The sequence below is a fragment of the Girardinichthys multiradiatus genome, chromosome 14 (genome assembly GCF_021462225.1).
Source record: "Girardinichthys multiradiatus isolate DD_20200921_A chromosome 14, DD_fGirMul_XY1, whole genome shotgun sequence".
Classification (NCBI taxonomy): Eukaryota; Metazoa; Chordata; class Actinopteri; order Cyprinodontiformes; family Goodeidae; genus Girardinichthys; species Girardinichthys multiradiatus.
The window spans coordinates 44,877,751-44,949,839 of NC_061807.1; the positions used below are offsets into that span (position 1 = coordinate 44,877,751).

The window sequence follows — 72,089 nt, forward strand, 5'->3', positions numbered from 1 at the left end:
TGGGTACTTGACACTGGACTTCTGGCATTTTGGCATTTCCTTCTCCCCAGTCTTCCTCCAGACTCAGGCACCTTAATTTCCAAATGACATGCAGAATTTGCTATCATCCGAAAAAAGTACTTTGGACCACTGAGCAACAGTCCAGTGCTGCTTCTCTGTAGCCCAGGTCAGGCGCTTCTGCCGCTGTTTCTGGTTCAAAAGTGGCTTGACCTGAGGAATGCGGCACCTGTAGCCCATTTCCTGCACACGCCTGTGCACGGTGGCTCTGGATGTTTCTACTCCAGACTCAGTCCACTGCTTCCGCAGGTCCCCCAAGGTCTGGAATCGGCCCTTCTCCACAATCTTCCTCAGGGTCCGGTCACCTCTTCTCGTTGTGCAGCGGTTCTGCCACACTTTTTCCTTCCCACAGACTTCCCACTGAGGTGCCTTGATACAGCACTCTGGGAACAGCCTATTCGTTCAGAAATTTCTTTCTGTGTCTTACCCTCTTGCTTGAGGGTGTCAATAGTGGCCTTCTGGACAGCAGTCAGGTCGGCAGTCTTACCCATGATTGGGGTTTTGAGTGATGAACCAGGCTGGGAGTTTTAAAGGCCTCAGGAATCTTTTGCAGGTGTTTAGAGTTAACTCGTTGATTCAGATGATTAGGTTCATAGCTCGTTTAGAGACCCTTTTAATGATATGCTAATTTTGTGAGATAGGAATTTTGGGTTTTCATGAGCTGTATGCCAAAATCATCCGTATTAAGACAATAAAAGACCTGAAATATTTCAGTTAGTGTGCAATGAATCTAAAATATATGAATGTTAAATTTTCATCATGACATTATGGAAAATGATGAACTTTATTACAATATGCTAATATTTTTAGAAGGACCTGTATTTTCTGCTGGTATCGCTCAACCTCACACAACAGCTCTGACTCCTTATTCGCAAGTAAGTTGACATTCCATGGGCCTAAATCCTGAATAAAAAAGGTTGGCTGAGCCCCAAGAGTCAAAGCCAAACCACCAGACACTTACCAATGAGCTCACACCCCAGGCCTAGCTCCAGGAGATCCAACTTTTGGGACATTTCTGATAGCAGTTAGCCACAATGTACAGAAAAAAACAAATCTGTATTTATACAAAATGAGGATGTTAAAAAAACCCTACTTGCTTTTTCACTTATATATTTCAGTGTAGCTCTAAACATACATTCAGAACTGACAGATGTTCCTCTCAGAAGCTGTAGAACCAAAGAGATATAAAACGGCATTGTGTCCGAAATGATTCTTACCACCTTTTTCAAGCACTGGGATTCCTACAATCTGCAAAGTTAAGGAACAACTGCAGGTTTTTGCTGCAAGTATGCAGCAAAAACACTATTTTGCTGCATACTTTGTATGTTTGGCCTATATGAAAAATAAATTATCCATAATAAACAAGTGTGACACATTTGGCTCATTAAAACTGCCTTTGTTTAAATGGAAGAATGTTTTTTTTTTCCTGAGACACATGAAGTTTTCATCTAATTATTCCTAAGTATGAAACATTTTCTATATTTGATTGAAATTATAATATCAGGTTCTGCAGTGACTTTGTAGTTAGTGCTGTTGCCTCACAGCATGAGGGATGTGGCCCCGCTGACAGCAGGAAGTAGGTACAACCTAGATTTCCTGTGTAAAATGAATGAACTGATGAAAGAATGAATGAATGAAGGAACCGATTAATTAATACATGAGTGAATATACCAATAAGACCACAATCAACCACAGACCTTTGGTTAGACACATGTAAGAGTCCATAGTAACCATTTAGAACCTCAATGATGATCAGTCTCAGTGACCACAGGTTGCTAAGCTTAAAATGATCTGGTTTAAAAACAAAGAGTGCTTATAGGATATTCTACTTAGTTGTTACAAGTGATGAGGGAGATTTCAGAGCAGAGGTTGGTACTGTTGCCACACACCAAGAAGATCCTGTATTCAGACCTCTGTTGGTGTATGATTGTTATACTTGTGTTTAAAAATGCATAGGCACACATGCAATTGTCATGAGGTGTGTGAATGCAAACGTTTCTTCTTGTTAAACTGGTGACATGTCAGGGACATTTCCCATCTCATCCATTGTCTCATCCCTCAGCAGTGTTAAGTAGATTATGGGAATGTTACACCACATAAAAACCATAGTGACACACGCTCGTTTTGCTTTGATTTGTCTTATGTGTCCAGCAAACTTGTTAAATACCATTTGGGCTGGCACTCTGTTATTGTTATTCTGGGGCCAGTAGATAAAAACTCAATAGTTGTGTAAATTGCAAACTCAGCCCACTTTACCAACAAAGCTTGGACACCTTATTGACTTTTGAAATGATTTCTTGCCTTAAACCACAATAGAGTAGGCTTATAAGTGATAGGCATTGCTCTTTTATTTGAAGGTTTATTGTCCATCAGCTTTGAGGGATCTGATTCAGTTGCATATGTTTGGAATACGGTCGAGACCCCAATTTTTATTCAATAAACTGGACTAATTTCCAACCACCAAAAGTAAAAACTAATTAGCTGTATTTGAAATTTTCATAAGAATGTGCAGTCTACAAATATAGAAACATACCTAAATGAGAGCTTAGATGCATACTTGGGAGCTAAATTGATCCTTTAGGGGATTACATGTGCTGAATGGTGTGCATGTGTGGTTAAAGTGCATCTATTGATTAGATAAAACATGCCCTTATAGGTGCTTAGGATAGGTCTTATCAGTATACAGTCATTTTCCTAAAAGATAGTGGCAGATAGCTTTGACTCAGCCAGCCAATCTAAATTAATTCCACCAAAAAATTAAACCTAAAAGCAAGAGATTTTATGAATTTATTTTTATTAAATAACACATAAAATGTACAGCTAAAGTTTTCTTTTTTATCAATGTCACACGAATATAAATTGAATTATTGTCCTTAATATGGCACATTTTTGATGGAAATTTGATTCCACCCATACAGTCAGAGACAAGACAGTCCACGTCATAATTCACATAATAGTTAACTTGTGTCTCCTTATCTCCTGTTGCTCCACCTTTACGTTTTCCACCCTTCGTACTACATATAAACATCTCGTCAGTTTCTACCAGTTACATCTCATGATTGAAGCTGAACTTCTGTAATAGAACTATTTATGGTCAGGATCTGTACAAAGAGACTGAATACTTTTTTTGAGGACAGCTTATCCACCCACTTGCAGGCAAAATGTGTACAGGAGCATGCTCTAAGTTTATAGCAATCCCTCTCTATGTCCTGGCTCTAGTGTCAACCATTTGCAACATCATGCTCTTCTTCCCTGACTTTGATACAGAGTATGCAAGTGATGACACCAAAAATACTCCAAGGATAACAGATGAAGTGAAATATATGGGAGGCTTAATTGGAGGAGGAATCATGGTGAGTAGATCTGTGCAAATTATCAAGCGTGTGAGAGATGTCAATCATTTTTGTTTAAACCCTGACCAGGGTAGTTATTGTTAGCAGTAAAGCCTCCTTATGGTATAACTGAGATACATGGTAGTAACAGGACATCTCAATATTTCTGATAAACAGTACAGCCATGTTAGTGTGAATCTGGACAGTGGTGCTGCATTTCTATGAGTGATTTAGCACGTCCAACTATTTGCCACTTATTTATTGAGGAAACTTTAGACATATCCTAATTTGCAGAGGTGTATCAATAAAAACCTCTTCGAACTGACAATGGATGCTTAACCAGATCTGACACAAGATGTATACTTGCTGAATGAATTTTAAAAATAGCTGTCCTAAAAAGGAAACATCTTACATTTCAATAAGTCATATGACATTTCATTTAATAAAAAAAATGTTAGCAACACAATGTCTAGTTTGACATATGAAAAAATAATTGTTTTTGTTTATCTGATAAAAAAAATGTGTTGGTTGTCTTTGTGTATGTTTACAGACACACAGTATCAAAACTTCTTTCAAAGCTTTTTAACATTTGTCCAGTTTCTGTTGTTTAAATTCCTTCCTGTAGTCGCATTTGTACTTTTATTATAGTGGGAATTTTCACAGCTTAGTGTTTGCACTAAGGTGAATTCAAATTTCTTTACAAAGAATTGTCCTAACATATCTCCAGTATATCTTTATTTTCATTCCTTTATCTCTTTTTGTCTCAAAGGTCATCATTCCCGCCATTCACATTCATCTGACAAGTTCAAAGAATTGCTGTGCCAACCGCTGTGGGGTGAGTGTGTAGCTTTGGCACCAGTTAATATATTGTCTCTGATAGGTTCATTCAGGCTGACTGAAGATGATTCAACAGGTTTGTGTTTCAGGACATTATTATGTTCATTGTTTTTTGTGGTAATTGAAAAAAAGCTCAAGTTAAATTCCATGGTTTACTTAGTTGAGGTTAACCCAATCCATTAATGCTGTTATGGAGCCACCTCCAACATATCTTTCATTATAACCATCTCTCAAATGATCAAGAGTGAACAAAAAATTGGCGTCCAGGGAACCTTATCTGGCACCACGTCCTTTTATGAGCATGATATCCTGAGGCCATTTGTGATAGCAAACAAATGGAGGACAAAGATGTTTTTATATGTTCTGTGCCACAATTACTGCTTAAATTACAACATGCTGGGACCAGTCCCATCCAAGGAAGTAGACTAATATCTGCGAGGAACATGAGCACTTTGATCAGTTTTACAGCACTCATTTAAGGTCCATTTTTATGGAGGTAAATTTGTCTCACTATTATTCAATCAAACAAAAAACTAATCTCAATCAAAAAAAACTAATCTCAATCAAAAAATATTAAGTTGTGATCAAAACTTTCAGAGTTGTAACGATTTTTTTTTTTTAAATGGAATATTTTATTTTGGGGAGAAAAAAAAATAGTTTGATAAAACTTTTTTTTGATTAAAATGACATTTTTTCACGTCCTCTGTTTTTGGTTGAACTCAACGAATTTTGAGTGCTGGGAACATGAACATCCTGGGCGGGGCCTAAAGACGAACGCTGTAAGACGTTTCCCTATTGGTTAGCGCTGACTAAAGCAGCAGACTCTGATCCCCCGCATCTCTGAACTTCTGGTCGAACTGCAGGGCTTGCAGGGTCGCTTCAGTGAGGAGACATCAACTGTACAGAAGAAAACTGCGGTCAAGTGAGCCGACAGTCAGAAATACGCGGTCACGCCAGCCGACACTAGCTCTCTCTTAAAGATTAGCGTCGCGCATACAAGGTGCTTTACGGTAATGGAGCAGAAAGGACGCCGATCCTGGCAACGGTTGAGAAAATAAGAGGAAAACAGAAAAGTAACCTACAGAACATTTATATTAATTACATTTTTACAACTTTCACATTCATGTTTTATGTAAAAGAATAAATATTTAATATTTTACTGTACAGTTTTGGAGAAATATCTTGTCAAAATACCTCAAAATGCTCAACCATTACATGCATTTGTCCCACTTTCAGGAATTTATTTCTCCAAAACCATGAGAGGTGACAACACAATCTCTTCAGATTTTATCAGAGGGTCATCTATATTATAACCAGAATTAGTATTTCATAATTTCACTGTAGGTTTCGGCGTCCTTTCTGCTCCATTACCGTAAAGCACCTTGTATGCGCGACGCTAATCTTTAAGAGAGAGCTAGTGTCGGCTGACGTCACCGTGTATTTCTGACTGTCGGCTCACTTGACCGCAGTTTTCTTCTGTAGAGTTGATGTCTCCTCACTGAAGCGACCCTGCAAGCCCTGCAGTTCGACCAGAAGTTCAGAGATGCGGGGGATCAGAGTCTGCTGCTTTAGTCAGCGCTAACCAATAGGGAAACGTCTTACAGCGTCCGTCTTTAGGCTCCGCCCAGGATGTTCATGTTCCCAGCACTCAAAATTCGTTGAATTCAACCAAAAACAGAGCGTCAAAAAATGTCATTTTAATCAAAAAAAAAAGTTTTATCAAACAATTTTTTTTCTCCCCAAAATAAAATATTCCATTAAAAAAAAAAATCGTTACAACTCTGAAAGTTTTGATCACAACTTAATATTTTTTGATTGAGATTAGTTTTTTTTATTGAGATTATTTTTATTTGATTGAGATTATTTTTTTTTTGATTGAATAATAGTGAGACAAATTTACCTCCATACATTTTAAGCTGGGCAACTGTCCCAGTAAAGCTGCAGTCATCTGTTAATTTGACTTCATTAAAATAAAACGAATGCTTGGGTAGTTCCTGGTGTATAGTTATAAACCACCAACATATTGCAAAGAGCAAAGAAGTGACTCTGATCACAGTCCCATCCGGCTCCTGTGCTTATCTGGGCTTTGTTTGGGTTCTGACTGTCCAAAGCCATGATGATGTTTGGATGAGCCCATTCTCATCATTGTACTGAGAGTACTGTACATGTCTAGAATGAATGCTTTACTCTTAGGACTGATTATTGTACGGGGTCCAATGACTTCAGAAACATGATCTAACTCTGACCTATGTGTTCTGTGTAGATGTTCCTGTCCATTGGGTTTGCTGCGCTCGGAGTGTTGGGAGGCATTTACAGTTTGATTGTTGCTTCTTTGGGTCTTACCAAAGGGCCAGTTTGCCAGTGGTCCAATGAACTCAACCCCGAACTTACATGGGGAAGACCGTTTCTGTATGTACTTTTGCTTAAAACTATTGTGTGAACTGTGTTTATTAAATAATACATTATATGTTTTAAATAATTGTTATTTTTCTTGCTCATGAAAGATGCAACTCCTTTCCTTCCTTTTAGTAATACAAGCTACCTGGGTGAGAAGGAAATATGGGATTGGTGTACAGTACCAGAGAATGTGGTTGAATTCAATCTTGGGTTATTCTCCATTCTGATGGTGGCTGCCGCTCTGGAGGTTATCCTCTGTGCCTTCCAGATGATCAATGGACTGTTCGGCTGCATCTGTGGCACCTGTTCTGACGGGGAGGTAAGCCCAGGGAACATTTACAGCCTGATTTATATTTATGCACCAAATCTGTGTACAATCACAATCCCCAGGCTACAGTTAGGGGGTAATTGTTAACCTCTTACATTTCCAGATGTAAATAAATTACTGAACCATCTTCTAAAACATTTGACAACGACACTAACAATCAGATGTTATCAAGATATTATATATCTATGCTAAAATATGTACAATAATTATAAACAAGTGGAAAACAACATACAGGTCAGCAGAAAACAGGATGCCCCTAATGGATTAGCTCACTCAGTGACTAAAAATTGGCTAGAAATTCTGAAGAAGTTAGAAGTGAATTTAGTTTTATGAAGTGATTTTTGAAGACATTTGGTAGACATTTGCTTTCTACATAAAGCTGTTAGGATAAAATAACTGAAATCTGTCTCTGTCTTCTCTCCAGTGAGGCAAAGTGGATCAACTTCACACCATGACTTCTTGACGAAGAGCTGAGAGAGATTTTTTACTATCACCATCAACATGTTTACCAATATATTTATCATCACAATTATCACAATAATAAGACAATAGTCTTATCCTCACTGACACAATTACAGGTTACTAGGTTTTCTGTTTGTCCTTTGAATGAGCATTAACAACATGAGTTTGTCAAGAGGATTGAATGGGATTACTGGTGATTGTTTCTTTTTGTTTTGCTTTCTTTAAAGATTAAAATATAAATTCCATCTCTGATACATTCTGTACTTGAGCCTTTTAAGTTGTTTTTAATATTTTGTAATAAATGTTTGAACATGTCATGTTTATTTGTCTTTTTATGTCATGTTTCCAGTAAAATGATACCTAACCAGATCTGCTGTTTAGCTTACAATGTGAAGTCAACATTCCAGTTTGATGGTTTGTGTGAACCTTTACTGTACATACACAAGTAAAAACAATTTTTTTGTATTCTCCAACAATTGCTGTTGAACAATAAATGTAAACAAATCTAGAATTTGAACGCGGCCTAATAAATGTTGTGGGAGTAGCAAAAATGACTGAAAAGAAAAAGACAAGCAACAGCACCCCTGGAAGATGTCCTAAAAGGAACTGACTATAAAAACAAAACTATAAGTAAGCACTGCATAAACAAGAATTAGGGAACCCGAACTAAAGGAAGCTAAGGACAAAAATAAAGAACCAAAGAAACATAAGAACCTAGAATAATGATTAACTAAAGTAAACAGAGAAACTAGAGGGAACAAAAGAACAACATAACCTAAGATCCAAAGAAACCATAAAAAACCCTAAGTACAAATGTAAACAAAACTAAACACTGACTGAACCAAACAGGGAATGAAGCAGAGGAAGAGAGAACTAAAACAAATACAAACTAAGATGTAAACAATAACTAAAGCTGACCTAACAGGAAGGAGAACTAGAACTATAGAAACTAAACATAAGGAACTAAGCTAGAAAGAAAAGAATAAAGGAACTAACACAGAATAGAATAAAACACAGAAAGGGAACCAAGACGAGGAGGAACAGAGAACATAAACTAGTAAACAAGAAGAGTTCAAAGTGAACAAATACCTTAAATAAACACAAAGATACTAAATGAGAAATTAAACTAGAGAATACAAGGAAGACAAGGGGACTAGAATATGAGGACAAGAGAACTAGAATAACAACAAATATAATAATCATAATCATAAGAAAACCATATTAAATAGAAAAGCAACCTCTACAGGAGACTAGGAGCGAGGGGAAAGAAACAACAAAACACTAGGAGGCGGTAAAGGGAACAAGAGAACTAAACAAACATGATACAAAAACCATAATAGAAACATCTAAGCAAAAGGTAAACAAACACAAAGCCACAAACAAAGTCCAAAATGTCGCACCCCGACAAATATAACCTATATTTACACAATAATCATCGGCTTAAAAGAAAACTGTCTGCCAGAGATTGATTCCTGTTGAGGTTAGGAGTTAACCATCTATGTCACTAAAGATGGACATATTTGCTTTCAGAATCTGAAGCCATATTTCTCAGCATACATGCAACATTTTATAATGCTATATCTTGGACTCAATTGGCTTTGTTCAAAACATTAGCAAAACTACCCACCTTGTGCTGACAGATGAATTGAGTGTAAAGAAATAATTCCTCATAACCCTGTCCTGTGTGACTATTTTTAATAACCTTTGAGTTTAATTTAATTGAGTTCTCCGCAACTGAGAGACAATTTCATTATAGTAGATCATTGTCAGACAATGCTGTAACAACCTTTAAAAATCCTGTTCCATTTTTTATTTCCTCATTATCACAGAAAAACACAGATGAGGGCAATAATTTAGATTTTTACCCTTCACAAATTGATTAACTTGTTCATAGTGTGACAGTGCCTTGCGAAAGTATTCGGCCCTTTGAACTTTTCAACCTCTTGCCACATTTCAGGCTTCCAACATAAAGATATAAAATTCAAATTTTTTGTGAAGAATCAACAAGTGGGGCACAATTGTTAAGTGGAATGAAATTTATTGTATGTGTCAAACAAATAAAAAACAAATAAAAAACAGAAAAGTGGGGCATGCGTTATTATTCGGCCCCTTTACTTTCAGTGCAGCAAACTCACTCCAGACGTTCAGTGAGGATCTCTGAATGATCCAATGTTGTCCCAAATGACTGATGATGATAAATAGAATCCACCTGTGTGTAATCAAGTCTCCGTATACAGGTCCTTCTCAAAATATTAGCATATTGTGATAAAGTTCATTATTTTCTATAATGTAATGATGAAAATTTAACATTCATATATTTTAGATTCATTGCACACTAACTGAAATATTTCAGGTCTTTTATTGTCTTAATACAGATGATTGTGGCATACAGCTCATGAAAACCCAAAATTCCTATCTCACAAAATTAGAATATTTCATCCGACCAATAAAAGAAAAGTGTTTTTAATACAAGAAACGTCAACCTTCAAATAATCATGTACAGTTATGCACTCAATACTTGGTTGGGAATCCTTTTGCAGAAATGACTGCTTCAATGCGGTGTGGCATGGAGGCAATCAGCCTGTGGCACTGCTGAGGTCTTATAGAGGCCCAGGATGCTTCGATAACGGCCTTTAGCTCATCCAGAGTGTTGGGTCATGCTTTTATTTTAACAGCGAGTCAACAGGATACAGTAAACTATCCCAATTAACGGCGACCGTCTCAGTCCCGCCCCCTTTTTCAATTAAATTTCAATTCAGTTTTATTTATATAGTGCCAATTCACAACACATGTTGTCTCAAGGCACTTCACAACAGTCAGGTACATACATTCCAATTAATCCTAACCATTGAACGGTACAGTCAGATTCAGTTATTTATTCAAATTGGATAAAAAGTTTTTCTATCTAAGGAAACCCAGCAGATTGCATCCAGTCAGTGACTTGCAGCATTCACTCCTCCCGGATGAGCATGTAGAGACAGTGGACAGTCACTGGCGTTGACATTGCAGCAATCCCTCATACTGAGCATGCATGTAGCGACAGTGGAGAGGAAAAACTCCCTTTTACAGGAAGAAACCTCCAGCAGAACCAGGCTCAGTGTGAGCGGCCATCTGTCATGACCGACTGGGGGTTTGAGAGAACAGAGCAGAGACACAAAAAGATCACAGAAACTCTGATACAGGAGTACTTTCTATGGGAAGAAAACGTAAATGTTAGTGGATGTAGCTCCTTTAGTCGTTTCATCTAGAAAGAAAGAATAGATAAACTTTGAGCCAGTTTTCAAAGTTAGAGTCTGAAAGAGAGCACATATAATTAGTCACAGTAAAAGCTCAGTCAATTGCCATGTCTAGGAGAGAGAAAGGGTTAAACACTGAAAGACAGGGCCATGTGGATCATCGGTAGTGGGTGAGCATTAAGTTGTTGCCAGCAGAAGCTTGGATGATGCCCCTCGCCAGAAAGGTGTCACAGGTAGACACAGAGTCAGGCCAGGTGTAGCTTCTAGGAAGAGAAAAGAGAGAACAAAGTTAAAAGCTGAAATAACTGCAAATAATGCAGAATTGGAGAGTAGTGTGAGAATGTAGCAAAGAGGGTGAAAGTGGTCATTATGTTCTCCAGCAGCCTAAGCCTATAGCAGCATAACTACAGAGATAGTTTGAGTTTCAGTTTATTTATTTATATAGCGCTTATTTACAACAATGTCGTCTCAAGGCACCCCACGGCGCGGGACCACTGGGGAGGCCAGACCAAACCACCGAGTGCCAGAGCCCGGCCACCCCAGAATGGGCCACATGTTGGGGCACTAAGTAAAATAATAAACTGATAAAGTTTGTTCATCTAGAGCCCACTGATGGCCATTGTTATACTAAAAACCACAAGGATCGGGGTACCTCTCTCTGTCAGATTGACCATAACCATTGGAAAAGAGAAGGGGTCGTACAGGTAGCAGAAATGGAGGGTGTGTTTGCACCTCAACCATAACTGAGCCGGTTTAGGCTAAACCTGACTCCCCCTTCCTCCATCCAACAGGGATGGAGGAAGGCGGAGGTAAAAAATAAGGAAGATAGCCTAAGCCACTCTAACTATAAGCTTTATCAAAAAGGAAAGTTTTAAGCCTAGCCTTAAAAGTAGACAGGGTGTCTGTCTCACGGACTAAAACTGGGAGCTGGTTCCACAGGAGAGGAGCCTGACAACTAAAGGATCTGCCTCCCATTCTACTTCTAGAGACTCTAGAAACCACCAGCAAACCTTCAGTCTGAGAACGAAGTGCTCTGTTAGGAACATATGGAACCATCAGATCTCTGATGTATGATGGAGCTAGATCATTAAGGGCTTTATATGTGAGGAGGAGAATTTTAAATTCTATTCTGGATTTAACAGGGAGCCAATGAAGGGAAGCTAAAATAGGAGAAATATGATCTCTCTTTTTAATTTTCATCACCCTTTGTATTTAAATTGCCAGTTGCATGTTGAGGAGGAAAAGACAATAGAATAGAGGGATCAAGGAATGTAAAAAAAAGAGAGGGAAATAAAAGGGAAATCTGTTGGGTAAAAAACTAAAACAGGATATATTAAAGGAGAAAATCTATCAGTGGTTAAGAAATAAAAGGACAGTAAAATAATTAAAAAAATTAAGTATTTTTGAGGAAAATAAACATGTTTTAAATATGTTTGGCTGGTATTAAATATGAAACAAATAAAAGGTATATGAAAAATAAAACAGCAAGAAATTCACTTGTATTAAATAAGCAAAGGGAAAATACAGAAATCCAGAAGAAATATATGATTTGAAAATTGGTGGTCTAAATAAAAATAGTAGATTAAAATAGACATTTATATATTTATTTCTGATTAATTTATCAATTGATCAAAACCCTTTTTTTTATTATTTTGGTGTATTTAGTGTTGCAAAAATGTATGTTTCTAGCTTGGTTTTGGCCAAGTAATTATTTTATTTATTTATTGCTGTATATATTTTTCTGTATATATTCTTAATTATGGCAGGATCGGTCCTCCAGAGAGGGGACCCTGTCTGTATCCTGTTTGTGTTAAGGACGGAGGGTGGAGGAGCACAGAACGCAGTGGAGACTTCCACACCGTGGACGCGTTTTACTGCTGCTGGTTGAAGGTCAGTCACATACAATCTAATCTACAACACATTGTGTTAGAATAAAATATTTTGGTTTATTTTATTAATCCAGACTACAAATACACCCACAGCATCAAATACGGAAGTGAAACTAAGTCAGATTTCGGTAAGAGCCCCGATTCATCACAATATTCATTCATTCATTCATTCGTCGTCTAAAGTTTAATAGAATGAAGCTAAAACCTTTGTTTACGAGTTTATTTCGATTGCATCCGGTTATCTTAACTTATGTTCAAGATATTGTGTTTCCCACTCTTTTATTTTCAAGTGTACCTGTTGATAGAGGTTACATTGCCTTATAGAGTAATGTGTTTATTTATTCATCTATCATGGCCTCTTCTTGTTCTGCTTGTTCTTCATGTTCTTATTGTTCTTTGTATTAGATACTTAAATACTTCAACTTTTTCTTAGTTTAAATTAGTTTAATTTTATTTCCTTTTTAATGTGAAGTTGTCATGACTCTTGGTGCAGGGCAGTTCTGTGGATCAGTACAGTGAACGCCAAACAGCTCAAAATTAAATAAATAAATTAAACATTATAAAATGAGTATCAGCATCAATAAATAACAGATACACATGACCCTGATTGATAGGTCAAGTCATTCAGTGGAAAAGTGGCATTATGAAATAAATAGGCCAAGGGGAGAAATTACCCTTTTAAAATAAAAGCTGGCTTAAAAAAAATACATTTTGAAATAAAAAAAACTGCTGGATTTACATAAAAATAGCCTCAACAATAATTTCAATTATTAGGTAAAACTTTGTGAAAATTCTTTTATATTGCAAGGCTGATTTTAAAAGGAAAATGAAATAAATTTCATTATAATGAGCTGAGAATTTATTATGCATTCAATTATTTCACAGTGTCATGCCATTATGTTTATCTATTATTTATTTATGTAGATACTTATTTCATAATGTTTCATTTATTTATTTAACTTTGAGCACTGTGGCATTCCATACTATACTCATTTAACATCCAAGTTTGGTTGCAGCAATACCGGTGGGACCTGTTTCAGATGGAGGTCCAGGTTGGATGGATGTACATTTGCCAAGTCAGGCAGAATCAGTTGAAGTTGTTCTGATATTCCAGATTCTTTATGTTCTTAAATGTTCTCTTTGCTGAGTGGTTCTTGAGTTAACTAATGTTACTGACCAGACATCGATCTAAAAACTGATAGCTAGCGTCAAATACATAAGGCTGAATATGTGACATTATATTTTTAAAAGGCACATGAGGTAATTAAGAAGGAATAGAGTTGTCAGAATGTAACTGTAAAATAATGTAGAAACTGGAAACTGGACTTTCAGATTCACATGTATTAACAGCAACCCACTTTGCAGGTTTTGTTTTGAATGAGGCCAAATGAACGTATGAGTATTTGTGGCGGTGAGGCAGCTGGTGCTGTGCTTCTTAACCTCCTTAGCTAAGTGATTACAGGCTTTACTTCTAAATCTGGAGCCAGAACTTGTCCCTGTCTGAGCAGTGCCTTGCATGATCCGTGTCCACATTTAACAAGCACAGTTAATTTGTTTACTATGTTGCCTTTGTTGTACTCCCCCTTTGTTATACTCCCCATGTGATGTCATATGTGACATCATATGAAAATCAACAGACATCAGTGAAGATAACAGCATTAAAATTCACACGTTTGGTTTATGGTTTTGGTAGAGTTTCCAAATCCTTGAAGGTTCCACCTTCATTTCAAACGTTTATATTTATGAACAACATGGGAATGTCATCATACTGTTCAGGAAGGAGACAGGTTCTGTGTCCCAGAAATGAATGGGTTTTCTAGCAAAATCTGCTAATCAGCACCAGCATAAACGCAGAAGATACTGGCTGAAGCTGATAAAAGAGTGTCATTATCCACAGTGAAATGAGGCCTGTACCAACATTGTATAAATATAAATATCCATTCCCCTTGATTTAAAAAATATTGTACAGCCCTAGTGGAAATATTGAAGCAACATTTCAAGACTTCTTCCATGAAAGGTCTTCCAAATGGACAGTGACCCTAAGCATACCACCATATTAGTTACAAAGTGGCTTAGAGACAACAAAGTCAATGCTTTGGAGTTCCAATCAAAATCCTGATCTCAATCCCAGTTGAGGGCAGACTTGAAAAAATGCATCCAATCAAAGCAGCCTTCAAACGTGACCCAGTTACACAAGTTCTGTCTGGAGGAATGGGTCAGAATTCCAGCAAGCTATGTTAAGATATTTGTGGAAGGATAATCAAAATGCTTGACTTAAGACAAACATTTAGGTAATTTTATCCAATACTAAAGAAATTACACCTCTTAATTTGAAGAATGTTTTCCAAATTCTCTTGAACTTTTGTCTCCATTCTGGCATTTAGTAAATATAATTAATTTAAATCCTAACTGACCTAAAACAGGCAAATCGTATTCTGATTTAAGGCTAGACAGTGAGAAAAAGGTTTAATCTTACACAGTGTATGTAGATGTGCTTTGTTTATGCTCAGTTTAGAAGACCACAAATTATTGTGGTTTGTGCCCAAACCCTAACAAAAAATGTACAATCATTTAAATATTAGTGGACTACTGGGTACTAAAAGAAAACGTACAGGACTAGGGAAAGAAAAATATGTATATAAATGTTTCTCAATATTAAAACAAGCAATGTTTAAATTACAGAACAAGTGTTTAAAATGAAAACAGATATCGATCAGTAAATGGCGCTTTAACATTTGCCATCTACAGCCACCGGCAAAAATTATGGAATCACCAGTCTCGGAGGATGTACTTTCAGTTGTTCAAAAAAGGTAATCACAGACATGACACAAAACTACAGTCATTCTAAGTGGCAACTTTCTGGCTTTAAGAAACACTAAAAGAAATCAAGAAAAAACATTGTGGTAGTCAGTAACTCTCAATTCTATAGTTCAAGCTGAGGGGAAAAATTATGGAATCAGTGAATTCTGATTGTTCCCTCTTTTCTCTTCCTAGAAGCTACACCTGGCCTGGCTCTGTGTCTGCCTGTGACACCTTTCTGGAGAGGGGAATTGTCCGAGCTTCTGCTGGCAACAACTTAATGCTCACCCTCTACCGATGATCCACATAGCCCTGTCTTTTAGTGTTTAACCCTTTCTCTCTCCTAGACATGGAAATTGACTGAGCTTTTACTGTAACTAATTATATGTGCTCTCTTTCAGACTCTAACCTTGAAAACTGGCTCAGAGTTTATCTGTTCTTTCTTTCTAGGTGAAACGACTAAAGGAGCTACATCCATTAACATTTACTTTTCCTTCCCATAGAAAGTACTTCTGGATCAGTGCTTCTGTGTTCTTTTTGTGTCTCTGCTCTGTTCTCTCAAACTTCCAGTCGGTCGTGGCAGATGGCCGCTCACACTGAGCCTGGTTCTGCTGGAGGTTTCTTCCTGTTAAAAGGGAGTTTTTCCTCTCCGCTGTCGCTACATGCATGCTCAGTATGAGGGATTGCTGCAAAGTCAACGCCAGTGACTGTCCACTGTCTCTACATGCTCATCCGGGAGGAGTGAATGCTGCAAGTCACTGACTGGATGCAATCTGCTGGGTTTCCTTAGATAGAAAAACTTTTTATCCAATTTGAATAAAAAGCTAACTCCGACTGCACTGTTCAATTGTTAGGATTAATTGGAATGTATGTACCTGACTGTTGTGAAGTACCTTGAGACAACATGTGTTGTGAATTGGCGCTATATAAATAAAATTGAATTGAATTGAAGGAAAACATTTTGGACTCATGAAAAAAGATACAAACAAAAGAACACTTCAACACAGCACTAGTACTTTGTTGCACTAGTACTTTGTTGCGCTACCTCTGGCTTTTATAACAGCTTGCAGTCTCTGAGGCATGGACTTAATGAATGATAAACAGTAGTCTTCATCAAAGTGGCTCCAACTTTCTCTGATTGCTTTTGCCAGATCAGCTTTGGAGTTCGGAGCCTTGTCATGGACCATTTTCCTTAACGTCCACCACAGATTTTCAATTGGATTGAGATCCGGACTATTTGCGGTCTTTTTTTCGAAAAAATTAAACAACTGAAAGTACATCCTCCAAGATGTACTTTCAGAATAATAAGAATAATTGTTGCCAGATGTCGTACTTCAGAGCAGCTCAGGCTCCTAGCATAAGATGCCATTAACTCAGCAGGGCCGTGCTCAATTCGTCGCGGTGGCAGGTAGAAATGGTACTTCTGGTGGCAGTTCGAGCTGTGAGGGTGACAGAGGATGCCAGACCGACTGTAAAAGTCTTTAACATGCTGCCACTGCGGCCGCCGCTGTTTTAGTTGAAGCCATTGCTGATTTTCGGCAAACAGGTTATTGTAGTTATTAGCTGTTGTGTGTTAGTTAATTACTTTCAGATGATGATGTCATTATTGTTTTTTATTTAACAAACAGTGTTAGACCCATATTATAAGTTGACTGTATTTACTTGAGATGGAAACTATGTCTTAAATAGCACTATGTGTATGTATAAAGTGCTGAAAGTACCAATAACCAGAGATAAACCGCATGAGGCTCATGCGGGACAGTTCGTCTAAATGCTTTTTGCCTTTTCTTCCCAAATCAATTGGGATGTTCCGAATGCTCTTGGGTTGTTACATGTCCATCAGCTCCCCATCTCTGTTAATTTACCTCAAACTTCATCTACAGGTCCTTCTCAAAATATTAGCATATTGAGATAAAGTTAATTATTTTCCATAATGTAATGATGAAAATTTAACATTCATATATTTTAGATTTATTGCACACTAACTGAAATATTTCAGGTCTTTTATTGTCTTAATACGGATGATTTTGGCATACAGCTCATGAAAACCCAAAATTCCTATCTCACAAAATTAGCATATCATTAAAAGGGTCTCTAAACGAGCTATGAACCTAATCATCTGAATCAATGAGTTAACTCTAAACACCTGCAAAAGATTCCTGAGGCCTTTAAAACTCCCAGCCTGGTTCATCACTCAAAACCCCAATCATGAGTAAGACTGCCGACCTGACTGCTGTCCAGAAGGCCACTATTGACACCCTCAAGCAAGAGGGTAAGACACAGAAAGACATTTCTGAACGAATAGGCTGTTCCCAGAGTGCTGTATCAAGGCACCTCAGTGCCTCAGTCTGTGGGAAGGAAAAAGTGTGGCAGAAAACGCTGCACAACGAGAAGAGGTGACCGGACCCTGAGGAAGATTGTGGAGAAGGGCCGATTCCAGAACTTGGGGGACCTGCGGAAGCAGTGGACTGAGTCTGGAGTAGAAACATCCAGAGCCACCGTGCACAGGCGTGTGCAGGAAATGGGCTACAGGTGCCGCATTCCCCAGGTCAAGCCACTTTTGAACCAGAAACAGTGGCAGAAGCGCCTGACCTGGGCTACAGCGAAGCAGCACTGGACTGTTGCTCAGTGGTCCAAAGTACTTTTTTCGGATGAAAGCAAATTCTGCATGTCATTCGGAAATCAAGGTGCCAGAGTCTGGAGGAAGACTGGGGAGAAGGAAATGCCAAAATGCCAGAAGTCCAGTGTCAAGTACCCACAGTCAGTGATGGTCTGGGGTGCCGTGTCAGCTGCTGGTGTTGGTCCACTGTGTTTTATCAAGGGCAGGGTCAATGCAGCTAGCTATCAGGAAATTTTGGAGCACTTCATGCTTCCATCTGCTGAACAGCTTTATGGAGATGAAGATTTCATTTTTCAGCACGACCTGGCACCTGCTCACAGTGCCAAAACCACTGGTAAATGGTTTACTGACCATGGTATCACTGTGCTCAATTGGCCTGCCAACTCTCCTGACCTGAACTCCATAGAGAATCTGTGGGATATTGCGAAGAGAACGTTGAGAGACTCAAGACCCAACACTCTGGATGAGCTAAAGGCTGCTATCGAAGCATCCTGGGCCTCCATAAGACCTCAGCAGTGCCACAGGCTGATTGCCTCCATGCCACGCCGCATTGAAGCAGTCATTTCTGCAAAAGGATTCCTGACCAAGTATTGAGTGCATAACTGTACATGATTATTTGAAGGCTGACGTTTTTTGTATTAAAAACACTTTTCTTTTATTGGTCGGATGAAATATGCTAATTTTGAGAGATAGGAATTTTGGGTTTTCATGAGCTGTATGCCAAAATCATCCATATTAAGACAATAAAAGACCTGAAATATTTCAGTTAGTGTGCAATGAATCTAAAATATATGAATGTTAAATTTTCATCATGACATTATGGAAAATAATGAACTTTATCACAATATGCTAATATTTTGAGAAGGACCTGTATATAACAGTTCTTCTAGCAAATGTTTTATTGGGTATATATACAACACGTCACTCAAGCCTTGGAGGATTATTTTATCTGAGGCAGATACTGTACAGTGAGCGTTTGACTACTTCTGTAACCAGAAAAAAATTATTTTCTGGTAGTCTCCTGCCACAGATGGCAGAGGCAGCATCACAGGTTGGTGGACGTAAAACAGTCAATGGGAGCAGAAGTATATTTAATGCTCCTCATATTGATTATTTCATAAAAGGCTGGGCTGGTAAATCTAATTCTAATTACATATGCCAATCTAAAATCCACTAGATATTAATCACCAATTACACCAATTATTGTCCTTATCTCATGAGGTTCAGCGGCTTGTTCGATCTTGAGTTTAGTTTTAAACACAGAACGTTAGTGTGGCCTTAGCGATACTTTTCACATTAACAGCGACACAATCCCATTACATCCTTATTAGTGTGTTTAAAGGGGTATGTCACAGCAATGTCATCCCAAAGGGAGCAAATTTCAAACAATTGCAAAATAGACTGTATGTGTTCAAATATGTAGTCCGTTCTTACTTTTAGAGGTTCTTGTTTCCTGCAGCCCACTGACATTTCCCTCACCTCGTTAATAAAAGTCACATTGTGTCAATTATTGCTGCAACAAGCTTCCACTTAATTCTCTAAAATGCACCATTTTCACCTGCAAATGAACACAGAAGCACTGTGTAAACACCTCTGTATCTGTGGGAAAGAAAAACAAAGAGAGCACAATGCTATGAGCAGCAATAACTGTAAGTTATACATTGATAGAAAATAAGAACGTAAAGACAGCTGAGTAAGAAAAAGATGGTAACTAAATTTTCATAACAAAGGTAGAAACTTAGCTTCTAACCCCAACCTTCCTACATCATGAGGACCCTACCCTAGAAAATGTTTGAGGTAATTTAGACAGGGCCTACCTCTTAGTGCGTTCCTTTCAGACCAGAAAAGAAGCCCCATCAAGCTAAGCCTGGGTTAGGCTTAGCTTGGATCAGGTTTGAGGGTAGAACCATGAAGAGCTTAAAAGAACTGTAAATTTGTGTTTGTGTCTGTCTAAAAAAAAAAGTGTAAAGCATATTTATGAGTATTTGTATGTTTTCCCTTCGCCTCAGTAAGGTTTCTTCTGATTTTGCAGCATACGTTATGTCTAAAAAACATACATGTTAGGGTAACATCTATGTGGCTGTGAGCCTAGCTGGCTCTCTTTTGAGCCACTGTAGTTAAATCCAACCAGAGTATGCCAAACCTGGAGCAACAAGTTGTGTAAATGTTTTAGGAACATTCCTCTATCTTTGTTTGGGTTTAGTGTGTGAGGGTAGGTCTGGAGCCTCCGTGGATAAAATGAAAAGATGTGAGGAGTGACTTCCTGTCCAGGTGAGGTAGCTTGACTACAATTTGTTCATTAATTTCAATGCAATGCCTCTATGTTGAATTTGGTTATAGCCTGCAGTTTAATCCATTCTCCTACAGTCATAATAATGTCATTCTCTGTTTCCCTTTGACTCTTGTTTATTATTTTGTTCACTTTCCCTGTCCTCACTTTTTAAATATGATTTTGTCATTCTTCCTTCTAGACTGTTTTCAGCGACCCTACCCCACCATCCTGCTGTGGATCTCCTCTATCTCAGCCATCTTTTGACTACATCACAGGCAGCATCTAGACTGTTGGCTTGAGCTCCCATGTTGGACCCTACTGGTCAGAATGAATTAAATTCAGATCCTTCACATGTCTGTGCTTTGAATCTTTTCATCAAATGGTTTGTAGGCTAGAACAACAACAATAAGTTTTTTTGTTTTGCTTTGTTTCAGTTTGTCTTAATATAAGGTATTGCAGCCTCCCAGGTGCAACAGTTAGTGAGAGGATGACTTCTCCAGAAAGCTAACAGACAGGTACTCTGTCTCCCACTGAATCACCAAATGTGTGACTGTTTGTTCGTCTGTGTTTGTTCTTTGAATGGTAGCATGTGATTGTTGTCAGCAGCATCATGCAAAAGTGATGAAGGTAAATGTCAAAGCATGGGTGTGTTTGGAATTAATGAAGGTGTCCATGGTTCAGGGACACAATTCATCTTCACAGACTAGTGTTTGTGTCACTTGAAAGAGGCGGAATTCAGTGACTGAATGATTTAAAAGTCCTTTTCACATATAAAACCATCCAAATCAACCAATCAAAGGAAACTATAGTTGTAATTTATGTAGCAGAGCCAATGAGAGCCTGTTATGGGTTTTTTGTGTCTGCTCTGTTCTCTCAAACTCAGTTGGGCGTGAAAGATGGCACTAAACCCGGTTCTGCTGGAAGTTTCTTCCTGTTAAAGGGTATTTCTCCTTTCCACTGTTGCTAAATGTGTGTTCAGTCTGAGGGATTGCTAAAATATTTAAGACTGTCCAGTTTGACAATATGCTGATTACTGGAGGGAATACTGCAAAGTCATTGAGTCAATGTGCTCGGTTTCCTTAGATAGAAAACCTTTTTACTCATTTAAATAATAAACTAAATTGTTAGTTGGCTACATTGTTTAATAACTAGGACTAAGATGGAAGGTATGAACTTTATATATTTTAATTACGTATATATTAATGTGTATAAACTGGATTCTTTTTGTAAATTACCTTAAGAATATACTTGTGAACTGGTGCTATATAAATAAAAATAATGTTTATTAAGTCTGTAGAATAATTTACTGTCATTACATTGGTGTAGGAGGAGATTTTAGATTTAGGTGACAACTTCCCCTGAGCAGTAGTAATAAAAAAACTAAATGTAAATGGAGAAGCAATAAGAGGAAAGGTATATGAGGTGAGTCGAAGTTCTGGTGTTTGGTCGGGTCATGATATGAGTGAAGACGACATAGTATCTCTGAACCATAGGCTGCTTTTTATTCCCACTCCTGGGAGTAGAGTACATACAAAGGCATTGTTTGTTTTAGCCACACCCCTCATGGTAACCCCTCTAGCCAAGAAAGGCAAATCTCTCAACATCTTCCCTGTTTAAATAAATGAAGTCCGCAAGCCCAAACAAATTATTAATGCACTCTTCAATACATATTAATATAAAAGATTCTACATGTTATCATTTGGATCCATAACTAGTAGAGCATCTAACTTTACTGTTAACATAAGGGTCTTTTTTTTGTTTCCCAAAGTCTTCAAACATGAGAACTGGGTAGGCTGCCTTCAGTCCTTATAAGCATTCTGCCCTTTTGAACATAAGGAAAAACTCCATATCAGTCTCTCAATCTAAGAGGCACCTTTATCACACGCCCCCTGGTAGTCTCTCTCACAGGTTTGTTCGAATCATGGGGAGACCCTGGGACAGGACCTGGTGATGACTGGGGAGCCGCTGCCTCTGTAGTTGTACAGTCTGGCCATAGTGACGCTGGGAAAGTACTCTGTATCTGCTCTTCGGTTCAGCGGCCTCTAGGATGGCCTGAAGGCATCGTCTGTTGTGGCGGCCACATTCCCGTTGTCCATCTCCACTATGTAGGTTCGCGGCTCTTTGGACTTACAGATGACTCTGCCCGGTGTTGTCCATCCTTTGTTTCTACTCAGCTTCACTTTAACCCCCTGACCTGGGTGAAGCTCTGGGAGAGAACATGCTCAGTGTCTAGGGTTATAGAACAACCTACAGGAATCTTTAGCTCTGGCATCCTTTTTATGCACCATGTCGTGGTTGACAGGACAGGACAGGGCAACAATGTCTTTTCGAGAGCTGGGACTGTAGTATGTATTTGGCATCCTGTCATCACCTGAGTTGGACTTTTGCCAGTTTCTGCGATTAGCGTAGAGCAATTTCTCATTAAAGTTAAGCAGGGGTCAGGCTGTTTGAGAATGTATTTGGCTTTTTGGACAACTCTTTCCACTGCCCTATTTGACTATAGTAAGGGCTTGACGTTATGTCGGTGAAGCCATAATCCCATTTAAAGTCTTTGAACGTTGATGTGAACAGGGTTGCATTATCGCTGACTAGTGCTAACGGGATGCCCCGTCTCACAAACGTGTTTGAGCTTATTAATAAGCTGCCTGCTTGTGGTGGTAGTGAGAAAAGCAATCTCAATGTCTCTTGAGAAATAATCAACGACTACAAGAAAGTTATTTCCCTCCAATTCGCATGTAATGTTATAATTATGTAAAGAATATGAAAATGACAGTGTGCATATTTCAACAAAGGGAAGCTCAGCTTCCCCTAAAATGTCCAAAAATAAGTGATCAAATATATACTGTTGTGTGTACATGTCATTGACTAAATATGCGCTACAACGCGCTCAACTTTTGTTCAGAATCTGCTTCTTATCACTGGTAACGATGCGGCTTTCCTCTCACTCATTCCCGCAGCTTCACAGTGCTTTAAACAGTGAGTTCAATAGCGAAGCAAAAATGCTGGGCTTTGTCCCGCCCATCGGATGCTCAGCGTCTCTGGGGGTCTATGGTGCAGAGGGCTGGCCTCGGCTGGCCCGGACGCTCAGCTTCTGCATGACGATTGGATGATCTGTCTGAGGCTGAATCCCTTTTTGATTGACAGCGAAATGAGCGAATCAGTGATCTTGAAATTGAGCTTCCCCTCCTTGAAAGACCAGCATCTGCCAATGCTCTGCACTATATCAAATTAGTTTAATGTCTTTCACGCTTTATAAGACAAGTGACAAACATGTATGGAATGTGTTCAGTGTATCTGGACAGAATATGCATATAATTGGAATGAACAACTATGACACTTATAACACAAACCTGCTTATCCTGCTTATGTTGTGGCTCCACTCTGACTAGTTATTAGCAGTGATGGGAATAAAGGCGTTAAAATAAACAGCGTTACTAGGGGCGTTACTTTTTTAAGTAACGAGTAATCAAATTAATAACTTTTTCCATCGTTACAAAGCGTTACGGTTACTGGCGATTAAATAGGCTGCATTATAAACTAAAGCTACTCATTGAAGCTCATCTGTGTGGCTCACAGCCACAGGAGCCAGGCTTTTTTTCTTTGGTGAAGGGAGGAGCGAGGGGAAGAGACAATTGCCTTAATGATGATGACTGGCTAAGATAGAGTAAACTTTCATCGTAAGCCAATCGGAAGCAGTGTTCAGTTTACACACAAACCACAAATGCACACAGCAGTCCTGCTCAGCCAAACTAGCCAATGTAAGCTGTAACAATGACTGGTCTGGAGGGAAAGATTGTATTTTCAAAGTAGAAGTACAGACAAAACTTGATTCTCCTTGAGGTAAAAGGCAATTCAATTCAATTCAATTCAAAAATACTTTATGAATCCCAAAGGGAAATGAAATGTTGTTATAGCTCATATTATGAAGGTTTCCTCAAAGAGCCGTTGTAGATGCTGATGGCTGTGGGCAGGAAGGATCTCTTGTAGCGCTCTGTCTTACAGCAGATCTGAAGAAGCCTCTGACTGAAGACACTCTGTTGTTGTAGGACAGTCTCATGAAGAGGATGCTCAGGGTTCTCCATAATGTTCTTAATTTTATGAAGAATCCGTTTTTCCACAATGATCTCCAGAGGTTCCAGAAGAGTCCCCAGAACAGAGCCAGCCTTCTTTATCAGCTTGTTGAGCTTTTTTAAGTCCCTGGCTCTGATGCTGCTTCCCCAGCAGATGATGGCAGAAGAGATCACACTTTCCACAACAGACTTATAGAAGATATGCAGCATCTTGCTGCAAACACCAAAGGACCTAAGCTTCCTCAAGTACAGTCTGCTCTGTCCCTTCTTGTAGATGGCTTCACAGTTGCATCTCCACTCTAGTCTGTTGTCCAGGTGAACACCGAGGTATTTATACTCCTCCACCACCTCCACTTCTTCTCCCACGATAGAAATAGTTTTTGACTTATTCCTGTTTCTCTTAAAATCTACAATCATCTCCTTTGTTTTAGTCACGTTCAAAATGAGATGATTGTTTCCACACCATGCCACAAAGCGGTCCACCACCTTCCTATACTCAGCTTCTAGTCCATCTCTGATCCACCCCACGACTGCAGAATCATCCGAGTATTTCTGCAGATGACAGGAGTCTGTCTTGTACTGGAAGTCTGAGGCGTACAGAGTGAAAAGGAATGGTGAGAGTACAGTCCCCTGTGGTGCTCCTGTGCTGCTGACTACCTGGTTAGACTCACAACCCTTCAGTCTCACAAACTGTGGTGTGTTTGTCAGGTAGTCTTTGATCCAGGAGATTGTTGAGGCCTCCACCTGAGTCTTCTGGAGTTTCTGACAAAGCAAATCAGGTTGGATTGTATTAAATGCACTGGAGAAATCAAAGAACATGATCCTCACAGTGCTGCTGGCTTTGTCCAGATGACAGTGGGTTTGCTGAAGCAGGTGTATGATGGCATCTTCAACTCCAACTCCACAGCGATAAGCAAACTGAAGGGGGTCCTGATAGATTATTGTTTGCTTACTCAGGTGGGCCAACAGGAGTCTCTCTAGGACCTTCATGATGTGAGATGGCAGGGCAACAGGTCTATAGTCATTGAGGACTGATGGGTGAGTTTTCTTTGGTACCGGAACAAGACAGGAGGTCTTCCACAACACTGGAACCTTCTTCAGGGCCAGGCTAAGGTTGAAGAGGTGCTGCAGAATCCCACAGAGCTGCTCTGCACAGGCCTTCAGGACTCTAGGGCTGACATGATCTGGACCTGCAGCCTCATTCCTATTCAGTCTCTCCAGTTGTCTCTTCACCTGACTTCTTGAGACACACAGGTGGAAGGGAGAAGCAAAGGAAGCATCAGCATCTTCTGATATGGTTGAAGTCAAACATGTAGAAGCAGAAGGGTCTAGGGCTGAGGTGGAAGATAAAAAATGTGAGGTGTTACTGGACAGCTGTGGGTCCTGTGGGTCAAAGGAAGATGGAATGTCTGTTTGGCTGTGAGCAGGAGAGGAGGATGCGAAGCTGGTTTCTGAAATGAACCTATTGAAGAATGTGTTCAGTTCATTGGCTCTGTCCAGACCTCCATCGGTCTGATCTTCTTTCTGCTTGAAGCCTGTGATCTTCTTCATCCCTGACCACACATCTCTGATATTGTTTTGCTGGAGCTTGCTCTCCAGCTTCTTCTTGTACACCTCCTTGCTGTCTCTTATCTTGACTTTAAGTTGCTTCTGTATAATCCTCAATAATTCTCTGTCTCCCTCTCTGAAGGCTCTTTTTTTCTTGTTAAGCAGGTCCTTCAGGTCACTGGTGATCCAAGGTTTGTTATTGGGGAAGCATCTCATGGTTCTGGTGGGGATGATGTTATCCACGCAGAAGTTTATATAGTCGGTTACACACTCAGTCATGGCATTGATGTCCTCTCCATGTGGCTGGCACAGTGCGTCCCAGTCTGTATCCTCAAAGCAACCTTGCAGAGCTTCTTCAGCTTCCTGTGACCATTTTCTCACAGTCCTCTTTATTACAGGTTGTCTCTGAACAAGGGGCTTATATTTCGAGCAGAGAAAAACAAGATTGTTGTCTGATTTGCCTAGAGGAGGTTGTGCTGTAGAGATGTATGAGTCCTTGACATTTGCATAAAACAAATCCAACGTTTTGTTTTCTCTGGTAGAGCAGCTGACAAATTGTTGAAACGTTGGAAGTGTAGCAGAGAGTGAAGCATGGTTAAAATCACCAAAAAATTGCCACAAAAGCATTGGGGTTTTGTGTCTGTAGCTTAGCAACAACTGAGCTGATGGCATCACATGCAGTGTCAGCAACAGCGGAAGGTGGAACGTAAACTGTTACCAAAATAACACTGGTGAACTCTCTGGGTAAATAATATGGACAAAAACTTACTGCCAACAGTTCAATATCTGGACTGCAGAGATGACACTTCACAGTAACATGTCCTGGATTACACCATCTGTTGTTCACAAGTACTGCCAGTCCACCTCCTTTACATTTGCCGCTCCTCTTTAAATCTCTGTCTGCTCGTATGGTTAAAAAGCCCGGCAGAGAGACGCTGGAGTCGGGGATATGATCCTGCAGCCATGTCTCAGTAAAACACATGATACTGCATGCCCGGTACTCTGGCTGGGTCCTTTGTAGGGCTTGGAGTTCATCCAACTTGTTTCCCAACGATCTCACATTGCCCATCAAAATCGACGGAAGAGATGGTTTGAACTTCCTCCTTCTCTCTCTCTTCTCTTTGCTCCTGCTCTGCATCCACGGCATCTCCTTTTCAACTCATCAGGGATTTGGGGTTGTAGTTGAAGTATTATTTGAGCTTTTGAGATATTAATCAGCTGCTCCCGGTTGTAAGAAACAACCCCGTTGCCATGGCAATGCATCATAACAAATGTCCAAAAATAGAAAGTATTAAGAAAAATCCTCCAAGCTGCACAGCATCCGACACTGGAGTGGACAGTCATACAAAAAAAATCAACTGTATCCACCACAAGAGGAATAGTTCCCAAAAAAGAATAAATCAGAATCAAAAGTAACAGAGCTACTCCAACCTGCTGCCACCTTGAGCGGCGCAATTCTAGAATTGCAAGAAGGTACACGTGAAGTAAATATTAAAAGTTAGGTGTGAGTGCTTGCCTATGTAATTCCCCTTAATGCAACTGGCTTGTGAAACCTTAGAAAAAAATCTAAATTCGATTAGACCTATTTAAACTTAAAATGAACACAATAGTTACTTTCCTTGTTAACTAGTTACTTTTATAGTGGAGTAGCTCAGTTACTAACTCAGTTACTTTTTGGGAGAAGTAACTATGACTAATTACTTTCTTAAAGTAACATGCTCAACACTGGTTATTAGTGGAAAAACTACCCACTGAGGAATGAATCTGATGAAAACATCAAGGCTTCGCTTAGATAAGCCTGGGTAAAGAAATGCCAGGAAGTACAAACCAAAATTCAAGGACGGCTTCACTTGATTATATGAATGAATTGACTTCATCGTGTTTTTGATATTGCAGTAATAATATCAGTGCATTAAAAAATAAATATGTTAATTTCATAGCTATAAATTGAGAAAAAACTAAATATAAAGACACGTTTACATATTTGCAGTGCACCGGCAGACAAAGAAGACACTCCTGCAGTGGCAGAAACAATTTGCCAATAAAGCCAGCTCAGTAGGTCTCCCTTGTTACACAGAGATATCTCTGCTATTTGTTGCAACATGACAGAATGTGGGCAAATGGTGGAGTCTGTATTTGCAAAAAAGGGAAAATGACTCCAACCAAACAAACAAATAATCCGCCAATTCTGTAGAAATGTCAATAAAACCATATGTCACACACTGTCATGTACCAACCTATACATAAAGTGTTCTTTGTCAGAAAATATGCTCAGTAAATAACTCAATAAATAATGTTGTGGGATTGATATCATACCATTTTACCTTTTTTTTAATGCTGTCAATCTCAACTAAATCATGTCTACATTTAGATTGTGAATAGACATAGAATCCTGTTTCAAAGATCTACATTTTTCATTTTTAGATCATATTTACATCCCAATTTTAGCCTAGCCCGTCTATGAGACATTTCAACATTCTAGACTATTTTCAACCCAAAACAGGTTCATTGGGTTAGATGCTAACAGAGTTCTCTTCTGCGAGTAAGATATTAACTGGTCATAACTTTTTATCAGAACCACACTGTATAAAATCTGGTCTAACCCTTTAACATGTGCAGAGGCAACATTGACCCCTAAGGTCTGAAAATACCACAGGCACAGAATTCAGTGCAACATCGCATTGGTAAATACCCAGATTCGTAAAGAGGCTTTTATTTTGATAACATCGCAACACCGGAATTCGTCTGCAGCTTCCCGCATCTATAGGACGGTCGGCAGATCGGGTTACAGAGCACTGCTTGCTCTCAGAAAGAATTCCAGCTGTTTCTGTCAGGTCCTTGGGGGAAATAAACGCATTCCAGCTCCGTGTGGATGTGCGGGGTTGCTCTGATTCCATGGCCAGTACTGGCGGTGGATCAGCTGCAGCTGAACACTCCGAGATGCTCCGAGCTCTCCTCAGCTTCACAATAACACCGGCCCGGGGACACAGCGATGTTTTTCAGACGGAGAGCGAGGTAACGTCAGTCTGACCGCACATTTGCAGAATGGGGGAGAGAATGAGGCTGAAAGCCGAGCGAAACGCGGCTTCTGGATGCCGCAATTGAGCTGCAGAGGAGTTGGCTGGTTTGTAAGGAGAGGAGAGGGCTGGCTGTGGTTGTACAGAGGAGGGAGGTGGAGGAGGAGATGTGGGTGGTGGACTGTAAGGGCCCCCTTACACACAAAGGCCTTTCTTCTGATATCCCTCTGCTAGAGCAGCTTCATTCACTTATAGCCTGTTTGTGTGTGTGTGTGTGTGGTATTTGGTGTTGTGGTAAGTGCTTGACTGATGGTGTCGGTTTGTATTATTATAGCTTCTGTTTGTATGTTGTGCCACCAAGTGAAAATCTGATGTTGGCACATTATTTTAGTACTGTGCACCCATTTGTTTGTGTCCCAGTGGAAGTGGCACAGCATTGCTTCAAGGCCAGTCAGTCAGTTCCTCATTCTTTTCAATCTGGTTCAATCCTCTCATATCTTAACATTCAATTTGTATCTTAATGGCAACTTTTTTATTTATTTAACAGCACTCTGTCCAAAACTTTATAGACTATATATTGACTAAAATAAAATAAAAACAATTTACTTTTGAAACCCCCCAGATTTCTGGAAAATTTCCATTAAATTCTGATCCATGTTGTGCCAAAAAATTGAGAGCTGTTAAATTTAACTTTTCTAAACCAGAAGGTCTTCAGAAGTTCTTGTTGGTAGATGTTCCCTATAAAGCATTAATATTTTTATAAGGGTGGCTATGGAGACAGTAGTCATAGTCGTCTCGTCTTGCAGTTGGCAGGTTTTGCAAGGTTTGTAACCTCAAGCTGCCTACAAATGTGTGCATTAGTGAATGATTATGAGTGTTCAGTGTGGCTGAATTAATGTGGCCTCAGTGTAAAAATGTTTTGCATGGCCATTATGACTAGAAAAGTGTTTTATAGCATCAATCCAATTATCATTTACTATTGCCCCTTTTCCACAGAAGGTTTCAGCTTTGCATGTCTCTACTCCACTCTGCGTTTCTTTACTCGGCTCAGAACCTGTTGTGTTTCTAGTGACCCATAGACGGCTGAAGCTCCGCCTCCAGCCATCAGAGCTGTGCCACTATTAACGTTACTGTCTGTAACGTTAAAGGAACCTGCTTGAAACTTAAAAAAAAGTAAATAAATAGAAAATAAAACAAATATACAACATACAAATGTTTGTATTATTGTTTATGCAAGAATGTTTTTTATTTTTTATTTTCATGTATAGTAGAGGAGAGACGCTGCTCTCTGGACTGGTTAAATTCCAAGGTTTGCCTGAGGAATTTACGATTTTGGGATTTTTGAGGCAGTTTTTGTCTCAGCCATGGCAATGACGAGGACAAGGAATTTAAGGGGCAAAACCGTGGACATTTGAGCGCAGTAAAGTTAGTTTTAGGTTAAATATTGGATATTCATGCTCCGCGGATTCAGTGGAGACTTCCTCTCCTTTGACCAGATGCAGTTTGATTACGGGCAGCCGCTCTCTGCCTGCTCCGTCCTCCTGCAGACGGTGGTTAGCTTAAGGGCCATCAATAAATTTCCAGACCAAACTTGCTGATGAAACTGCGTGTAATTCAGAAAGCTGATGTGTCCTTTTTATCTTCTTTCAGCCTTTAGGCAAGGTTTATTATTTGTAAATGGTAATATTATATTTCAATTTGACCCGCTCTGGCCATAGTGGTCCTTAATATTATTCAAGACGCTCTTGAGTTTTATTTAACCTTTCCCCGCACTACCTCAGCAAAAACCTTCTCCTTTCTCCTGGTCCCATGGCTAATCAGTGAACAGCAGTCAGTTCATATCAAACGTAGTCCCTACTCAGTCCCAATCATACCTGCTACTGAGTAGGTCCCAAAAAAGCAGGTAAAAGGACAGAAAAACCAGTAATGGAAATACTCGCAAAACGGGCTAAGTGGAGTAGAGCCAACCCTAGTAGAGCCTGTGGAAAAGGGGGGTATTTGGTCAGGTGGCCATCACCAGAAAGTATAGCAGGCTGCAAAGTCAGTGATGATACAATCTGCTGGATTTCCTTAGTTAGAAAATGTGTAACCAATTTGAATAATAAACAGAACTGGACTGCATTGTAAGTGGAATGCAGCTAATTTACTTGGAATCTGTTCATAAGTTTGGGTTGAATTTATTGCATTTTTCTGTAAACAATGAAAGGGCCTACAAAAAACACTCATTGTGAATTGGTGTTTCAGTATCTGAATCATTGAACTGAAATATGCAAAACATAAGCCTAACACTTCCTATTGTTTAGGTTCTAAAAGTGATGTTGGTTGGATGTTCATTGTGTCATAAAATGTTTTTCCATCAGCCAAATTATACGAATCTAAAGGTCCATTGTGTTTCACACCCCCTTGTAAACAGGACTTGCAGACACAATAGCACTAAATATAATAAACATCTATCAAATGTTTAGCATGGTTGACATGTTCATGGTATCCGTAATTTCATCCCTTCATGAAGCATTTTGGGGTTGGGCTTTGAAGCCAAAAAGGTTGGCAAAGCACCGGCTGAATATCAAACATTGTTGTACTTAAGATGCAGGAGGTTCTTTTATGAAAAGTTTTGGACATAGGGTCATTTAGTTGAGCATTTAGTTTAGACGACATAGGTGATACAGTGCACTGGAGCTGTATATGTATGTCTGTAGGATGCATGTTATTATGTAGAGGTAAGAGCAGGACAGCAGCCCTCGAGGACTCTAGTCCTCAAGGGCTGCTGTCCTGAAACCTTTGGATGTGTCCTAAGTAACACATGTGAATGAAGTGACTGAATCGCCCTCTTATGCACCCAAGTTCTATTTAGTCCTGCTAATGACCTACATATGTGGTTCAAGTTTGTTGACGCAGAGTCGAATCTAAAAGTTCAGAACAACACTCAAGGAATGGTTTGACACCTGTGGGTTAGAGAATCAAAAATATTCAACTTGTCAGCACCACATAGTCTGACAGAGTCCTCACCGCCATGACAGGTTTTGACTTGTCAAGAAACAATGCTGCAGGTTGTTGACAGTGCAAACATGTTCTAACCTGTCAATAAGCGGTAAAATTTCTCCTCCTACTTTTTGGTGTTGACAATGTGGGAGAACACTTTGCTGCTTTAAAATAGGAAGTTGTGTATAGACGTCATTGTGACGCTTGCAACAGAATATGGAAAAACAATCATTATTGTGTAGTTCCCTCTCTGCAACATTTGAGTTGTATTAAAATAACTATTGTTTTATAAACATAGTATAGAATCATCTCTTCTCCTGGAGAAGTGGTGGTAGTTCTACCTCTAGTTTTCTGTTTTTATAACATAAGAGATTCAGATTACACTTTCAATCTGTGATGTACATGTGTTTATCACACCTCTGTGATTATCTGAAAGCACGGACATTGAATGAGTTTCAAAGCTGACACACAGCTCTTACACCTCCGATCCATTTTGGAAGTTAGTAACAGAGCAGAAACTGCCTTCATATGAAGGTTAATCCAGGAGTGTGGGACAAGTATGACATATACAGTGGCTTGTAAAAGTATTCATACTCCTTGAACCTTTCCACCAGTGGCGATTGCTCTAAGACTGCAAGGGAAGCTCAGCTTCCCCTAAAATGTCCAAAAATAAGTGATCAAATATATACTGTTGTGTGTTCATGTCATTGACTAAATATGCGCTACAATGCGCTCAACTTTTATTCAGAATCAGCTTCTTATCACTGGTAACGATGCGGCTTTCCTCTCACTCATTCCTGTAGCTTCACAGTGCTTTAAACAGTGAGTTCAATAGCGAAGCAAAAATGCTGGGCTTTGTCCCGCCCATCGGACGCTCAGCGTCTCTGGGGGTCTATGGGGCAGTTGGCTGGCCTCGGCTGGCCCAGATGCTCAGCTTCTACATGATGATTGGATGATCTGTCTGAGGCTGAATCCCTTTTTGATTGACAGCAAAATGAGCGAATCAGCGATCTTGAAATTGAGCTTCCCCTCCTTGAAAGATCAGCATGCGCCACTGATTTCCACATATTGTCACATCACAACCACAAACATAAATATATTTAATTGGAATTTTATATGAAAGACCAACAAAAGTTGTATACAAATGTGAAGTGGAACAAAACTTATACATGATTTAAAAATGTTTTACAAATTAAAAACTGAAAAGTGTGCAATAGTATGCAGCCCCCTTGCCTTCAGAAGTTGCCTTTAGAAGTTGCCTTCAGAAGTTGCCTGATGATTACTAATGACTAAATAGAGTCCACCTGTGTGTAATCTAATCTCAGTACAAATACAGCTGCTCTGTGACGGCCTCAGAGGTTGGAACACACCAGACAGTTTAGGGATAAAGTTGTGGAGAAGTTTAAAGCAGGCCTAGGCTATAAAATGATTTCACAAGTTTTGAACATCTCAGGGAGCTCTGTTCAATCCATCATCTGGAAATGGATGAGTATGGCACAACTGTAAACCTACCAAGACAAGGCCGTCCACATAAACTTACAGGCCAAACAAGGAGAGCACTGATCAGAGATGCATCAAAGAGGCCCATGGTGACTCTAGAAGAACTGCAGAGATCCACAGCTCAGGTGGGGGAATCTGCCCACAGGACAACTATTAGTTGTGCACTGCACAAATGTGGTTTTTATGGAAGAGTGGCAAGAAACAAGCCATTGTTGAAAGAAAACCATAAGAAGTCCTGTTTGCAGTTTGCCAGAAGCCATGTTGGGAACACAGCAAACATGTGGAAGAAGGTGCTTTGGTCAGACGAGACCAAAACTGAACTTTTTGGCCAAAATGCAAACCGCCATGTGTGGTGGAGAACTAACACTGCACATCACTCTGAACACACCATCCCCACTATCACATATGGTGGTGGCTGCATCATGCTCTGAGGGTGCTCGTCGGACAGGGAAGGTGGTCAGAGTTGATGGGAAGATAGATGGAGCCACATACAGGGCAATCCTGGAAGAAAACCTGTTGGAGTCTGCAAAAGACTTGAGACTGGGGGGGAGGTTCACCTTCCAGCAGGACAACGGCCCTAAACATAAAGCCAGGGCTACATTGGAATGATTTGAAACAAAACATATTCGTGTGTTAGAATGGCCCAGTCAAAGTCCAGACCTAAACCCGATCAAGAATCAGTGGCAAGATCTGCGAAACCGCTGTTCACAAACACTATCCATCTAATCTGACTGAGCTGGAGCTGTTTTACAAAGAAGAATGGGCAAAAATCTCAGTCACTAGATGTGCAAAGCTGGTAGAGACATACCCTAAAAGACTTGCAGCTGTAATTGGAGCAAAAGGTGGTTCCACAAAGTACTGACTCAAGGGGGCTGAATACTTTTGCACAACGCCCTTTTCAGTTTTTTTATTTGTAAAACAATAAATAATATAAACACTTTTACAAGCCACTGTATTGATGTTCAACAGAATCTGCTGCTGGTAATAACATATTGATGGCATACAACATTGTACTTGCTTGCATAAAATTGTTGAAAGTATCTGGGCAGCCTACAGGGGGATGATTACAAAGAGATCATCCAGATATGAATTCATATAGGGGAAATTCCCAACACAGATTTTTTACATGTGCTCATTTAAGTGCTGCTAAGTGGTCTGATAAACTACTTTGGTTCCACAATCCTTGCTACGTGTACTGAATACAAGGATTCAATTTATGCGACGACAGTGAAGAAGTCCACTGAGCAGTAGCTCAGACTTCCCCCTCCAAGAAGGTGTCACAGCTAAACAGAATGACAAGCCAGATGCTTCTATGACAAAAAACAGAGAGAATATAAAGTTAAAAGCTGTAATAACAGCAAATAATACAAAATTGGAGAGTAGTAGGAGAATATAGCAGAGAGGTAAAGTGGTCATTATGTCCAGCAGCTTAAACCTATAGCAGCATAGCTACAAAGATAGCTCAGGATACCCTAAGTCACTCTAACTATAAGTGTTATAGTTAAGAGTGGTATTGACTTATTGCAACTTAAAGTCCAGCACTTATAAGCATGCGGAGAGGACACAGTGAACATAAGAGCAACAGGGAGTGCCACTGTGAGGCATGTAACAGCAGTAGGATCGGATGAACACTGAATGAAAACAAGGAGTTATATGTACTGGGAGGAGTGATTACCAGGATTGGAATAGGGCGTGGGCTTTGCTGATTGATAGGAGAGCAGGACACTGAGGCACTGAGGGGAAACTAATGGAAGAGAAGGATTGAACAAAATCCCAAAAAACACAGACAACAGGGGGAAACTGAATGATTACTCACTATGAAGGCAGGGATCTGCTCAAAACCAAAAACCAAAATACAAGGTCACATGACTAAAAGTGCAAATACAAAACACCAAATCCTCATAAAATAAATTCTTTCAAATATTGACTAATTTAAGTTTTAACATAGATAGAGATCATGCCCATTCTGTGTGCCGCAGTGATACATTACTGTAATGTCATATGAAAACAGAGCTGGAGTTGAACACATGTAATTTAAACTACAAAGTAGAAAACTAGAAAACTTCAAACATTTCAATCTGAGAAAAATACTGATAGTTTAAATAAAGAAACTTGCAGCTGTCGATGGAATATATTAGGCATAAGTTAACATTTCGAGTCTGATCTTCAAAGATCCCAAATAGGGGTCGCTAAATTGCTTGTACAAAAAAAAATTGCACTTGCAATAAGTGGGCGTGTTGCATGCGATTTTCAAAGATTGTGCATGCTATGGATAACGGGTACAAAAGAGGTGCAGACCGCCCTATTTAAATGAGGAAATTGCCTGTCCTATTGGCTCCTACTGTCCCCAGCGGAATAAGAGAAAAACGAACAAAATCTGTGTTTCTTGAAACGTCAGATCCAGTGAGGCAAAGACTACATTCTGCTTTCCCTTTAATCAAAACATTGGAATACAGGCTACTGCGCAAGAGGGCAGAGCTGTGTCCAGAGTAGCATGTGCCCTCCGCAATCGGTGCGCACACGGGGCAGCTGATCAGTGGGCATAAGAGCACGCACAGCTTGTTAACTGTGTAGCTCAACGTAACTCACAGCAAATTAGCCAATCAATATTAACAATATAAAAGACAAACATGTCAATTAATTTATTAGAGGTTTGCCTCCCTTTTTAATTCTTATCAGAGACTCACTGTGTTCTTTTTGTTTTTAGAATGTATGTTTGACGAGTTTTGAGTTTACCATAAACAGCCACAATATTTAAGCCAACGTAATATTAGCAACATAAAAATAGTTTTTAGTAGGAGTTGGAAATCTGCATCTTATAGCTTTGCTAATTTTAAAACATAACATCACATCACTCCCCTGCAAATAATTTTTAAATCGAACATTTATGTACATAAAAACAAATTATATTCCAAGTCAAGTCAAGTTTACTTATACAGGTCCTTCTCAAAATATTAGCATATTGTGATAAAGTTCATTATTTTCCATAATGTCATGTTGAAACTTTAACATTCATATATTTTAGATTCATTGCACACTAACTGAAATATTTCAGGTCTTTTATTGTCTTAATACGGATTATTTTGGCATACAGCTCATGAAAACCCAAAATTCCTATCTCACAAAATTAGCATATTTCATCCGACCAATAAAAGAAAAGTGTTTTTAATACAAAAAACGTCAACCTTCAAATAATCATGTACAGTTATGCACTCCATACGTGGTCAGGAATCCTTTTGCAGAAATGACTGCTTCAATGCGGCGTGGCATGGAGGCAATCAGCCTGTGGCACTGCTGAGGTCTTATGGAGGCCCAGGATGCTTCGATAGCGGCCTTTAGCTCATCCAGAGTGTTGGGTCTTGAGTCTCTCAACGTTCTCTTCACAATATCCCACAGATTCTCTATGGGGTTCAGGTCAGGAGAGTTGGCAGGCCAATTGAGCACAGTGATACCATGGTCAGTAAACCATTTACCAGTGGTTTTGGCACTGTGAGCAGGTGCCAGGTCGTGCTGAAAAATGAAATCTTCATCTCCATAAAGCTTTTCAGCAGATGGAAGCATGAAGTGCTCCAAAATCTCCTGATAGTTAGCTGCATTGACCCTGCCCTTGATAAAACACAGTGGACCAACACCAGCAGCTGACACGGCACCCCAGACCATCACTGACTGTGGGTACTTGACACTGGACTTCTGGCATTTTGGCATTTCCTTCTCCCCAGTCTTCCTCCAGACTCTGGCACCTTGATTTCCGAATGACATGCAGAATTTGCTTTCATCCGAAAAAAGTTCTTTGGACCACTGAGCAACAGTCCAGTGCTGCTTCGCTGTAGCCCAGGTCAGGCGCTTCTGCCGCTGTTTCTGGTTCAAAAGTGGCTTGACCTGGGGAATGCGGCACCTGTAGCCCATTTCCTGCACACGCCTGTGCACGGTGGCTCTGGATGTTTCTACTCCAGACTCAGTCCACTGCTTCCGCAGGTCCCCCAATGCCCGGAATCGGCCCTTCTCCACAATCTTCCTCAGGGTCTGGTCACCTCTTCTCGTTGTGCAGCGTTTTCTGCCACACTTTTTCCTTCCCACAGACTTCCCACTGAGGTGCCTTGGTACAGCACTCTGGGAACAGCCTATTCGTTCAGAAATTTCTTTCTGTGTCTTACCCTCTTGCTTGAGGGTGTCAATAGTGGCCTTCTGGACAGCAGTCAGGTCGGCAGTCTTACCCAGGCTGGGAGTTTTAAAGGCCTCAGGAATCTTTTGCAGGTGTTTAGAGTTAACTCGTTGATTCAGAAGATTAGGTTCATAGCTCGTTTAGAGACCCTTTTAATGATATGCTAATTTTGTGAGATAGGAATTTTGGGTTTTCATGAGCTGTATGCCAAAATCCTCCGTATTAAGACAATAAAAGACCTGAAATATTTCAGTTAGTGTGCAATGAATCTAAAATATATGAATGTTAAATTTTCATCATGACATTATGGAAAATAATGAACTTTATCACAATATGCTAATATTTTGAGAAGGACCTGTATAGCGCTTTTCAGCAACAAGGCACTCAAACGATTGCAATTCCAACGATTGTACTGAATACATTTGGTTTGTTTTGCCAGTATTTTAACGACGTGTTTGATTATAAAAAATTATTTTTGGTGAAACAAAATCATGTTTATATGTATAAACCCTCCACTGGCATATGTTCTAATTAAAAAAAACGTAATCCAACAGATCCAGCTCCAATTGCTCTGCAAACTATGCCTTCTTCTTAAACATATTCCAGCTTCTATCTTCAGAGGGGCACCAGGCAGGGATGCCAACTTTCCCCCTCATTATTTGCTAATTTTATTGAACCATGTGCGGCAGCAATCAGGCAAACTAAAGCTATTTAAGGTATAAAATGCATGAATATTGAACATAAAATTTGTCTTTATGTGGATAATGTATTACTTTTTCTCCAGCATTCAAAAACCTTTCTCTCTCAGGTAATTGGATTAATAAATTCTTTCTCAAGAGTTTCAGATTTATTCTATAAATTGATTAAAGTTCTCCCAAAAAATTGTTGTTTCCACAATTCCATTAATATACAACTGCAGTCAGGAAATATTACATATTTGGGTATTAATGTTTCTCCTAGATTGGCAGATTAAAACAAAACTAAACCACATCCTGCTTTTTTAAAAAAAGTGGAAGATGATCTCTCTAGATGGAAATCTTTACCCATATCACTCATGGGCAGGGTTGTTTCAATAAAAATGATGGTCTTGCCAAAAATCAATTACTTATTCTCAATGATCCCAAATAAACCGCCATCTACAGGTCCTTCTCAAAAAATTAGCATATTGTGAAAAAGTTCATTATTTTCCATAATGTCATGATGAAAATTTAACATTCATATATTTTAGATTCATTGCACACTAACTGAAATATTTCAGGTCTTTTATTGTCTTAATACGGATGATTTTGGCATACAGCTCATGAAAACCCAAAATTCCTATCTCACAAAATTAGCATATCATTAAGGGTCTCTAAACGAGCTATGAACCTAATCATCTGAATCAACGACTTAACTCTAAACACCTGCAAAAGATTCCTGAGGCCTTTAAAACTCCCAGCCTGGTTCATCACTCAAAACCCCAATCATGGGTAAGACTGCCGACCTGACTGCTGTCCAGAAGGCCACTATTGACACCCCCAAGCAAGAGGGTAAGACACAGAAAGACATTTCTGAACGAATAGGCTGTTCCCAGAGTGCTGTATCAAGGCACCTCAGTGGGAAGTCTGTGGGAAGGAAAAAGTGTGGCAGAAAACGCTGCACAACGAGAAGAGGTGACCGGACCCTGAGGAAGATTGTGGAGAAGGGCCGATTCCAGATCTTGGGGGACCTGCGGAAGCAGTGGACTGAGTCTGGAGTAGAAACATCCAGAGCCACCGTGCACAGGCGTGTGCAGGAAATGGGCTACAGGTGCCGCATTCCCCAGACCTGGGCTACAGAGAAGCAGCACTGGACTGTTGCTCAGTGGTCCAAAGTACTTTTTTCGGATGAAAGCAAATTCTGCATGTCATTCGGAAATCAAGGTGCCAGAGTCTGGAGGAAGACTGGGGAGAAGGAAATGCCAAAATGCCAGAAGTCCAGTGTCAAGTACCCACAGTCAGTGATGGTCTGGGGTGCCGTGTCAGCTGCTGGTGTTGGTCCACTGTGTTTTATCAAGGGCAGGGTCAATGCAGCTAGCTATCAGGAGATTTTGGAGCACTTCATGCTTCCATCTGCTGAAAAGCTTTATGGAGATGAAGATTTCATTTTTCAGCACGACCTGGCACCTGCTCACAGTGCCAAAACCACTGGTAAATGGTTTACTGACCATGGTATCACTGTGCTCAATTGGCTTGCCAACTCTCCCGACCTGAACCCCATAGAGAATCTGTGGGATATTGTGAAGAGAACATTGAGAGACTCAAGACCCAACACTCTGGATGATCTAAAGGCCGCTATCGAAGCATCCTGGGCCTCCATAAGACCTCAGCAGTGCCACAGGCTGATTGCCTCCATGCCACGCTGCATTGAAGCAGTAATTTCTGCAAAAGGATTCCCGACCAAGTATTGAGTGCATAACTGTACATGATTATTTGAAGGTTGACGTTTTTTGTATTAAAAACACTTTTCTTTTATTGGTCGGATGAAATATGCTAATTTTGTGAGATAGGAATTTTGGGTTTTCATGAGCTGTATGCCAAAATCATCCATATTAAGACAATAAAAGACCTGAAATATTTTAGTTAATGTGCAATGAATCTAAAATATATGAATATTAAATTTTCATCATTACATTATAGAAAATAATTAACTTTATCACAATATGCTAATTTTTTTAGAAGGACCTGTATATCTCTGGACTCTTCCATCACTAAATTTCTTTGGAAAGATAAACGTCTGCATATTAACTTAAAAATGCTACAGAGGACCAAAGATAAACTAGGACTAGATCTCCCTACCTTTCACCATTACTTTTTAGCTAATAGGCTATAATACATCTCACATCTTCTGGTGCCGGATATGTGAAGACTTATCAAAGTGTCTGAGATGTAATATTCACCTTCCCCCTCAGTTTGCTTTTTGGGCAACTTAGATGATGTCACCATGTAGATAAATTTAGTTCACATGGTTTTTACTGCCTTATGTATCGCTAAGAAAACTATCCTCATGAATTGGAAAAATAAAAATGTTCTTAGTATTAACCAGTATAGAGACCTTTTGTTGGATTACATAAGTCACCCCCGTTTGCTATTTGCAGAGGTTGGAGGCTGGGAGCAGGAGACGGCCTTCTGGTTGGGGTATGGGCTGGTGTTGGGAGTTGTGTTTTGGGGGCCGATTGGTGCCGGGGAGGCCTTTTCAGCTCTCCTGGGATCGTCTGGATTTTTTTGGATCACAGTCCCTGGCTCAGGTGCCCAGTCCGTCGGCTGAAGGGGGGCGTCAGGCAGTGTGCAGCGGTGATTGGGATGTGGCTACGTTTTGGTGGAGGGGCTGGCCAGCCTGCTTGGTGCGGTGGGGTGTTCGTTGCCCCCTCTCCGGAGGGGGACAGGGGTTGTTGGGGGCTGGGGACAGAGCTGGTTGCCCCTTTGAGGCATCAGTACCCGGTCTTTACGTTGGGTGTATGGGTATGAGTGTTTTTATGTGTAGGAATGAGGATGGGAATGTGTGATTTTGACTGTGCACGCCTGTTTTTGTGTCAGGTTGGGTCTTCGGCTGCTTGCTCTCCTGGAACTGCTTAGGCCCCCCCTGCCGGTGGCTGGTGCCTCTGCTCGCTGGTGTACTGGTGGTTCTCGGTGTCCGGGGCTGGGTTCTTTGGTGTGTGCCGGCTCTCTCCTGGTGGCTGCTTGCCGAGGCCTGGGCCCCCAGGCTCTGTTAGGCGTCTGCCAGTGAACAGGACAGGACATGTTCGCCACAGTAACTGCAGATATTTTTGCATCCCAGTTAGTACCTGCTTTTCAAACGTGCTAAATATAGATGCAAAAACAGCAATGCAATCTGTTTCAGGTTTGATGAATTGCATTGTGGGTGATAAAGGATTGCATTCGCAAATCCACCTCCCATAAATTTGCACGTTTGGGTCATTATCATATGTTCTGCATATTCATGAAGGCGAAAACCTTTGTGCCCGCTTTTCCACTGATTTTACACATGCAATCCTATTAGCACCACGTTTGTTGATTAATTAAAACAGGTTTGTGTGTGTTGTTGTACAAGCAAACCTCTTGAAGATCAGGCCCTTAGTTGTTAAAGTCTGAGTAGAAAAAATAGAAAAATGAGGAATCATAGAGATTGGTGCAACTTTAATAGAGTAAGATTGTAATACCCATGTAATACCCATGCCCACTAACCCTCCCCACCACACACACACACACACACACACACACACACACACACACACACACACACACACACACACACACACACACACACTCCCCATCCCCACCTCCCAAAAATAAAGAAATTGCAAATTGCAAATCATGGGCAAACAAGGCTCAAAATGCTGTCAAGAGTCAATATTCTTGCTGCAAAAGGTTAACTTCTCAGTATTACGTAGCTGATCTTAATGTTATGACTGATTTGTATTTGTTTTTTCCAAAATAAAAGAAACACTTATGTAACATATGCAGGGGGAATGGAGAATATCTCCTGATAGTGTGACACTGTTTTCCTCTCAGTCGTGATGCTTTTAGTCATGCTTCTTCCATGTCTCACTCCATTCTTTTAATTCCTCGTTTTGCTTTTTTGACCTCCCTCCCTCTCTCCACCACACCCGCACCCTCACTCCCATTTCATGTTTTTATTCTATATGACTTGTTTTTGCATTGCTCGCTCATCCATCCATCCATCCATCCATCCATCCATCCATCCATCCATCCATCCATCCATCCATCCATCCATCCATCCATCCATCCATCCATCCATCCATCCATCCATCCATCCATCCATCCATCCATCCATCCATCCATCCATCCATCTCAGTCCACTGACTTTTTCCTTTTTGCTTCTGTCTGTTTCTTCCTACATTACTTGTTCTGATGTCCTTTCTGCATATTCCCTGCAGTCTACCTCTCCACTTCATTTTCAGACCTTTTGTTAATCTTTTGTTTCACTGATGTCTCATTCTTTACCTGCTTTCTTTAACAGTCTTTATCCATCTTCCCTTCCTCTTCTCTTTTTCTCAGGATGTTGCGGTGGATAGTGTGTGGTCGGCTGGGACCTGTATGGATTTGGAAAGCACTTCTGCTTTTTCTGGCCATTGCTTTTGCTGGCCAGCTGCTAGGGGTCATCTTCAACAAAAGGTATGTGAAATACTTTCATATTTTGTTTTTGTTGCATTTCAGCTGTAATTGCATAGCAGTATTAGTTGAATGTTGACTATAAGTCAGAGTAAATGCTGGTAATGATCTTCAAGATTTTTACCACAGCTAAGCTATTATACATATACAGGGGTTGGACAATAAAACTGAAACACCTGTCATTTTAGTGTGGGAGGTTTCATGGCTGAATTGGACCAGCCTGGTAGTCAGTCTTCATTGATTGCACATTGCACCAGTAAGATCAGAGTGTGAAGGTTCAATTAGCGGGGTAAGAGCACAGTTTTGCTCAAAATATTGAAATGCACACAACATTATGGGTGACATACCAGAGTTCAAAAGAGGACAAATTGTTGGTGCACGTCTTGCTGGCGCATCTGTGACCAAGACAGCAGGTTTTTGTGATGTATCAAGAGCCACGGTATCCAGGGTAATGTCAGCATACCACCAAGAAGGACGAACCACATCCAACAGGATTAACTGCGGACGCAAGAGGAAGCTGTCTGAAAGGGATGTTCGGGTGCTAACCCGGATTGTATCCAAAAAACATAAAACCACGGCTGCCCAAATCATGGCAGAATTAAATGTGCACCTCAACTCTCCTGTTTCCACCAGAACTGTCCGTCGGGAGCTCCACAGGGTCAATATACACGGCCGGGCTGCTATAGCCAAACCTTTGGTCACTCATGCCGATGCCAAACGTGGGTTTCAATGGTGCAAGGAGCGCAAGTCTTGGGCTGTGGACAATGTGAAACATGTATTGTTCTCTGATGAGTCCATCTTTACTGTTTTCCCCACATCCAGGAGAGTTACGGTGTGGAGAAGCCCCAAAGAAGCGTACCACCTAGACTGTTGCATGCCCAGAGTGAAGCATGGGGGTGGATCAGTGATGGTTTGGGCTGCCTTATCATGGCATTCCCTTGGCCCAATACTTGTGCTAGATGGGCGTGTCACTGCCAAGGACTACCGAACCATTCTTGAGGACCATGTGCATCCAATGGTTCAAACATTGTATCCTGAAGGCGGTGCCGTGTATCAGGATGACAATGCACCAATACACACAGCAAGACTGGTGAAAGATTGGTTTGATGAACATGAAAGTGAAGTTGAACATCTCCCATGGCCTGCACAGTCACCAGATCTAAATATTATTGAGCCACTTTGGGGTGTTTTGGAGGAGCGAGTCAGGAAACGTTTTCCTCCACCAGTATCACGTAGTGACCTGGCCACTATCCTGCAAGAAGAATGGCTTAAAATCCCTCTGACCACTGTGCAGGACTTGTATATGTCATTCCCAAGACGAATTGATGCTGTATTGGCCGCAAAAGGAGGCCCTACACCATACTAATAAATTATTTTGGTCTAAAACCAGGTGTTTCAGTTTCATTGTCCAACCCCTGTATATCAGGACAACTATTCTTGTACAATTGAGACTAGTGTTTCTGTACTGCATTATGTGAATTCGTTTATAAACAATTAGCAGAACTCCTTTAAAGTGGAACTAAAAGAAAAACTCCACCCCCAGACAAAATTAGAAAAATACCACCAAAGTGGGCAGCGCCAAGTGAGAGGATGAGTGGAGGGGATTAAGCGGGGGTGTGGTCAGGAGGACGAGGGAAAGTGGCAGCTATCTTAATTTGACATTTTGAAGCATGGACAGTGAGCAGAGCGATGCTGACAGTTTCGCCACGGATAGATCTTTGAGGTGGCGATGGTTAAGAGAGACTTTACGGAAGATCAGCCAAAATGATCCTAGCTTTGTTTAATGACCTGGAATTATGAATTATGAAGGTCACTCAAATCATTAAGAAATATGCCAGAAATACTTTGTAGGCGATTTTTATTTTATTATATTGTTGTGAAGAACTGCTTGAATTTAACAGAATACAGCATTAATCTTGTGGAAGATAAAGAGGTGGTAAGGAGGTCAATTTTAGTGTTTTGTTGTATCATTATCGTGGAACCTAAAGATAGGTTTTGACTACCATTCAAGCCAGTTCAAGGTTCAAAAGGTTTTATACTTGATACTAAAATGTCCAGAATGTTCTAGAAGCTGCAAGTTTTTGTGAAATTAAGAGTTTGTGAAAGTATGGAATCCTGCAATAAAAACCTTGTAGGAACACTGTGGACTTCCCCTAGAACAGCTCGTGATCTCTGAGTCATGTGATCTGAGCACAGTGTGCAGGCAGGTCACATGACACAGAAAGACTGGGAGGTCTCTCTTTCACAGTCACTTCCATTGTAAAGAGGGAAAAACTGTGATTGTTGGGGAAAACCGAGATTTTTTAGATCAACAAAATAATGTGCACAGCCTAAAATACAGTTTTACAAGAGCCACACGTGAAAAACTGTATGCAACACGTTTCTGCACAGCTTGCTAAAGGTGGGGCTGAGAAACCTGTAGATAGGAGACAAGGAGCAGGTATTGGGAGTTGAGTTTCTTTAGGAATTCTGATATAATGTAAAAAAGCTTTGATCGTCCTTCTGAGCCAGTACCGGGGATCGGATGGAGACATCCATAATTTCCATTTAACAGAACAATGAGTGCTTTTGTATGGTTAGGTGGTAAAATGTACCTCTAAGTCATATGAGGGAGGGAAGAAACAGTCCTTCCCTTTGTTATGTAGAAGTGCTTTGTATATAAACGTAAAATAATGTTGTATTTCAAAATCATTTATGTTATTGACCAGAAGTCAGAAAGCCTCTACAATCTTATGTTTTATTAGCTTATATCTTTCGCCAAAATGTATGCGGTAATTGCTTTCATTTGCTCTAACATGAACCTAAGTGGGTTTAACTAAGGCTTCTGTCATGTTTTGCCAGTGCGTTGCCTAAAATTCACCCAGCTTTATTCTGGCCTCCATATAGACAGAGAAGATCTGATCCACAAGCAAAAGTCTGTAATAAACTAACTTCTTGCTGCTGTGGATGTTTCTTGTGGAGGAGTTTGCTGAAGTGACAAGCTAATGTTAGTTCTCTTCCTCAGTTTTGGTCGTGACCTTTAGTGCTCAGTTTATAAGGTTGTTTTCTTGTCATTTTAATTGATCATCCATAGACAAAACTTTCCAAACTGTTTCATTCCATTTCATAAGATTAAAGCTTTGCTTTAAACGTTTTTCAAAATTCTTTTGGTAACTGCTCACAAAAAATGTGGAATTGCTTAGATCTTGTAGAGGCCAAGCAGATAAAATCACTCAATTAAGGACACAGATAATCTAAAGAAACATTATAAAAATCCTCTTCTTTTCTCGTTTTTCTGACCACTTGAAATACACGCTGTGTAAAATTCTGTTCCCTTTTCCAGCACTGTCCAGCCAGCTGCACGATCCATCTTTTCTTCCCCTGATGCTCAAGGGCCATCTCTGGGATCCTGTCAGCCCCACACTCACATCATGTTCCTTAAAACTCACAAGACTGCCAGCAGCACTGTGCTCAACATGCTGTACCGCTTCGGAGATGAGCACAGCCTCCGCTTTGCCTTGCCGCTGGGATACCAGCTCGGCTACCCGCTGCCCTTCAATGCTCATAGGGTGAAAGGGTACCGAGGTCCCAGAGCCATCGAGTTTCACATCATGGGCAATCACATGAGGTTTAATAAGCCAGAGGTGAGTTGTTCAGAGGAGGAGAACAGCAAATAAAACAAGAATGATTGAGAATGTTGTGACAAAAGAAAAAAAAAATCAGCATTCCCATTAACTTTCTTTGAAAAAGGATGAGATAAAATAATAAAAATGACTTAAATAACCACTTGATGTTTGTTAAAATTGTGCTCCTTACATAGCATCTCTATTAGAAACTATTTGTTCCCGATAGAAATGGAGAAAAACTCAGAAGAATTAACCCCTTTACCTGACAACTAAGTATTCCTAATTACAGAAACCCAAACCAACACAGAACTGCCTCTGAGCTTCATGGAGGGTCCAGCCTTTGTCCAATTTAAAATTCACCCTGAAAAAGAAGAAGGGCAGAAAAAATGATTCATTAAGGACATTTATTCTGCTCTTTGTTCATTCGGCATGCCGATGCTCTGTATACAGCTTTTTTTACTCAGGTGTGTAAGAAAATATTACACATCCCAACAACGACTTCTCCTTGCTTTCTATATCCCAGAAGAATTTGTTCTCCTCAAACATTTTCACAGCTGAGCATTGTTTATTAATTTGCCCACAAGCATTTGTGCTTTCTGAAGTTGCCACACTACAATATACCACGTTTGCAGCCGGTGACCATAAAAGTAGGAGATGATTTTTAAATATTTGCTGGACAGGTTTCTCATCACCTACTGGCAGTAGTAAACAAGAGGCATGAAGAGTTGAGCTTAGTCAGGAACTCTAATACTGGTTATTAAAAAATGTCCAGTGGATCCAACCATGAAGGTGATATTTGTTATAAAAAATACCTACAGCCATTTCTGTTCTAAACTAACTGAAAATATGGGTCTAGGTCATGTCTTTTATTGGTCTCTGCTGTTATTTAGGAAAAAAAATCAAAATTTAACATTCAATCATAGCAACAATGAGAGCGCAACCTTCTAGTTTTTCTTCCCTGTTTTTTGGACGTAAAACAATAATCTGATCACTCTGTTCTGTCCGACTTCAGTCTTTACCCCTTTACTCATTTCAATCTTAGTGACAAATTAAAAATGCAACATTGAAAATCATTGCCCCTTTTCCACTGGCTGATTTGGCCCAACTTGGCTCGCTTTGCGGGCATTTCCATTACTGTTATTTCAGTACCGGTACCTACTTTTTTGGTACCTCCTTCTTAGCAGGGCTAAGCGAGGCTGAGTCGGTACTGAATATGACGTGAACAAACGGCTGGTCACTGATTGGTCATGGGCGCAGCCAGCCGTAAGAGTTGACCAGCATAAAAAACAATCACCATTTTCAAACATGCATTCAAGCGAGTGAGAGAAACATATGATGGAGTCCGGACAGTTATCCGGAAAAGTTGCTCCGTGGAGCAACGACGAGGTGCAAGCTTTTCTGGCGATCATAGGAGACTATATACAGTACAGACCAAAAGTTTGGACACACCCTCTCATTCAAACAGTTTTCTTTATTTTCATGACTATGAATATTGTAGCTTCACACTGAAGGCATCAAAACTATTAATTAACACATGTGGAATTATATACTGAACAAAAAAGTGTGAAACAACTAAAAATATGTCTTATATTCTAGGTTCTTCAAAGTTGCCACCTTTTGCTTTGATTACTGCTCCGCACACTCTTGGCATTCTGTTGATGAACTTCAAGAAGTAGTCACCTGAAATGGTTTTCACTTCACAGGTGTGCCCTGTCAGGTTTAATAAGTGGGATTTCAAGCCTTATAAATGGGGTTGGGACCATCAGTTGTGTTGTGCAGGAGGTAGATACAGTACACAGTTGATAGTCCTACTGAATAGACTGTTAGAATTTGTATTATGGCAAGAAAAAAGCAGCTAAGTAAAGAAAAACAAGTGGCCATCATTACTTTAAGAAATGAAGGTCAGTCAGTCCGAACAATTGGAAAAACTTTGAAAGTGTCCCCAAGTGCAGTCGCAAAAACCATCAACTATCAAGCGCAAAAACCATCAATGCCACACAGATTTCTAGCAGCAGACACATCTCTAGAACAACTGTTAAGAGGAGACTGTGTGAATCAGTCCTTCATGGTAAAATAGCTGCTAGGAAACCACTGCTGAAGACAGGCAACAAGCAGAAGAGACTTGTTTGGGTTAAAGAACACAAGGAATGGACATTAGACCAGTGGAAATCTGTGCTTTGGTCTGATGAGTCCAAGTTTGAGATCTTTGGTTCCAACCACCGTGTCTTTGTGCGGCGCTGAAGAGGTGAACGGATGGACTCTGCATCCCTGGTTCCCACCGTGAAGCATGGAGGAGGAGGTGTGATGGTGTGGGGCTGGTTTGCTGGTGACACTGTTGGGGATTTATTCAAAATTGAAGGCATACTGAACCAGCATGGCTACCACAGCATCTTGCAGCGGCATGCTATTCCATCTGGTTTGCGTTTAGTTGGACCATCATTTATTTTTCAGCAGGACAATGACCCCAAACACACCTCCAGGCTGTGTAAGGGCTATTTGACCAAGAAGGAGAGTGATGGGGTGCTGCGCCAGATGACCTGGCCTCCACAGTCACTGGACCTGAACCCAATCGAGATGGTTTGGGGTGAGCTGGACCGCAGAGTGAAGGCAAAAGGGCCAACAAGTGCTAAGCATCTCTGGGAACTCCTTCAAGACTGTTGGAAAACCATTTCAGGTGACTACCTCTTGAAGCTCATCAACAGAATGCCAAGAGTGTGTGGAGCAGTAATCAAAGCAAAAGGTGGCTACTTTGAAGAACCTGGAATATAAGACATATTTTCAGTTGTTTCACACTTTTTTGTTCAGTGTATAATTCCACATGTGTTAATTTATAGTTTTGATGGCTTCAGTGTGAAGCTGCAATATTCATAGTCATGAAAATAAAGAAAACTCTTTGAATGAGGTGTGTCCAAACCTTTGGTCTGTACTGTAGGCCACAACTATTAGAAATAAAATGGGACCTAATTCAAATCTTTCCAATTCTCTTAAAGGGAAAGTGAGATCTTTGATAATAATAATAAAATGGATGTCAAAATCCTACTCATCAAATCTGATTGTCAATGCAGTCAACAGATTTAATTCCCTGGCAATAGACGTGTTACTTCTTGTTTTTATAACGCGTATCAGTCTTTTCATCTTTACATTGTCGGTTGGATGTTTCATTCGCAGTTATGGAGCACAGCACATGATGCTTTAAAGCCGCGCCTCCAGGAGGTGTTCCCTTCAGCGGAGCAAAAGCGGGTCTGTGGAAATGCAACACAACGTGCAGGGCCGTGTGGAGCTGTTCCGGGCTGGCCAAACCGAGCCAGTGGAAAAGGGGCAATTGTTAAAAGTACCGCCGCCCACCACCGCCTCCAATTTAAGTTGGTAGTCAACATATGGGCTGACTGGTACAAGGTCAAAAAGACGCCAGTAATTTAAATTGTAAAGCCTGTTTAGAAAAACAATACATAGTTTATGTTAACTAACATTTAACAGTTATGAACAATGGTGAGCTCTCTACAGTGCAGTGTTAGTTCTTTTTAAACGGCACTCTGAAACTGAACCTGCCTCAGCTCATCAAAGTATTGCAGCAGCGCTCCCATCTCTCTTGCTGACACCAATTTAGTTCGAATACAGTAGGAAACTTTACACTATATCACACCATTTCAGGATGAAAAAACAAGACATTCATAAGTTTATCATTCTAATTGACGTGAGGAAGGGCCTGGGGCAGGAAACAGGAGCTCTGTGTAGATCTCCATCTGGTGACATGCACACGCAAGCAAGAAGAGCCATAAATGATTCAGGGCTAATCTGAGCTCAGTTTCCATGAAGCTTCGGAGTGGGAGGAGTTAGCCAACTATACTTGTACAAATCACAGATAAGACAGTTATATTTCACAGTTAAATATAAATGAACAAGTAGACTTAATCAGATATAAAAATTTTCAGAATTTATGTCAAATTATAATTCTTGTGTAGAAGGACCTTTGGACCAGTGATAAGTATTTCTGAGTTTGCTTTACCAGTGTAACAACATAATCACAAACACAATTATTTCTACACATACGCTCACCCACCACACACACACCAATGCACCAACACACAAATAATACCAATGGCTGAAGGTCATACAAACACTATTACATTGATGTTGCCTGCCTACTTTAATGCTGGATGCAGTCTTAAGAGATCTTTTCTGTAGATCAAATAATAAACTAATATTGCAGGCTCAAAATGGGCAAGAAATTGTGTGTTTAAAGGTAAACAAATGGAAGTAGGAAGGGCCAAAATGGAAAAGCATAGGTAAGAAATGGAAGTATGAATTGAAGTGGCACATTGACACGGAAATGTTCATTGTCAGTGGAAAGAGCATGTTTGGCTTTTCTGGTTGGAAAACCCATTTCAGTTTTCTCAAAAACATGGACATATTTATGTCAGTTAGCTTTTCCTACTTTTCCAACGCATTTTCTAATTTCAAGGCATGTATCTTAGGACTCTGACGTTCTCATTGGTTTTCCTAAAGGTTTTCCGTTTTATAACCTTTTAAGATTTTTAAAGCTGCCGAAGTGTAAATCATTTCTTAAATCATGAGGATTATTTGTTTATTTAAAAAAAACCCTTTACAAAAAATACTCCACAGTTAAATTAAATATTTTTCTATCAGTCATAGCTTTTTTCTTTTTTAACATCATGAAAATGTAAATAAAATGCTGAAAAATGTCTTTCAACAGTGTATCCATATTTTGCGGCAGTAGTAAAATTCCATTTATGCACATTTTTATAACAGGCTTTTTTTTTTTTTTTTTGCTTTTAGGTGGAGAAAGTAATGCCTGCAGATACATTCTACTTTTCTATTGTCAGAGACCCAGTCGCTCTGGCTGAATCTTCCTTTGCCTATTACAAAGAAGTGGCCCCAGCCTTTCGGAAAGCCAAAGGATTGGGGGAATTTGTAGATGACCCTAAAAGATTTTATGAGCCTCGTCTACGGAACAACCACTATGCCCGCAACCTGTTGTGGTTTGATTTTGGCCTTGACCACAATGCTAATTTCTCCTTGGCACTTGCTCAGCTTGGGGAAGACATGATTCGAAGGACCTTCAACATGGTTCTTGTTTCCGAGTACTTTGATCAGTCCATGATCCTCTTGCGACATGCCCTCTGCTGGCCACTGGATGCTGTGGTCGCATTTAGCCTAAATGCTCGGCAGCAGAAGCCCAGCAGCACTGGTGGAGTGGGTGAGAGCTGGGTGGGCAAAGCGGCAGCAGCAGCTGGTGTTGGTATTAGAGGTGGGCATGTACAAGCAAAACTACCACCAAATCTTTCCCTAACAGACGAGCAACGGGAAAAGCTTAGACAGTGGAATGCCTTTGATTGGTACCTATACAAAGCCTTCAACAAAACCTTCTGGAAAGAAATTGACAAGTTTGGTCGTACTCAGATGGAAAAAGAAGTAAATCTACTCAGGATGCGTAGGGAAGACCTGGCCCGAGTTTGCCTCAAAGACGGTGGGAAGCCTGTGGAAGCTCACCAAATTCGGGACAAAAACATTAGACCTTTCCAAAGTGGATTAGTTAAAATTCTTGGCTATGAGCTCCAGTCGGGGCTAGACAATGTCACTCGGATGTTGTGCGTGAGGATGATCAGGCCTGAGATCCAGTACAAAGACGTGTTGGATTCTAAACAGTTTCCACAGGCCCATGCTATCCAAGCTCAGCAACAGAGGCTGATAGTGGCAGTTGGTGGGACCTTTTTAAAACAAGATCCACCTTGGAAAGGAAAAAAAGAGATGGGAGGGGTAGTTGGAGTCGGAGGGAGGACTCTGGAGGAGGGAATGAAAGACTGGGACAGTAGCCTTTTAAATAGGAACAACCAGACGATGGTACGAGAACATGAAAAACGAAGACTTAGATAGGAAACAAATGTTTTCTATCTCTAGAGCTTTGAAATGGCTTAGAAATAGACAAAGGATTGTTTTGTTTACCTTGTGAAAACAAGAAGGTCTTCTACTGTTCTGGCTTGTTTCTATAAATACTGTCATAGCTGTAGTTAATGTTGTGGTCATCAGATGTTTAATAGAAGCAATCACTAGGGTTGGGTGGTATTCATTTCTGACATTTAGCTATCCTCAGATTATACTCGCTATAAGGTATTAAGAGTCTGCCTAAGAATGGCTTGTCTGGAGGTTTTTATTGTTAGGCATTCTGAGGTTATATTTTTTACCATTAATTAATTACCATGGCCCATCTAGTAAGCACATTATTGAATCTCAATATCTCCAGAGAAAAAAAACTGAGCTCACGTTAAAAGAATTGTTTGGATTTTTGAAGTAGAATTCTGTGGAAGGGTTGGGGGTGTTTAATACCTGCAGCAGGAAAGTCCTCCAACCATGTTATATTGGATAAAGAGAAAGATGTTCAGACCATCCAATTAATTCCCCTTCCAATCATGGTTCCAGCACCACATGGCTTCACTCATTGATACACTGACAGCTGGATACAGTGTCACCCATGTATTCTGTTTTCTACAGTATTATAATTGTTCTTCATGGTTTTTGAGCATTTCCAGCATGCGGTAAAATCTGTGGCTTGAAATAATATATTCTCTCCGCTAACTCGACGAACACTTTCTCATAGCCAATCAATTGTCTGTTTCTGTCACATTTCGGCCCTGCTCAGCCCCGATGGAAAGGTACCAAGAAAGCCAGTACCGGGCCAGAAAAGTCTGTAATAAAAACTATCCCAAAACAAGCTGAGCGAAGTGGAGCCGGCCAAAGTGTAGCCTATGGAAAAGGGGCATAAGATAACCCCTGCTCAGATCAGGTCCTCGACCAAATCGAATGGGTGGTTGATGCAAATGTTATAATTATTAATACCTTCCTAAACCTTTAAACCACCACCACATTTGTATGAAATGTTTTTACATACTTATTTGTAATAGAACTGTGACATCCCTAGTTAAGTTTAAATGACCTCATGCAGGAAATATGGAACGTAATAATTCTATTTAAATGAGAAAGTAAGGCAGTGTAAAATCAATAAAATAGTGTTGACTTGAATCCCTGTAATATTTTTGTTTGTTTTTTTACATTACATCACTTTTGTATCTCTTGCTTGAATTCTAAGATCTTAGCTTAGCGGGACGGTCCAGACCTTTTTTACCTTTACCCAAGCTGGGTGGAATGAAGACGTTGGGCAGTGCAGGTCAACTTATTCCTCATAACCTCTCCATAAAATCCTACTTAAAAAACTCTGGACGATCCATTTTAACTCTGGATGTTACAAATTAGAAAAGCTTACTGTTGCATTGCAGATATGAAATGAGGAAGCTGCTCAGCATTACTACACAATTGTTTGTTGATCTGAGGAAATTAAATTCAAATTTATGTTTTCAACTACAGTATGCAAAGTAATGCACGGGCCATTTCTGAATAGGTATTACTACATTACCACCCAACTCTAGCATTAACAATATCCAAAAGCTGTGTGTACTGTCTGTTCTGCTTGTTTTTTTACCAGACCTTTTTAAAATGTTGGTACTGCCTTTTATTGTATAAGAGAACTGACACTGAAAGCCTGCTCCTTGTTGTGAGAGTTTTCATAATAAGCCTGGTGTAATGTGCAAGACTTTATAAAATATTTTCCTCTGTCATCATCTTCAATCATTGCTTTTTGTCCTCTTTGTGCTGCAGGAATTGTTCAAACCAACCAGGGACATTTGGAATATTTTGCAGTGTCATGTGGCATCTGACAGTAAGATGCTAGCAGCTACCTTGCATTCCCATACAGCAAAATTATGTTGAACAGTCTTCTAAGCGATCAAAGAACATCTGATTTATTTACATTGTGGAGTAGAAACAAATCTAAACACTGGCATTTTGTGGGCAAATTAAATATGGAAAACCGTTTCATTTATCCTATACCAAATCTTTATAATTTTCCATGTTTCTATGCGATATAGATTTGGACCAAGTATAGATGTATCTGATAGGAGGAACAAAAAACATTTCTGTACATCCAGTTGGTTGGTTTTGATGAGATGATTGTTATTCCTAGAAAAAGGTTTCATTATTTGAGCTCCTTGGTGTAAAGTTACAGTTTATTTAAAATAAAAATGAACAAAGGTCTATTCTGCAAAATGGAAATGTGATATTCCAAGACCCACTGTGGAGAAAAATACGCTCTTTTTATATTGAGTTGCTTTATAATGTCTTAAAACTAAATGTATTTGTATGGTAATGGTTTATTTATGAATTGGATGAAATATCTATGAAATACAGTTGGCCTTTGATAATCAGTTCAAATCAGTTTGCCTTCAATGAGTCAATTGGCCTAAATGTATTAGGCCAGGGCACTTTGCATTAAACAAAAACATGACTGATTCTACACTATTAAATTCAGCCTATTGAGTTCATTCATGTAAGCACTGATAGTAATAAAAATTGTCCATTTTCATTCAGTAAAAATGCAATTTTGATTGGTTTTGAGCAGGAAAACGTTTTCTATGCAAGGCAGAGTTGGAAAATTCTAGTTCATTTAGATATAGCTCTGCTCTGACACATTCAGTTAAAAATTGTTTAATTATTTCATCAGCCTTTTACCAAGTTTTGCCAATGCCTGCTAATTCTAAAGATCTAAAACATGCAAGACACCGGCTCTTGATTATGAGTGTTGCCCATCCTGAGCAGGTATGAGGGGACAGTGTAGAGAAACAACACTCCAAAAAAAAACTCCAGCAGAACCAGGCTCAGGATAACTGGCCATCTGCATTTAAGGCCTGGGGACAGGAAACAGACAGGTGAGGCAGAAAGCAAAACTAGCACCCAAAAATATTTAGCACTAATTATTGCTATAGTTTGTAAGTCAGTGTTGGAAAACTTATTTACTTTTTTGTTTGTGTTAGTGTTGGATAACTTAGATACGGGTAGTAAGTTTAGCAGAATACATCTTTGTCCTTCTCCCGAGCCTCTAACGTTTCCCTGAGCAACATGAGAGGGAAAAAGAATCCTGGGCTCGCATTTCTTTCTAAAGCTACTTGATTGCCTACAAGGGGCAGGTTTGTATTATCAGTTGATATACCTGATTCTTCCACTATCTGCTGCAGTAGATGGAAGGTATCTGAACTTTTACAATGAGGTATAAATCTATAGTTTAAGGTCAGATAGGAAATTATATGAGGAAGGTCAAAACAAATTCACCGCTCTCTTTATGTTGCCCAAATTTCAGGATTTATTCATAACCAGAATTAATTGTGAAAAAATAATTGAAGATGTTTTGGAAATTTTAAGTTGTGACACAAATGTTTTGCTTTACAAACTTTTCAGTTTCCATTTTGTGGTGGATTTTTCAGATATAATTTAAGTTTTGGAATAGAAACATATTTTGAAAAGATAATTATTTTAGAGCTGTGCAGCAAAGCAGCCATTTCTGTCCAAGAAACATGTCAACAGAGTGGAATTCTACAGGAAGTACAGGGAGTTTAGAACAGTTTGATACAGTTTAGAACCTGACAAAATATTTGCGGTTGCACCTCAAGCGAGATATGAATGAACAAGTGTCCTCTAGCTTTAGTAAAGTGAATGAATGTTTAAATGTTTGTACAAAGATACTACTGAGACATTCTGTCATGACTGCATGTTGTGCAGGACCCAAGTGCAGAGGCAGACTGTGGTAGTGATAACAAGAGGAAAGCTTACAGGGAATCGCAGGAAGGACAGGTCTTAGATTACAGGCAGTAGAATGAACAAAGTAATGGGCTGTCTACTGGAAGAACCCAGCAAAAAACAATAACAACCAGTAAGCTTAAATACTGACGGAAGAGTGAGAATGACATTGAATTCAGGTTATTCAGAGGAATATGTGGAGTAGCTGAGGCAGAAGGAAAGCTGAGGGAGGGAGACTAATTAACATGAATTCAACTGAACTAAAACACAAAGACATTATTTAACCAAAGAAAAGACTTAGAGAGATCTAAGAGAAATAAATCCAAATAAAAAAATAACAGTACACAAGAATAAACTAAAATACTAAATACAACGGGAAAAACTAACAAGGCAACACATTTCTAATAATTAAACACAGGGATGTGAACTGAATATGGAATAGGCATGTATGGAATAAGAACTACACATAAATAAGCAAGCTAAAGACAAGAACGCAGTCACCTTTGAATCATAAAACATTTGGTGTTTCTCATTTAAACTTTTCACTGCTTCTTCATTTCTGCTCAGTACATTCATTAGCAATAGTATTTAGACCCCTCAAATCCACTTTTAACACTATTTTATCTTACAACGTAATCCCAAATTTATTTTATCAGGATTTTATGCAATAAACCAATACAAAGTAAAGCATTAACTGTATAAGGAATGACAAATGTTTTCTATTTTTTTTAATTGTTATTAATTATTTTTAATTATTATTATTTTATTTTATAAAAATCTGAAAAGTGTGATCTGCATTTGTGTTTAGCATACTCTGATATCCCTAAATAAAATCAAGTCCACCTGTTTGTTTTTAGTAAAAATCTAGATCTCAGCAGACAGGTCAGAGAGAAACTTGTGGAGAAGCTTAAAGCAGGGTTAGGTTACATTAACAACATTTCAAGCTTCGAACATAATTTTTCTTACACTTTACAGCTCTGTTGAATCCATTATGTGAACATGGAAAGAGCATTGCACAACTGCAAACCTACCATGACATAAACTGACAGACCGGAAAAAGCACATTAATCAGAAAAGAAGCCAAGATAAGAACAATCCTAAACATACAGCCAGAGTTACAATAGAATGATTTAGATCGAAGCATATTCATGTGTTAGAATGGCCAAGTTAAAGTCCAGACCTAAGTCCACTTGAAACCTATGGCAATCTACAGGTCTTTCTCAAAATATTAGCATATTGTGATAAAGTTCATTATTTTCCATAATGTCATGATGAAAATTTAACATTCATATATTTTAGATTCATTGCACACTAACTGAAATATTTCAGGTCTTTTATTGTCTTAATACGGATGATTGTGGCATACAGCTCATGAAAACCCAAAATTTCTATCTCACAAAATTAGCATATTTCATCCGACCAATAAAAGAAAAGTGTTTTTAATACAAAAAACGTCAACCTTCAAATAATCATGTACAGTTATGCACTCAATACTTGGTCGGGAATCCTTTGGCAGAAATTACTGCTTCAATGCGGCATGGCATGGAGGCAATCAGCCTGTGGCACTGCTGAGGTCTTATGGAGGCCCAGGATGCTTCGATAGCGGCCTTTAGCTCATCCAGAGTGTTGGGTCTTGAGTCTCTCAATGTTCTCTTCACAATATCCCACATATTCTCTATGGGGTTCAGGTCAGGAGAGTTGGCAGGCCAATTGAGCACAGTGATACCATGGTCAGTAAACCATTTACCAGTGGTTTTGGCACTGTGAGCAGGTGCCAGGTCGTGCTGAAAAATGAAATCTTCATCTCCATAAAGCTATTCAGCAGATGGAAGCATGAAGTGCTCCAAAATCTCCTGATAGCTAGCTGCATTGACCCTGCCCTTGATAAAACACAGTGGACCAACACCAGCAGCTGACACGGCACCCCAGACCATCACTGACTGTGGGTACTTGACACTGGACTTCTGGCATTTTGGCATTTCCTTCTCCCCAGTCTTACTCCAGACTCTGGCACCTTGATTTCTGAATGTCATGCAGAATTTGCTTTCATCCGAAAAAAGTACTTTGGACGACTGAGCAACAGTCCAGTGCTGCTTCTCTGTAGCCCAGGTCTGGGGAATGCGGCACCTGTAGCCCATTTCCTGCACACACCTGTGCACGGTGGCTCTGGATGTTTCTACTCCAGACTCAGTCCACTGCTTCCGCAGGTCCCCCAAGGTCTGGAATCGGCCCTTCTCCACAATCTTCCTCAGGGTCCGGTCACCTCTTCTCGTGCAGCATTTTCTGCAGTCTTTCCACAGACTTCCCATTGAGGTGCCTTGATACAGCACTCTGGGAACAGCCTATTCGTTCAGAAATTTCTTTGTGTCTTACCCTCTTGCTTGAGGGTGTCAATAGTGGCCTTCTGGACAGCAGTCAGGTCGGCAGTCTTACCCATGATTGGGGTTTTGAGTGATGAACCAGGCTGGGAGTTTTAAAGGCCCCAAGAATCTTTTGCAGGTGTTTAGAGTTAACTCGTTGATTCAGATGATTAGGTTCATAGCTCGTTTAGAGACCCTTTTAATGATATGCTAATTTTGTGAGATAGGAATTTTGGGTTTTCATGAGCTGTATGCCAAAATCATCCGTATTAAGACAATAAAAGACCTGAAATATTTCAGTTAGTGTGCAATGAATCTAAAATATATGAATGTTAAATTTTCATCATGACATTATGGAAAATAATGAACTTCATCACAATATGCTAATATTTTGAGAAGGACCAGTATGTGTTAATCAATGGAGGTCTGCACTCTTCATTCGGCTTTACAAACTGAACTCTTTTGTTAAGAATGGTCAAAAGGTATCTAGGTGAGTAAAGCTGTTAGTGGAATACCCAAAAAGACAAATTGTGTTTATACAAAGTTTTGACTCAAGAAGGCTGAATATAAATGCATGACACTCTTTCTGGAATTATGTTTGTAAAAGGTTTTGAAATCCTCCCATTTTTACACTGTGGCTGTAATATGACAAACAGGGTCTAGTTCCACCTGCTTTGCTACTTTCTTGTTTAACAATGTCCACCTTTACACAAGCCTGGCTTTAAAGCCTGTGCTACACTGGAAGGGCAAGTTTTCAGCTTGGTATGAATACACTGCAGAGGTTACTTGCTTCATTGAAAGACTTTCACTTTTCCACTCGTTGATTACAGAATTCCTTACACTTGATCACGGAATGGCACAAACTGCAAAACTGTCGAACATAAATGTTACTCTGTTTATTAATGAGCTCTAACGTCTCGCTGTCTCTCCGCTGTGTTCTGTTTATAGCGACCAGTCTGTTTTGCCAACTGTTACCGTTTCTTGCTCGGCGGCGCAAAGTTGTGATGAATGCGATGGAAAGTGACGTAAAAGTCACATCTAATCCGCCTTGGTCGTTCCCACTGGAGTCGCATTCCATTCGGATACAGGACCTCATATGAATGTGGCTCAAATGTGACTTGAAAAAGTCAGATACGAGCTAGATATTAAGAGTTCACAACACTTGCTTTAAACAGCCTGACCTGATCACTTGACCCCAAAACAATCGGATTTGGGCCACATTTGCCCGCAGTGTGAACAGGGCCTTGTAGCTACAGACCGAATTCCGTTGGTACTGAGGTGTATTATTCACGTAAAACCAAACGCTACCATGTTTCGGTACCTAAATACATCGTTGTTGCACAGAGAGTGGAACAGTGGGCACATTTCCATGGCGGACGCAATATAGCGTGATGACGTCAGAAGCCGCTGCAACAGTAAACAAAGCAAGCATGGCTAATAGAAAGCGATCGAGAGGAGGGCTGCATTTTTCAAGATGCGATGCAGATTACGCTTGCTGCAATATATGTGACGCGAAGTGCAAGGCCAGCGGCGGGGATACTTCTAATCTGAGGAAGCACCTAATTAAGCACAACATTTTTCTCAATGCTGAAGAGTGCACAGTTTTCAACAGCCTCAGATCCATGGCTACAACTCTGTATTCGGCACCGTTAGCATCCGTTAGCTAATCGTCGTCTGCAGCCAGCAACATGGGGGAGGTAGCCGCATAACATCTTTGTCTGCTCCAGGTAAATAGCCTAGTGTTTAAAATAATGTTAGCATGGTACCGAAAATAGGTACCGAGTACACCGACACCGATTACCGGGGGGCGGTGGGTATCCGTAATTTGTAATTTTATTTGACTCTGTTGACCCAAACATTGCAAACCAAGTTAGGCCCATAATAATATAATAAAACAAGACTGTGATTTGAGCAGAGCCCAATGAAACATTGAGGGGAAAAAAATTAAATAATCTGTTTTAGGCACAAGGAGTGCACTGGACAGTTTTTTTTGTTTTTTGTTTTTCCTTCAATGTGCCTTTGGCTCTGTTAGGAATAACCTTTATTAATATGCTCATAGCTGTTTTTCCCATCTATACTATAGTGAAATAAAATATAAGTACTAATGTTTCCCTTTTGTTAGAATAGGATAAGAATGCTCATAGACACACATTACAAGGAGAAATGGCCCAAGGGTTGTCATAAATGACCTGAGGCTGGGGCACTGGGGTAGATAGTGGAGCAGCTGGTATAACTGGTTTGATTAGAAAGCTACAGCACACTTAGATTAAGGATGGACACCCGCTACTACACAATCTAACAGATAGACACCACAATGGTGACACATAGTCTACTGATAATCACTGAGGGAGGGCACATCCATTGCATTGGAGTGCCAGATATAAAACCTGTATATGACCTTCTTTCGAGGCTCTTCATCATCCTCTAACAGACGACGGTCCGAGACGGGAGCCTCAGCGCTGATCTCTGTAATCATTCCTCTGCCTTAATTTAGATTAAAAAGAGCTAAAAGTTAGAAACTGGTTGAGAGTCATTCCTTTAAGAGTCTTTAGATAGAGAGGTGACTGTTTCCGGGGTCCAAGGACCAGTGGAGCTCCAAGGCGTCTGACCCAACAGGTTGCGGTAGCTTTGGACAGCTCCGATGATTTTCTGAGCTCTGGTGGCTGTTAAATGTTCAGCTTTATTTATTAAATAACATGGCACAACATTTTGGCGTGCCTGTTTTCTCCAGCATTTCAAACATGCTAAATATAGACGGAAAATAATTTGTTTCAGGTTTGATAAATCGCGTTGCGGGTGGTAAAGGATTACATTTTGCATATCCTCCTCCCATATATTTGTGCGGCTGGATCATTATCTTCAGTTTGTCGCATATTTATGAAAGTAAACACGCTAAAAAGTTTGCGCCCGCTGTTCCACAGATTTTACACATACAATTTGATTTGCACCTGGTTTGTAGATCAGCATTGGCCACGCAAACCAGCTTGCACGTTGGTTTGCGCAAACCTTTTGAAGATCAAGCCCATTGATTGTTGCTGTATGATGTGCACACAGTTCTTTCTGAACAGTGTTTGACTTCAGTGGTCAACAGTGAGGAAGTTGTTGTGCATGAACAGCTGACATACTTTCAGTATTAAACAGTTCGTCTGTTTTGCGGTTTAGAAACATAGCATGAACAGGAAACCCTGCATGCTGAAAGCAGCTGCACACAAACCCAGACACAGTGTGTTCAGTGAACAAATCTTTCTGCTTGACTTTTTATCCTTTAGCCTTGTAGTATGGCTATTTTTAAATCATATTTGGAGAGGAAACGTTTTAAAGGGGCAGTGTGGAAGAAAAAGGCACTGGGTCAGACAGTGTCCTTTTAAATGGTGAAAATTCTCTCAGTCACACAGATAAGGGTGACTTATCTTTTTTATTCTCTGTTTTTAGATTTAAGTAGAGGATTACTCAAACTTTGGTTTCCTCATGCTTTGCTGTTCTGTAAAGTTTTACAGAGAATACATGTCTCATTTTTACTCAACATCCACCCACTTTTTGAACCCACTTAACTGACTGCCGGAGCTAGCAGTAGTCGGAAGCCTGGGTTATTTGGACTGGGCTTGTGAGTTAAGAATAAAGTCTCTACTTTATTTAGTAGAAGGGAGAATGTTTATCTACTGCAGACTGCCAGTGCAGATTCAGACTGAAAAGTGTGGAAACAAAAAGAAGCGTACATGCCTGATCCAAGACCTTAAGACCGTGAAAAGTTACAAATATTACCATTTACTACTCCTGGATGATAACTGGGTTTTAAGCAGAACTCAAATGCAAATAAATATATAAAAATATAGAAACCGCAGCAAAAGATAAAATTAACAGAGTCTGCAGAATAAAGTAGCTAGCTGTGGCTTGACAACTCAAACCTGAAACTCCATTTTAAAACTGAAAGAAAATGCTCCCCATGATTTTGGGGCCTCCTCCACTGTACAGGTCCTTCTCAAAATATTAGCATATTGTGATAAAGTTCATTATTTTCCATAATGTCATGATGAAAATTTAACATTCATATATTTTAGATTCATTGCACACTAACTGAAATATTTCAGGTCCTTTATTGTCTTAATACGGATGATTTTGGCATACAGCTCATGAAAACCAGAAATTCCTATCTCACAAAATTAGCATATTTCATCCGACCAATAAAAGAAAAGTGTTTTTAATACAAAAAACGTCAACCTTCAAATAATCATGTACAGTTATGCACTCAATACTTGGTCGGGAATCCTTTGGCAGAAATTACTGCTTCAATGCGGCGTGGCATGGAGGCAATCAGCCTGTGGCACTGCTGAGGTCTTATGGAGGCCCAGGATGCTTCGATAGCGGCCTTTAGCTCATCCAGAGTGTTGGGTCTTGAGTCTCTCAACGTTCTCTTCACAATATCCCACAGATTCTCTATGGGGTTCAGGTCAGGAGAGTTGGCAGGCCAATTGAGCACAGTGATACCATGGTCAGTAAACCATTTACCAGTGGTTTTGGCACTGTGAGCAGGTGCCAGGTCGTGCTGAAAAATGAAATCTTCATCTCCATAAAGCTATTCAGCAGATGGAAGCATGAAGTGCTCCAAAATCTCTTGATAGCTAGCTGCATTGACCCTGCCCTTGATAAAACACAGTGGACCAACACCAGCAGCTGACACGGCACCCCGGACCATCACTGACTGTAGGTACTTGACACTGGACTTCTGGCATTTTGGCATTTCCTTCTCCCCAGTCTTCCTCCAGACTCTGGCACCTTGATTTCTGAATGACATGCAGAATTTGCTTTCATCCGAAAAAAGTACTTTGGACCACTGAGCAACAGTCCAGTGTTGCTTCTCTGTAGCCCAGGTCTGGGGAATGCGGCACCTGTAGCCCATTTCCTGCACACGCCTGTGCACGGTGGCTCTGGATGTTTCTACTCCACACTCAGTCCACTGCTTCCGCAGGTCCCCCAAGGTCTGGAATCGGCCCTTCTCCACAATCTTCCTCAGGGTCCGGTCACCTCTTCTCGTTGTGCAGCGTTTTCTGCCACACTTTTTCCTTCCCACAGACTTCCCACTGAGGTGCCTTGATACAGCGCTCTGGGAACAGCCTATTCGTTCAGAAATTTCTTTCTGTGTCTTACCCTCTTGCTTGAGGGTGTCAATAGTGGCCTTCTGGACAGCAGTCAGGTCGGCAGTCTTACCCGTGATTGGGGTTTTGAGTGATGAACCAGGCTGGGAGTTTTAAAGGCCCCAGGAATCTTTTGCAGGTGTTTAGAGTTAACTTGTTGATTCAGATGATTAGGTTCATAGCTCGTTTAGAGACCCTTTTAATGATATGCTAATATTGTGAGATAGGAATTTTGGGTTTTCATGAGCTGTATGCCAAAATCATCCGTATTAAGACAATAAAAGACCTGAAATATTTCAGTTAGTGTGCAATGAATCTAAAATATATGAATGTTAAATTTTCATCATGACATTATGGAAAATAATGAACTTTATCACAATATGCTAATATTTTGAGAAGGACCAGTACATTGTAAGAAACATTTTCAGTGTGAAGTGTCATGCTGATAACACTGGAAGCAAACAGTACTGTCTGGATTAAATATTTTCTTGTCAGAGATTAAAATGTTGTTTCACCATGCCAAAACAGCAAGTTTGTGGCATGGCGATGGGCCTTAGAAGACTTGTTTTTTACGGTGCCCGGGAGGTGCAAACCAACATTACAAAAAACACTTTTACAAATTTTGAAACAAATTCACTTTTCAGAAAACAATTTAACAAGAAGTGAAACACTGTAACAAGTCCAGAAACAAATTAACATTTTGGAAAACAAATGTACATTTCAGAAAACGCTTTAACAACACACAAAAAAAACATTTTAACAAATGACAAAATCTTATGGAAAGGGAATGTACCAACTCCGACGCTTACCCGGAAGTGACAACAGGAGCGCTCATGGTGAACCAAGATGGACAGCAATCGAGTGGCGTTTTGCCTGTTTTGTGGCACGCATATGAGTAGATTAGGTCGGTTTTGTTTTTCATGTGCTTGGTCCCTAGAATCGGAGTTAGCAGCTCTGTTTGTGGCAGTCGCAAGTAGACATGGTTCTTCCGCCACCAGAGGGTGCCACACCAGCATTAAAAGCCTCAAAGATGCTACCTTGCTGGCTGCTACTGTTTTTGTTGAAGCCCATGCTGATCAGAAAATGAGTTGTGGGGAGAGGTCTCTGACTATCATTTCAGCCTACGGGCCGAGTGGTAGTGCAGAGTACCCTGCCTTCTTGGCGTCCCTGTCGGGGGTGCTGGATAGTGCCCCTCCCGGGGACTCCATTATTCTGCTGGGGGACTTCAACGCCCACGTGGGGAACGACAGTGACACCTGGAGAGGTGTGATCGGGAGGAATGGCCTCCCCGATCTGAATCCGAGTGGTGTTTTGTTATTGGACTTCTGTGCTAGTCACGGATTGTCCATAACGAACACCATGTTCAAACATAAGGGTGTCCATCAGTGCCCTTGGCACCAGGACACCCTAGGCAGGAGGTCGATGATCGACTTTGTTGTCGTATCATCAGACCTTCGGCCGCATGTTTTGGACACTCGGGTGAAGAGAGGGGCTGAGCTGTCCACTGATCATCACCTGGTGGTGAGTTGAATCCGCTGGAGGAGGAGAAAGCCGGACAGACTCGGCAGGCCCAAGCGCATAGTGAGGGTCTGCTGGGAACGCCTGGCGGAGCCCTCGGCCAGGGATGTATTCAACTCCCACCTCCGGGAGAGCTTCGACCAGATCCCGGGGGATGTTGGAGACATAGAGTTCGAGTGGACCATGTTCTCTGCATCTATTGTCGATGCTGCTGCCCATAGCTGCGGCCGTAAGGTCTGCGGTGCCTGTCGTGGCGGCAATCCCAGAACCTGGTGGTGGACACCGGCAGTAAGGGATGCTGTTAAGCTGAAGAAGGAGTCCTATCGGCTGTGGTTGGCTTGTGGGACTCCTGAGGCGGCTGACGGGTACCGTGAGGCCAAGCGTGCTGCGGCCAGGGCTGTGGCAGAGGCAAAAACTCGGGCCTGGGAAGAGTTCGGTGAGGCCATGGAGAAGGACTACCGGTTGGCCTCGAAGCGATTCTGGCAAACCGTCCGGCGCCTCAGGAGGGGGAAGCAGTGCTTTGCCAACACTGTTTATAGTGGGGGCGGGAGACTGCTGACCTCGACTGAGGACATTATCGGGCGGTGGAAGGAGTACTTCGAGGATCTCCTCAATCCTGCCATCACGCATTCCGTGGTGGAAACAGAGGCTGGGGACTCAGGGTTGGACTCTTTCATCACCCAGGCTGAAGTCACTGAGGTGGTTAAAAAGCTCTGCGGTGGCAAGGCTTCGGGGGTGGATGAGATCCGCCCTGAGTACCTCAAGTGTCTGGATGTTGCAGGGCTGTCATGGTTGACACGCCTCTTCAACATTGCGTGGCGGTCGGGGACAGTGCCTCTGGACTGGCAGACTGGGGTGGTGGTCCCCCTTTATAAGAAGGGGGACCGGAGGGTGTGTTCCAACTACAGGGGGATCACACTCCTCAGCCTCCCTGGTAAGGCCTACGCCAGGGTATTGGAGAGGAGAGTCCGACCGATAGTCGAACCTCGGCTTCAGGAGGAACAGTGTGGTTTTCGTCCCAGCCGTGGAACACTGGACCAGCTCTATACCCTCTACAGGGTGCTCGAGGGTTCATGGGAGTTTGCCCAACCGGTTTACATGTGTTTTGTGGACCTGGAGAAGGCATTCGACTGTGTCCCTCGTGATGCCCTGTGGGGGGTGCTCCAGGAGTATGGAATCGGGGGCCCTTTATTAGGGGCAATCCGGTCCCTGTACGAGCGGAGCAGGAGTTTGGTCCGCATTGCCGGCACTAAGTCGGACCTGTTCCCAGTGCATGTTGGACTCCGGCAGGGCTGCCCTTTGTCGCCGTTCATAACTTTTATGGACAGGATTTCTAGACGCAGCCAAGGGCCGGAGGGGGTCTGGTTTGGGGACCAGTGGATTTCGTCTCTTCTTTTTGCGGATGACGTGGTCCTGCTGGCCCCCTCTAGCCAAGACCTACAGCATGCGCTGTGGCGGTTCGCAGACAAGTGTGAAGCGGCTGGGATGAGGATCAGCTCCTCCAAGTCCGAGGCCATGGTACTCGACCGGAAAAGGGTGGCTTGTCCTCTTCAGGTTGGAGGGGAGTTCCTGCCTCAAGTGGAGGAGTTTAAGTATCTCGGGGTCTTGTTCACGAGTGAGGGAAGAATGGAGCGGGAGATCGACAGACGTATCGGTGCAGCTGCCACAGTAATGGGGGCGCTGTGCCGGTCCATTGTGGTGAAGAGAGAGGTGAGCCGAAAAGCAAAGCTCTCAATTTACTGGTCGGTCTACGTTCCTACCCTCACCTATGGCCATGAACTTTGGGTCATGACCGAAAGAACGAGATCACGGATACAAGCGGCTGAAATGAGCTTCCTCCGTAGGGTGGCCGGGCACTCCCTTAGAGATAGGGTGAGGAGCTCGGCCATCCGGGAGGAGCTCGGAGTAGAGCCGCTGCTCCTCCACATTGAGAGGAGCCAGTTGAGGTGGCTCGGGCATCTATACCGGATGCCTCCTGGACGCCTTCCTCGGGAGGTGTTCCAGGCACGTCCCACCGGGAGGAGGCCCAGGGGACGGCCCAGGACACGCTGGAGGGACTATGTCTCCCGGCTGGCCTGGGAACGCCTTGGGCTCCACCTGGAGGAGCTGGAGGAGGTGTCTGGAGAGAGGGACGTCTGGGCGTCTCTGCTGAGTCTGCTGCCCCTGCGACCCGGTCCTGGATAAGCGGAAGACGACGAACGAACGAACGAACGAACAGTTTTCAGTCATTGTCCTACTCTCTTTGTTTTGTCTCTAGTGTCTTCTTTTTGCATTTTGAAGCTCTACTTAGAACCTGGTTATGATCTACAAGCACAAAATGCAAAAACTTGTAATTTCTTCCCTGGTCATAAAAGTTTATTCTGTTCTGTATATATTTGTGTTGAATTATTTTCTTTACTTCCAGAGAGCTGTCAGTTTATGTTGACTTAAACCTATAACATGTTTCAGTTTAGTGAACAACAATTGGCATGTCATCCTTATACTATATATATTTCCTCGGTAATTTTATGTTATGCTGTTTGTCTTTTTGATGCCCCACATTAGGAAAACTGGTGCTTACTGTATGAAAACCTTTGATGCACGACTGAGACCTCCATTGATTTCCAGGGGGCAATATTCTCATGAAACTGATTATGTTTATTAACCTTTAATCATTGCAGTGCTGTATGCATATGCATGCTTCTGTTTGTAAGCTCACTTAAAATCCAAATGCACACTAGAAAAAGTTGCATTTTCTGCAAAAATGCTGTGTGAATGCTGTGAACTGACATCTAAAACAGCTTAACAAGTTGAAGTTTCCTCAAAACTACTTGTTTTTCAAACAGTTGTTGAAACATAAAAAAACATGGTAGAATTGTAAGTAAATGCAGAAAAAACTGCGAGCAGATAAGCTGAAGAAGCACAACATTTAGAAGCAAATTGCATAAAAAGATTAAGCAGTCAAAAACTCGTTGAGATGTAAAAACTGGCAAAAACTTAAAAAAAAAATTGCTAGTAGATGTGCTATAATAGCATCAAATTAAGCAACAATATAGCCTTAGAAGCTGAAGTCAGTGCTAAAATATTTGTTAAAATGTTAAAAATTAGGCCTTAAAGGTCTATCGTTACAGTGCAATTTTTTACGTTTTCATGTAATCTTGTTCACCATTACAAATTAACTGCCTTTCATTTTTGTTGAGAGTTGAAGAAAACTTGTGGTAAGGGTGTAGGAAGCGATTGAAAAAGATATATTACAAACCCATCTCAATCACTTATTCAACTACAACAGCTGCTTGATTCATATGGTACTATCTCAGGTTATAAAGTAAATTATGCTAAAAGCAAAATTACTTACAACATTTGATCATGCAGAGTGTGAAGGTATCTCTGAATTTAAATGGACTCCAACTGTAAACTAGAAAAATTTGCATTTCCTGCTAAAATGCAGTGTGAATTCTGTAAGCTGAATTTTTTTAGTTGAAAGCTGGCAAAAACAAGCTGAAATTGACAGCATAAAATCTGCTGAAATCTGATATATTAGTAGAAATAGCAGAAACATAAGCAAAGATAAACTGTCATCTGATCTGTTTAGGCAGGAAGACTAATAGCTATAAAACAGCTTAACAATGTAAAGTTACCTCAAAACTACTTGTTGAAACAGTATGGAAATGCAAGAACTGACAAAAATTAAAAAAAGCAGGAAAGAGCTGCCCATAGATGAGCTGAAAAAGCATAGACTGAAGCAAAAATATAGCCCAAAAAGATGAAGTCAGTGCTAAAGTACACACAAATAGAAAATTCAGGAAAATAATGAACTAATAACAAATACGCCAAAGAAACACAAAAACAAACAAGAAATTGCCTAAAAAAGGAAAAAATGTTCTTCAGGTAAGAGAGAGGAGAGGAGAAAGAGAAGCTAAAATGCTAACATTAGCATATTGGCTATCACTAGCATGACTAGCAAGGCTGATATTAATTTAACCCAAAAAGCAATGTGTAAGCTAAAATGCTAATGCTGACTACAGCCTATATTCAAAAGTCTATGAAATTGCCGTTTAAAATTATTCACTCTTCAGCATTCACACAGTAAAAATAATAATTAAAGCTGCAAGCAGCATTGAAGGCCCTCACACCTCATCGCAACTCGGCCTGTGCAGCGACCGTGGAAACCTGGCATTGCCGGCTGCACTCCACCAACGAGGCCGCCGTTCAATTCCAAATGTCGCCTGTACGTGGCGCTGTGAGCGTCATGTCATGATCTTCACTCATGCAGAATTCTGGTCTGACGAGAAGTATTCAAAATTTAGGGGAAATTCGACCATGCAGATGGAATAGCACTCACTTGTTTATTAGTGGGTGAGCCTGAAATGATGTCATAAACTGACTGTGGCAACATGTTCAGCATTAATCCCTGATGATGTACACTACATTTGAAGTGGATCCGATGATGTATGAGGGAGATATAGCCCTTGAAGTGTCCTAGGGGGCACTGTTGATCCAAATTCCAATGTAATCCAATGCAGGTGTTTGGGGGTTGTCAAAGATCAACCATATTAAGTTTGGAGTAAATCGGGCCATGCATGTGAAATTTACAGTCAAACGTATGGCCATGGCGTGACATCAGAGTTCGCATTATAACCCACTTATTAAAAAGATTGAGGAAATGAGGAAATGAATTATGTTAAATAATCTACACCAATTATTGGGAAATGTCATTCAATTGCTTTTACTGTTTTTGCTTAACTTTCCTGTTTTCTTTGTATTTGCCCTGCTGTTTTTCTGTTCCACATCAGTTCAGCATTTCATAAAAGGCTTACTTTTATACTTCATCCTTTTTCTAACACAAAACCAAATATTTAGCATTTTTAGAGCACCTTCATATTCATGAATGCTGTATTGTGGTGTTTCGGGGGTCTGAAATGGATTAATTGTATTTCAATTCATTCCAATGAGGAGAATGGATTCTACATATGAATGATTCCAGTTGAGAGCTCCATCGTGGAACAAATTAACTTATAAAGCAGAGGCACCACCAGGGGTGTTTTTAGGGTCTGAACCATTGGGTCTTTAGCCCAGGCACTAAATATAAAAATTTTCATCTGACAGACTGCAGTTTATAAATCACTTAAAGTTAAAGTAACACAAGACATGATGTACCAGCTCTCTGCCTTGGCTGGGTTGTCACTGAATGTAAATGACTGTGAATCAAACAAAAAAGCTTCACAATAATTTGACACGGTTTTAATTTTTTTGTTTGTAGTTGACGTGAACGATAAAGAGAAACACAACAAGTCACAACATTTGGCTGAAACAGATAATGGCACATTTTGTGATATTTAGAAAAAGCTCTGTTTGGTCTGTCATTCTTTAACTCAGAGAAACTATGTTTACTGTGGCTCAAATTAATGTACTTTTTTCTCATCTATGTAAATTAGTTTTTTAAATTTCACTCTCTCACTGTCTCCTACCCCTGGGGCTCCATTGTCATTATTTCTTATTTTCTAAAAAGAAAACTGGTATAAAATTGATTTTCTAAGATTTTAATGGAAACTCCAGAAGACTCAGGTGGAGGCCTCAACAATCTCCTGGATCAAAGACTACCTGACAAACACACCACAGTTTGTGAGACTGAAGGGTTGTGAGTCTAACCAGGTAGTCAGCAGCACAGGAGCACCACAGGGGACTGTACTCTCACCATTCCTTTTCACTCTGTACACCTCAGACTTCCAGTACAAGACAGACTCCTGTCATCTGCAGAAATACTCGGATGATTCTGCAGTCGTGGGGTGGATCAGAGATGGACAAGAAGCTGAGTACAAGAAGGTGGTGGACCGCTTTGTGGCATGGTGTGGAAACAATCATCTCATTTTGAATGTGACTAAAACAAAGGAAATGATTGTAGATTTTAAGAGAAACAGGAATAAGTCAAAACTATTTCTATCATGGGAGAAGAAGTGGAGGTGGTGGAGGAGTATAAATACCTCGGTGTTCACCTGGACAACAGACTAGAGTGGAGATGCAACTGTGAAGCCATCTACAAGAAGGGACAGAACAGACTGTACTTCTTGAGGAAGCTTAGGTCCTTTGGTGTTTGCAGCAAGATGCTGCATATCTTCTATAAGTCTGTTGTGGAAAGTGTGATCTCTTCTGCCATCATCTGCCAGGGAAGCAGCATCAGAGCCAGGGACTTAAAAAAGCTCAACAAGCTGATAAAGAAGGCTGGCTCTGTTCTGGGGACTCCTCTGGAACCTCTGGAGATCATTGTGGAAAAACGGATTCTTCATAAAATGAAAAACATTATGGAGAACCCTGAGCATCCTCTTCATGAGACTGTCCTACAACTGCAAAGTGTCTTCAGTCAGAGGCTTCTTCAGATCTGCTGTAAGACGGAGCGCTACAGGAGATCCTTCCTGCCCACAGCCATCAGCATCTACAACGGCTCTTTGAAGAAACCTTCATAATGAGCTACAACAACATTTAATTTCCCTTTGGGATTAATAAAGTATTTTTGAATTGAATTGAATTGAAGTGATTAATAAAAGGAGTACATAAAGTGATATGTATGTATTACATTGAGTAAAACGGTATCCTAGTTTAATGAGTTTTTTATATATTACATATTACATGTATTATTCAGAAAAATAAAACCGTTAACTAATTAATGATCCACATGTGATCAACTATGTTTTATTTCTTATTAATTCTGCACTTTTAAACAACCCAGAGCTGTATGTTTAGTATCAGAAGATATGAAAGAGAAAAGGGAGGCTTACTTTTGCTCTTTCTACTCTGTCTTTCTGGCACCGGGATATATTTTCCTGGTTTATCGAGCAACACCTGTTTCTGTATACACGTAGAACTGGACTATACGTAGGATCGGCTGCAGCAGTGAGATGCAATGTCGTGATCTGAAGGACCTTTTAATGTATTTCGTAACTTTAAGATTAAATGCCTTGATTTTGACTAAGGTAAAGGATCAGATATTTTTCACATCATGATGCAGATCCAGCTAGAAGCTCACAGAGAGGGTTCTACTGTTTTCTATCACAACCAGGCCATTTAACTTCACCTGTAGCTCAAGTGAAAGTCTCTCATCATGACCCTGATGATGCTTATTGGTGAACCTCCACCTCATGTCTTGCTGCGTGAATCAGTAATTAGCGATAGCTTACAGTTAGCCCATTCTGAGCCAGCT

At 40.5% G+C, this 72,089-nt stretch overlaps 2 protein-coding genes across 4 annotated transcripts; both read left to right on the forward strand.

Annotated features, from left to right (window-relative positions):
* The first annotated feature begins 3,098 nt into the window (after positions 1–3,098).
* Positions 3,099–7,730, forward strand: tm4sf21b (transmembrane 4 L six family member 21b). Its single transcript, XM_047386565.1, has 5 exons — positions 3,099–3,410; positions 4,159–4,224; positions 6,490–6,635; positions 6,756–6,942; positions 7,376–7,730. The coding sequence occupies exons 1-5, from the start codon at positions 3,219–3,221 to the stop codon at positions 7,376–7,378; spliced, it is 594 nt and encodes a 197-aa protein (XP_047242521.1). The 5' UTR covers positions 3,099–3,218; the 3' UTR covers positions 7,379–7,730.
* Positions 7,731–12,432: 4,702 nt separating this feature from the next.
* On the forward strand, positions 12,433–53,904 carry gal3st4 (galactose-3-O-sulfotransferase 4). Of its 3 annotated transcripts, none has more exons than XM_047386540.1 (6): positions 12,433–12,539; positions 20,429–20,550; positions 20,664–20,744; positions 42,545–42,661; positions 45,981–46,281; positions 51,061–53,904. In XM_047386540.1, the coding sequence occupies exons 4-6, from the start codon at positions 42,546–42,548 to the stop codon at positions 52,156–52,158; spliced, it is 1,515 nt and encodes a 504-aa protein (XP_047242496.1). In that variant the 5' UTR covers positions 12,433–12,539; positions 20,429–20,550; positions 20,664–20,744; position 42,545; the 3' UTR covers positions 52,159–53,904. The 3 variants fall into 3 exon arrangements, with proteins under 3 accessions (XP_047242496.1, XP_047242495.1, XP_047242494.1); XM_047386539.1 differs by lacking the exon at positions 12,433–12,539 and adding an exon at positions 20,161–20,228; XM_047386538.1 differs by lacking the exons at positions 12,433–12,539; positions 20,429–20,550; positions 20,664–20,744 and adding an exon at positions 28,564–28,862.
* The last annotated feature ends 18,185 nt before the right edge of the window (positions 53,905–72,089 follow it).

Coding starts and splice junctions, on each gene's coding strand:
- tm4sf21b (XM_047386565.1), top strand. CDS start 3,219: ATGTGTACAGGAGCATGCTCTAAGTTTATAGCAATCCCTCTCTATGTC. Junction 3,411..4,158: donor TAATTGGAGGAGGAATCATG/GTGAGTAGATCT, acceptor TTTGTCTCAAAG/GTCATCATTCCCGCCATTCA. Junction 6,636..6,755: donor ACATGGGGAAGACCGTTTCT/GTATGTACTTTT, acceptor CCTTCCTTTTAG/TAATACAAGCTACCTGGGTG.
- gal3st4 (XM_047386538.1), top strand. CDS start 28,840: ATGTTTTTCAGACGGAGAGCGAG. Junction 28,863..42,544: donor TTTTTCAGACGGAGAGCGAG/GTAACGTCAGTC, acceptor TCTTTTTCTCAG/GATGTTGCGGTGGATAGTGT. Junction 42,662..45,980: donor GGGGTCATCTTCAACAAAAG/GTATGTGAAATA, acceptor TCCCTTTTCCAG/CACTGTCCAGCCAGCTGCAC.